Source organism: Nyctereutes procyonoides, unplaced genomic scaffold (genome assembly GCF_905146905.1).
Source record: "Nyctereutes procyonoides isolate TBG_1078 unplaced genomic scaffold, NYPRO_anot_genome, whole genome shotgun sequence".
Classification (NCBI taxonomy): Eukaryota; Metazoa; Chordata; class Mammalia; order Carnivora; family Canidae; genus Nyctereutes; species Nyctereutes procyonoides.
The window spans coordinates 57,849,682-57,921,014 of record NW_026575133.1 but is presented as its reverse complement, the minus strand read 5'-3'; the positions used below and the strand labels follow the sequence as shown (position 1 = coordinate 57,921,014).

At 46.5% G+C, this 71,333-nt stretch overlaps 2 protein-coding genes across 2 annotated transcripts in view; one reads left to right on the top strand and one right to left on the bottom strand.

Moving 5' to 3' along the window:
• The window catches only part of SOX7 (SRY-box transcription factor 7), a 6,991-nt gene extending 674 nt beyond the window's left edge, over positions 1-6,317 (top strand). The window contains exon 2 of the mRNA XM_055300665.1: positions 3,477-6,317. Within this exon, the coding sequence (XP_055156640.1) occupies positions 3,477-4,408 (932 nt within the window). The 3' untranslated portion in view covers positions 4,409-6,317. The remainder of the gene's footprint in view (positions 1-3,476) is intronic.
• A 22,710-nt stretch (positions 6,318-29,027) lies between these two features.
• Positions 29,028-53,906, bottom strand: CUNH8orf74 (chromosome unknown C8orf74 homolog). The gene is made up of 4 exons (XM_055345843.1): positions 53,859-53,906; positions 52,092-52,284; positions 31,187-31,590; positions 29,028-29,405 (listed from the first exon to the last, which is right to left on the bottom strand). The coding sequence occupies exons 1-4, from the start codon at positions 53,904-53,906 to the stop codon at positions 29,166-29,168; spliced, it is 885 nt and encodes a 294-aa protein (XP_055201818.1). The 3' UTR covers positions 29,028-29,165.
• Positions 53,907-71,333: the final 17,427 nt, after the last annotated feature.

Below are 71,333 nucleotides of genomic sequence, written 5' to 3'. Positions count from 1 at the left end.
CAGGCGGGGCCGACGGCCGCCAGGTCCCCGTCGCCCTGGCGACCCGGACCTGCGCGCACACAGGTCAGGACGGAAACGCAGAGGCCCGGTGGAACCGGTGCTTGGCAGGGATACTGAAGCGGGAAAGCCACCCTCCCCTGAACTTTACCACCGGCACAATCACAGAAGGAAGTTGTGACTATTATTAAACGAATATTCGTGAAGAGAGACCCTGCGGGAACGCATCCCTTCTTTTAATTTAATTATTAAACCTGCAGCAAAAAAAAAAAAAAAAAGTACGCAAATAGACTCCATTCGATCGTGTATTTCTCAATAGCAGGAGCATAGATTCTGTGATTGAGATGCTGAGGACGGCCAGTGAAGTCTCTCTCCTGGAGCCCGCCACTGCCCTGTTCGGTTCCAGCGGGGGCAGCGGGCCTGGGGACCGGGAGGAGCCAGACCCCAGGACGCCAGAGGAAGGATGTTAGGGCACGTTGGAAAATTCGTTGGAGTTCGGGGTTTCTTCTCTCCCACGTCTGGAGCTGAGCACTTTCAACTCCACTCTACTTCTAACCTTTTTGCCTTTCCACGGAGTTTTTATTCATTTTAAGTGGTGGGAACTTTCAAAGCATTTTGTAGTTAGGGTGGGCACCAGGCCCTGAGACAAGGGACCGTATGTGGTCACCTGAGGCTGGCCTGATCTTCCCCAACCCCACCTGCCCCGAACTGAGCTTTTTTCCTTTTCCCTCAGCGCGATACCATGGAGTGAGGGCTGTCACCCACCTTTCTGCTGGCTAAACCTATAGGCCCGCAGAAAGGGTTCCAACCCTTTCAAGGCTGCTGGTTTTAAAAGCCTCCTACCCATGGTCTAGTCCCTTGGCTAGATATGCCCAGGACACACTGGTGGATCAGTGTCTCAGGGAGCCCTTTTCTTCATAAAAAATACTAAAAATTATATTTCATACTGTATGGGCATAAAGACAAATATATTAATATATACAATATATATACTATACAGTAAGATATTTACCTAAAAGTTCATTTTTTTCCTTCAGGTTTTTAAAGAAATGAAAACACTTTTTTGTGTGTGGTGGCCCCTCAATATTTTTTTTTTTTTTTGGTGGGCCCAGGCACTGCGCCTTTTGCTCAAATACAGCTCCTGTGACCAAAACAGTGAGGTTTCCCTTGCTGTGTCAGGCCAGAGGTGGGAGAGGAGCTCAGGATGGGGAGCCTTGCAGGATTGCGGCTGTGTGCTCTCAGGGAAAGGGCAGGTGAGAGGACCTGCCCGACAAATGCCTCTAGTGAGCTGATCCCTGTTGGCAATTTGCGCTTAGGTTTCCAGAGGGTGTAGTTCATTTTGCAGGAAGATGTTGATTCCTTCCCATTTAACCACGCAGGCCCTGGCCCTGGGCAAGGAGCTTTTTAAAATATGGACTTTCTTAGGGCACCTGGGTGGCTCAGTGGTTGAGCCTCTGCTTTTGGCTCATGTCATGATCCTGGGGCCCTAGGATCAAGCTTGCTTCTCCCTCTGCCTATGTCTCTGCCTCTCTCTGTGTGTCTCTCATGAATAAATAAAATCTTCAAACAAAAAATATGGACTTTCTTAATAGGGGGCAGCAGGATGTCCCCCTTCCACCCCCATGATCTTGCCCAGCCCTTTCCTTTCTGACCTAGGCAAGAGTCCCAACTTTTTAAACTATAAGCTTTCCAATCATTAACATTAGAAACATCACCTGGAAATAAATGCATGAATAAAAAAAAATCACCTGGTATCACCACTCTTTTTAGTATACTGTGAGTGAGAAGGCACATAAGGACAGTTATACATTAATGGCATGTAAAATGACTATTTTATTCAGACTATGGCATCCACGTACACTTAGAAACTAGAGTCACATTTTATATTCAGTCCACAGACAGGGTGTGGGGTGTACCTAGATCTTGGGCCTCTTGCAACAACTTTGCAGTCTCAGCCACGGCTGGGAACTGCTGACCAACCCCAAACCCAGAGTTCCTGACACTTTTAGAGTTGCTGTTTTAAGTGATGGCTAATTATATTAATTGACAACTCTCTCACAATAGTTATAAACTTATATCCCAATGGTAGAGCGCCTCTAATAATTGCCCTCCCTCAGTGCCCTTTGAGGGCCAGGCATGCAGAGTCAGCCAGTGGGGGTACCAAGGCAGCAGTACACACAGCTCTGTACTGGGCCCTGTGCCAGCTGTTCTGGGTGGGGGTACTTAACCTCAGAGCTAGTCAGTCTCAAACTTCAGGATATGTTAGTCAGGAGGGGACTTTCAAAGTTGCAGAATCCCGAGTCCACTCAAGGAGATAACAGTGTAAGGTGTCCAGAAATGACCTTCAGAAAACCAGCAGCCAGAGGGATGTGCAATGAACGTACTGACAGATGAGACAGCGATGCTAGAGCAATTTACAAAACAGCACAAAAGGGAGTAAGGATGGATAGAAAAATGCAAGTGAACCCAGCTCTTTAGCACCAGTGGGCTACAAGTGTGGGGTGCGTCTTAAAAGAGACAGTTTTGAGTTGGATAGTATTGCAACACATTTTATAATGAAAAGAGAGACCCAGAGAAACTAAAGAATTTGCTTCTGTATGAAGAGTCAATGGCTGAGCAGTTGCCCCCTGCCACAGTCAAAGCCCACTAACTAAGGAGATAGCAGGGAGCGTTAGTTAGCATGAGTGTGTGCACCTGTGTGCATGCAAATGCAAATGTGTGCATGCACTGTGTACGCGTGTGCCTGTTCGTGTTGAAGGCAGATGCTCACATTCTCATAATGGGCTTTATATGGCAGGGTCCTAACTGAACTTGAGATGTGAGGGATAATGGTCTGTTCCCCTAAGTGAGATCCTCTAATTTACTTATATCTCTGAAAAGATTGACTGATCTTGAATTCCCTCACAAGAAGGCCTGTGGGATTTATGCCATAAAAAATACAGCTTGGCTTCCTGAGAGGCACGATAATCAGCCAAGGCAGAGGGTTTTCATTAAAAGCCACAGATGATTAGACGTGATCCACTTAGGGTTAAAAAAGAGAGAGAGAGAGAGAGAGAGAGAGAGAGAGCCTAAATCAATGTGATCGTTATATACTTTATCCTGTGTCTGACATGGGGTCTGGCGGGCCTTTTGCTGTGAATCCCGCATTGTTTATACGTTTACATCACCTGGCGGCTTTTGCAGCGGAGGTGAAGTGACCCAGTACGTGGTGGGCGTTAGTGGTCTCCCGGGGGCACGCGGGGCGAGGTTGGTTGGGCCTCGCAGAGCCGGGATCTGGGCTGGGAGCGGGGTGCGAGGAGTCCGCGGTGGGTGTCCTTGCACTGGGTTGGGGGGGGCAGGGACCCGCGGCTGGGATGGGGGACCGAGGCGGACGTGCATGTGGGATGCCGGGAGGGAGGCACGGGCTCCTGAGACAGGTGCGCCGGCCTCCCCAGGTGGCGCAGATGCTGAAATCGGCCTTCTCTGACTTGTGTGAGCAGGAAAGTCGTGGAAGGCGCTCACGCTGTCCCAGAAGAGGCCCTACGTGGACGAGGCGGAGCGGCTGCGCCTGCAGCACATGCAGGACTACCCCAACTACAAGTACCGCCCGCGCAGGAAGAAGCAGGCCAAGCGCCTCTGCAAGCGCGTGGACCCGGGCTTCCTCCTGAGCTCGCTGTCCCGGGACCAGAACGCTCTGCCCGAGAAGAGGGGCGGCGGCCGCGGGGCGCTGGGGGAGAAGGAGGACAGGGGTGAGTACTCCCCGGGCTCCGCCCTGCCCAGCCTGCGGGGCTGCTACCACGAGGGGCCGAGCGGCGGCGGCGGCGGCGGCACCCCCGGCAGCGTGGACACTTACCCATACGGGCTGCCCACGCCCCCAGAAATGTCGCCCCTGGACGTCCTGGAGCCGGAGCAGACCTTCTTCTCCTCCCCCTGCCAGGAGGAGCATGCGCACTCCCGCCGCATCCCGCACCTGCCGGGGCCCCCTTACTCACCGGAGTACGCCCCCAGCCCCCTCCACTGCGGCCACCCCCTGGGCTCCCTGGCCCTCGGGCAGTCCGCGGGCGTCTCTATGATGTCCGCCGTCCCCGCCTGCCCCCCGTCTCCTGCCTATTACTCCCCTGCCACCTACCACCCTCTCCACTCCAACCTCCACGCCCACCTTGGCCAGCTCTCCCCCCCTCCCGAACACCCCGGCTTTGATGCCCTGGATCAGCTGAGCCAGGTGGAACTGCTGGGGGACATGGATCGCAATGAGTTCGACCAGTATTTGAACACTCCTGGCCACCCGGACTCTGCCGCCGCAGGGGCTGTGGCCCTCAGTGGGCATGCCCCGGGCTCCCAGGTGACATCAACAGGCCCCACAGAGACCAGCCTCATCTCCGTGCTGGCCGATGCCACGGCCACGTACTACAACAGCTACAGCGTGTCATAGAGCCCGAGGCAACCAGCCCAGCCTTGCGTCGCCGCCGTCCTCCGCCTCCCGAGCGAGCGCGGAGCACCGAGGCCACCGCGCGGGGCTCCCCGCTCTCCTGCGACCGCCGCGGGGCGTGCAGGTCTGACCGTGCGCGGCGCAGAGCCGGGCTCTGCCGAGCTGAGCGTCTCCGCGCTCCCGGCCGCCTGCATTCTGAGTGTGAGTGCATTCCTTCAGATGGGTTCTCATTGGCTCCACACCCTGGGAATAAGGCAGGGTAGTTGCTGAAAGGTGGTTAACCGGTAGATGTTCATTCCCTTCTCCCGGTCCCCATCGCGGGAAGGAACGTGTCCAACTCTCCGCGGCATTCACACCTCTCCAGCTTCTGACCCAGACGCATGGGGTACAGCGGTCCTGATCTTGGGGTCCTCCAGGTGAGGAGAGCCCTGGGCTGGGATCCCGAGGACCCCGGATCCGGTCCTGGTTCGGCCTTGGAGGGCCGGTGCAACCCCCACCCCTCTCTCTTCCCCCTTCAGGCCCCTCCCGCAGTCTGTAAAGTGGGGGGACAGACTTGACATCTAAGGCTCCTTCTGCTCCAGGGTTTTCTGACCTAGTATTCTTTCGAGGCTAATTAAAAGGAAGACGAAGTTTGACTTAGCAAGTTCATTAACAGCCAACCCGGCGATAACTCCGAGCGCGCAGCCCAAGAACACTGGCTTTGTGCATTTGGCTGCCTTCCAGAATGATCATGGTCTTGCAAAAGGACTCTTCCAATTTGAGAAAACAAAACAAAACAAAACATTCGTCTTGATTTGGGGAATTAACCACTAAGGTTGACTGCACCATTGAAAATGGATTGAATTCAAGCCACTGGTTTTTAAACGTATTTTTTAAGATAATTTTTTTTATTACACACACATTTCAAGAGAATACACACAGCCTGAATATATACAGTCCGTGTATGTGGGATGTGCACCACACACACAACTGCATGCACATCCTTAAATGCACGTCTGTCCACCCTACATCAGATACTCTGGTTGATGTTGGCAATATTCTTAATGACCCAAAGAGCAGGGAGCCCAAAAAGGATTTCTGCACAGCAACATCACTTACCTCCAATCTGAATGTGTGGATTGCTTGAGCAAAATTTCAGCATACTCTCCCCTCTGCACGTGCAAAAGGAGCTTCTTTCTCACTGTCTCCGACTCCCCTTCTTCCTTTCCCGGGATTTCTTCTCTTCTGCACTGTTCTTCCTCCTTCCCTGAATTGGCCACAAATTCAAAGATTCCCCTGGCTTCAAAATACTAAGCATGATTCCTACTACGGCTGAGATGACAGTCCCTTCTTCTCACCAGACAGCTGGTTCTCGGTAACATCTTCAGCCAACACTTCAACTTTCCCTTCACTATACAGACTTCCCAAAGAACAGAAACGCACTGTGATTCAGAAAATGTTTCTGAGCCCTGACCCCACCCCAAAAACATTTCCATCCTTCTCTCAAACCTCCTTGGAAGGAACATACCTACCAGTGCGTGAAAAGGCAGCTGTTTTGTCTTTTAATTGCAGCATATTATTGCCTGTATGAAATATGTGTTTTATATATTCTCCTATTTTTAGCTTATATTTTATATTGTTGAGAGATCCTTTTTTTTCCTTCCAAGGTGTCCTACTATAAAATTACTTATAAGATATAATTAATCTTTATGCTATTGCTGTATATGACATTTGGTAATAAATAGTAAATCGTTGACAATATGATTGACTGGTGCAGTCCAGAATGTATATTAATAATCTTGTAAAACATCGTCACAGATATTAAGCTAAACTGTTCCACTTTTTTTTTGTAAGAACTATACATGCTTCGGAACGGTTGTAGATATTCATCTGTCTAAAATATTTAATTTAAATAAATGTTTTTGTACCATGACCATTCTATCATTTGAAATATAGTTTTGCACACAGAAAAGGTGTTCCAGGGAGGCATAGATATTATGCCCGGTTCTCCTTTATAGTACTGGTCAAAATACTTTCTACAGTAATTTTTTTTATTTTAAAAAAGTTATCTTGTAGGGTTGGCTTATTTTATGAATTGTGGTCAAGAGATTTGACACATTGGAAACAGCGTTGTTGTAAAAATCGAAAGAAAAGACCAGTTCATAATTTACCTGCAGAACAATTTTCTCCTCAGGATGACTTCACATTTATAAAGTGGAATGAGGTAATTATCAGGCACTCTCAAGATAGGACGTAAGTTCTGCCCAATTGCTTGCTTACTTAAGGCTGCCACACTTTTTCCTTTTTTGAAATAATCTAGAAAAATACCTAGCTTTCTCTCTTTACTCTGCATTTATTGATGTGGTTTAACAAGACATCGCAGGCTCTCAAAACCTGCTGGAATGCTGTGGAGAAGGTAGAGAAGCACCGGGATAGGTAATTAAAGGATGTAACATCTTGTGAGGTTTAGGATTAAAATCTCAGCCAAAAAGGGCCTGGAAAAAGCTGATGATTACTCAGTCCCCTTGCAGGTCACGGTACCTGGCTTCTCTATGTGGGGAGGCAGTTGTAACTTGTTCAAGTCAAGGGTAGCCCTGTGTCTTCCAGGCTCTCTGGGCCAAGGAGTGGGTTCTGGGAGGGCCCAAATGGGCATATGTTCATCCTTCAGTTCTGATCATAATCTATAGTCATTACTTTAATGGCACTTTATAGGTGTAGGGAGATTTATGGCCAGTTTTATGGGCTAATCCTCACTCACAATCCTAGGTGGGGCCCTGTCATCCATCCACCTCATGGTGCAGCCAGGGATACTGAGGCCCAGGTGGGAGGTGGTGCATTGTAGCTCACCCTGCTCAGTTGGTGGAGGCTGGAGTTCCAGCATTTCATCAGATACATTTGTTGGCAGCGTCAGCTGAGTTGTCTAGAGGCTTCATGACTCTTTTAGTGCTTCACCATGGCATGGAATGACACGCAGTCCAATTCAGACCTATCACAGCTTCGGGGAAAGAAAGAAAGAGAAAAGAGAAAATTAGAGGGTCAGAGTTAGATAAAACGTGAATTCATGGCCTTCCAGGCCCACTGTTGTGGCCGCCTGCAGGGTCATCAGCTGTCTGGAGGACTCATTGGGCAGCGTCTGCACAGGACATCGCCCTCGGGACTGCCAAATGGGCATATTTCTTTGCAGGACATACTGTGGGGGCAGGGACGTTGTCTGTGCCTCTGGGAGGGCAGGAAACAGGCAGGCGACAGGGCTGCTCTTTCACTTTGCTCAGCTGTGAGTGAAATTATTGTGCTCAGAAGCCAGGAGTCTCTTAGAGTTTTAGTTGCCCATTCTGAGAACCTATCTGTCCCCAGGGACAAGAGCATCTTCCGCTTTGGTGATGAGAATTGATGGGTGTGCACAGTTGTCCTTCGTTTCTCAAATGTAGATGTTACTATTTCACTCTTCCTAAAGATCCTTCAGTACCTGCTCATCACCCACAGCACCCAGGGTGAACACAGAAGTGGGGGCATGTGAATGCAATGAAGTTCCTGCTTCTGGGTTTCTCACTTATTAGCTCCGGTAATGTATTCGTATGCCCCCAGCCCCTGCCTTCCCAACTGTATGAGCTTCAAGGCCCATGGCACCTGGCTTGGCTCCATGTCAGTGCCCCGGTAGCTAATCTTTTTCCTCTTTCCAGAAGCCTTTCAGAGCATCCCGCTACCCACCATTGGGTACCTATTGCACAAAAAGCTTATTGTTCTCTGAGATAGTTTCCTTTCCCATAATTGTGTGTTTATCCCAGTGAGGGGGGAGCTCTTACTCCCAACACCTGTCTGACGACATCCCATACACTGTCCAAACCCAGCTTACATGTCCTTAACTTTGCCTGGTGGAGGGGCCAGTCACTGTCCTCCCTGAGCTCTTATGCGACTTGAGCAGACCTTGGTGACAGTGCTTACTGCTTGGCGGTGGAATCCCCCATCCATATGCATCTTCCCCAGCAGGATAGACACATAGTAGTCGCTCAAAAGTAACATGAATGAATGAATAAACATCTGAAGTATTCCAGTTAATCTTCTTGGTAAAGGCCTAAGACTTCCTGGGTCCCCATTTCCTTGCCCATCTCTCTGGACACCAACACCTGGAGCCTTTGTGTGTGTCTAATTCTCAGGGCTCTGAGGCTGGATGTGATACAACTATGGCTAGTCACTCTCACCTGCTAGATTGTAGTCTGTAGTAAACAGGTCAGGAAGGGGCACAAGCGTACTGCAGGATGATCTCTTCTACCATCCCATCCCAGAGCACCTGGATAGAGCTGGCTTTGTAATGTTTGTAACTGCTTGCTTTCCTTTTGAAAATTAGGCTCTTGATTTTCTCCCAGAGAAGGGGATTTGGAAGGAAGGGAGAGGGGAGGGGGGGAGAGAAGGAAAAAGGGAGAAAAGACACACACACTTATCTATTATCTATTATCTATCTATCTATCTATCTATCTATCCATCTATCATCTATCATCTACCTTAGTCCGTCCATCTATCTTTTTAATCTATCCATCCATCCATCCTATGCATCCATCCATATCTATCATCTATCTATCTTCTATTGATATTTAAATTCTTAAAAGAGACAGTCTTTGTGGAAAGTTTAGAGAAAAAAGATCATCTATTATTCATAACTTCAAGACATTGCTGGTAATTTTTTTTACATATGTCCATCCAGTCTTTAAAAAATCTTTTTTGTCTAACTCTATGTATGCATATGTCTTTTATAATAGACATTTTTATTCACTAATATTAAGTAAACATTTTCCTGTGCTGTAGACTTAGTTTTTCTGTAAGAGGTATTTTCTTTCCAGTTGAAATGGCAATTTGGAAAAAAGAAAAATTAGCCACTCCATGACTTTGATATAGCTATATTCAACATAGTCATTTTGGTATGCCAAACTTCTTAGTCTTGTATTTGTGTCTTCAAAATTGTACCTGGTGTGATCACAGTGTAGATATAGGTACCACTGGTATTTGGCTTTATTCTCTCAAAAGTCATAGGAAACATAGAAGTTTCACCATATTCGATTTTCCACTTTTCTTTTTTTCCACTATAAATAACACTGCAGTTAACATTTACTTGTTTATATCTCTGGTTAGTCTTCCAGCAAGGTATCACCAGATCTAGACCTAAGAACAGGTTTACAGCTTTTGCTTCAACTGCTGGTGTGTTGGGTTTCCCAAAGAGTCTCAATTGGTAGTGAAGGCACAAAATGCTTCCATTCAATTCCCAGAATGAACTAACTCTTTCTTAACAGGAAGAATTAAAACACCTGAAGACTACTTATGAGTGACTTAAATCATGCTCAATTGGCTTCACTTGTCATGGTGGCTTTGTCTTTCTGAGGACCTATTATGTGCTTGCTGCTGGTTTCCATTGGCAAGTTGTGAGTGTTCCTTTGCCTAAACACCATGGATGGCATGTCCTTCTCTGAGCATCAAGTTACTACACAGGGGAAAGGATTATTCTATCAGCAAGGCAGTTGGGTTGGTTTCTGAGTCCCTCAATACACCTCAATACACTGCTGGCTGTATTCACAGGGCACTCAGAGTTCTAAACACTCTAGGAGGGGGTCTGGAAAATGCCTGGACCTAGAGGTCTGACCTTACCGCATCACTGGATTTTAATTAGGATTTGAGTAAATCCCCGAACCTGTTGTCTCATCTAAGGAAATGGCGGATTTGTAGATACTTGAGAAATCATAAAGTTTCTATGCATGTACAGGATACCTATTGTCTATTTCAGGTTTCTTTAAACAATTGAGGTGTTTTATTTTTATTTTTATTTTTTATTTTTTTTTAGGCTTGGAAGCTGGTACTAGTTTGAAAAATCTGGAACTATGCAATTGTCGTACTGGGATTGCTTGTGTGGGAGATATAAGGGGAAAGACCTACAATATGGCTAGGGGGATTACAGATGACTCACTTGGTTTCCTTGTCTGGACACTTAGCAGGATTGGAAGAGACCACGGGGTCATTTATACCATTCTCCTGCCTCTACTGAGGGCGGCCTCATAGCCACTCTTGGCACATGGCTTTCTATCTGATCTGAGAGTCCTCCAGAAAAACGGATCTTTCTCTGTAAGCTAGTCCAACAACTTCCATCACCAGAAAGTTCTGTCTTGTACCTCACCTAAGTCCCTCCTGCTTCAGTCCAAGTCCATGTGGGCTTGACGTCATCTGTGGACAGGGACACATTTGTCCCCATCTTGCTCAGGTAGTCCTCATCCCTGCAGGCTGGTGATCATATCCTTTTGCTCTTCGCCACTGTGGGGCCATGTCTGAGGCCCCGGTTAGGGTGTGGTTTCCTCCAGGTCCTCCTGAAGTCTGCATTCCCCTTAATCAGAGGCTGAACTTTGTAGGGACATGGGAGGGGTGGGAGGAGGAAGGTCTTATTGTACGCTGCATGACAGAGGGAGGTAGGGGATTTCACCAGGGAGTGGGAGCACGGACTCTGTGGGCACTTCTGGAATATTCTGTGTGTAGGCATAGGGTGTAGTCATTTCTCAGAGGGTCACACAGCTGTGTCTAATGGTGGGTCTCCTGGCTCTGCTCACCACAATTCCACTGGTCACTCATCTTCCATCACTCTGAGGGACTATAAGGTTGCACAGGTCTGGGACAAGTGAGGGGGGAGACCTTAAAACAACAAAAATGTTCCACTGGATTCTGGAAAACTCACTGGATTCTGATGAATGAAGTGTTTGCAGCCTCCAGAGGCCTCAGGGTGCTGGCTGTTGCATCTTAGAAGTCCTGATGACAAACCTAAAGGTGGGGCTGTGACTTCCGTGGGTAACAGGTCATGTGAAGAGGGCAGGTGGCCACAGGCATGTGCGTGCTCTGGCCTGTGTCTCTCCACACGGACTAGTCCTTATCATGTCAGAGAAGGCAGAGAGCTGCATAGCTCTTCCATTCCAACCCGACAAGTCCTAGAACCTGCTTTTCCTTCATTCCCTTCCCTGAAAAGCAGAAGCACCAGCTCCATATCTCAGGGCACCATGAAGGTCAGGGAAAGTGTGGAACCTTAAAATCTGTGATAAAGTGATTTCTTCTGCCCATGGCCAGCACTCCATTGGAGGCGTCCTAGTGTAAACAGAATGGTGATATTTTCACTGGAATGAACAAGGGGTTTGGGATTAGGAAATTCTTGGCCCAGTTCTGTGACCTTGAAAAAAAAAGTCACTGGAGGTCAGAGCTGGAAGGTATTGTTATTATGCTGTCAACCCCCAGGTGTGGTAAGAAAGGAAATGGAGGCCCAGAGAGGTCAGGTTAGGGGACTTGCCTGAAAGCCAGCCATTGAGAGTAGTACAAGCGGGTGCAGCGCTCTGGGGGATGGGGGAGATGCCGTGGGGAGGAAAGGGGTGAGACCCTCCAGGACCGAGGTGGTCCATCTTCCTTAGCCAAGCAGGGTGGCTAGGACAGGGCTATGGGAGAAGATGCCCCCATGGCTCTCTCTGCTGGATGGGGCGGGAGTGTGTGGAGGGAGTGTCTTAGCTGTGGGCAAGGGCTAGTGGCATAGGTGCAGGGGCAAGGAGTAATGAGAAGAAGGAGCCCTGGGAATGAGATGGGAGGGGAGGCAGGAGCCGTGTGGCAGGCCTTCAGAAGACCTCCCAAGTTTCTCCCTGTGCTTCTTGAAATCCAACTGGTCTGGTGGGTGCTGGCCCAGGGGGGCGAGTCTAGGAACAAGCCTCCCAGAGGATAGAATCCCAGTGCACTATGCTCAGAGGCAGGCACACCGCCCTAGGGTTCCCAGCCACTTCAGGGAACAAGTGGTGGCTTCCGAGGACCAGAGGGGCCTGATGAGCTGCCCAGACATCTCCAGGAGCCAAGGGAGCCCCGTGTCCTGTTTCTGCCATCCCTGCCTCCCCCCACCCTGTGCCCAGGCTGTAGCGGCTGGGGGGCCAGGGTAAAAGGCAGCAGGGGGTCAGGGGCAGCAGGGAGGCCAGGAGGCCAGGGAGCCAGGGCAGGGCTCCAAGGGCAGCAGCAGTGGTGGAAGATGAAGAGGTGGGGAGGAGGGGCCTTGAGAGGGCGGAGGAACAGCCGGGCTGCTGAGTATTTTCCTGCCCATGGGAGCTGCTGTGACCAGGAGGAGGTGGAGGATGTGGCCGGAGCCCAGTGTTTCCTGCCTGATAAGCCAGCCCCTCCCTGGGAGCCCTGGCTGGGCCTACCTTCTCGCCCAGGGCCCTGCCAGGGAGGGACTGGCTGAGGAGGAAAATCACTTCTCCAGATTAGCTTGCCCAGGCCAAGCCTTCCTCCCCCACCCCTGTCCCCATGGCAGCCACAGGAAATGAGGCTGGGGCCCAGCGGCCCAGAGGTCCCCACCTTCAGGGCACTCCGGCTCCAGGCCCAGGGACTCCGGTTTGTCTCAGGGCCCTGCCGTCCAAGTCCCCCCAAGAGCGGAAGCCTTCTTGCTCCAAAGTCAACCATTTCCAAGGGGGGCAGTGACTGCAAAGCTTTCATGTGTTTGTCAGATCTCATGCCTGGAGTTTGGGCCTAGAAAACCGGTCCCCTTACTCACGGTTGGTCCACACAGCAGCCCCCTCCCACCCGGCTAACTGTCCAAGGGCCCCGAGGGCGGAGGTCATGAGAGGCCAGATGCCAGGCTGGGCCCTGACACCCAACCCCTGGCCCGCTCTGCCCTCATGGGGCCGTGTGGCTGCAGAGAATCTCTGACCTTTTCCAAGCACTGCTCCTGGCCCCAGGTCACTAACTAGGAGGGAGAGCCACATGGGAGCTCAAGGCCTGCCTCCCTCCTAGCAGTCCCTATCTGGGACTGACTCAGAACTCAGGACAGTTCTGGCACTGCAGGAACAGTGGCCAGCATTTAAGAGGGTTGGGCCCCCTCAGAGCGGTCCACCCCACCAGGGAGGGAGGAGCCTGGAGGGACAGCTCCTCCTCCTCAGTGGCTGGGCTGACCTGGCTTCCTGCTCCCCTCTCTTCTGCCCATAGAGAACATCCTCTTCTGTTTTCCCACCCACCACCCTGTCCCCCCGGGGCCAGTCTCCTCCCTGGAAGCCAGGCTGCCTTGGCTCCAGGTTGGGAACATAGGCTCCCAAGGCAAGGGAGAGATGCTTCTTCGAAAACAGTTTCGAAATAAGGACAGAGTCCCAGAGTGTAGGATCACGGCTCAGAGACACAGTCACACAAGCCCCACCAGGAGTTTGGGCCACCCATAGCAGGTGAGCCCCCTACAACAACTGCGTGGCGCTCCCTCAGGCGGGCCACCCCCTCCCCCCCCGCTGGTGAAGGCACCCCCTCTCCCCACTCCCACCCTCACCTGGAGGCTGATTCTTGGTTAACCGAAGGGCAGAAAGGGAGTATTTGATGCCCGGTGCGGACGAACACATACTTGCCGAGGTGAAAATGCTTACGTAGGTGTGGACAGCTACCTGAGTGTGCACACTCACGTGGGCAGCCAGGCAGCCCCTCTACCTTCACACTTGGTGCACTGCCATTTATAAAGCGCCCTCCCATTTGGTATTTCATGTGATTGTCATGGCAATCCCGGCGTAGGTATGGTTATGCCCCCTTCACGGGTCCTGGAGCTGATGCTCAGGTGGGGCAAAGGAGTGGAGTCAGGTGTCATCGCCGGTAAGCAGACGGGGACCGTGCCGAGGCAGGGCTGTTTCTCGGCCTGCTCCCTGGGGTGAGCATCCACACAACCACAGCTGAGCCTCAAGAGCCCAGGTGCAGCCCAGGAAGGTACCAATTCCACCGGCAGCAAGCCCACCTGCCTCCCGGCTGAGGGCACAGGGCCACCTGGGCCGCCAGGCCTTCCTTTGCTGTCCTCCCAGATGGGCGGTCTCCTGGTCGTGGGATACCTGGAGATGAGAGAGGCGGGTGAAGGGAGAAACTCAGGGTCCACACCTTTTCATTTTATGCTCTGCAGGGCTGGCTCAGCCACGTGCCTGCTGTGTTGCTGTGTGACCTTGGGTAAATCACTTTCCCACTCTGGACTTCCGTAAATTAGGAGGTTATACTCAACAGTTTCTGAGGGGAAGAATGCTCTGCCTCTCGAAGCCTGTGAAAGAGAAGCAAAGAAAAGAAGGGAGTTCCCCTCCTTTCTGCTCCTGGCCTCAGCATGGAGTGGTCTCTAGGGAAGTGGTAGTGGTGGGGTGTGCCCTGCGCAGCATCACCCTGAGCAGAGCTGGAGCGGTGCCTCTGACACCCAGGCCCTGAGCATCTCCTACCACATCAGCCCATCCTGGCTCCGCCGCTCTGGGCCTCTGTCATCAGGCTCAGCTTCTGTCACCAGGCTACACATGGAGGCCCTTGGACACCTGGTCTGACCTCGCTCCCACGTATCACCCCGCCCCACCTCCTTGGGACTCAGCCCCACCTTACCCACATCACCTGATCTTTCTACCTCCCTGCACAGGCTGTTGGGCTGGACAGGATGAGGTAAGAGGCCGCTGTCATCTGAGCCTAGCCTGGCAGGTCCTCATGTAACCCTGACGCAGAGGAGCAACCCTCCCCGTCAGGCATGACCCGGTGCAAAGGCTGCAGCTGGTCTCCAGAGGGATGCTGGGGTTCCTCCACGGTCCTTGGAGAACCCTGGGCAGTGTCCACTCCAGGCCCTCACCACTATCACTCACTGGCTATCACTCTGAGCCTGTCCCCCTCCAGTCCAGCTAGAAGTTCCATAAGGCCTGGAAATACCACCTTTTTGCTTAAACTTTCGCCTACGAGGTAAAGCTTAGACTTTTCAGAGGACATTCAGGCCCCACTCTCCTGGCCAGCCTCTTGTGCCCTGACTCACTCCCTATAGCACACCCTGAGTTCTGGGCACAGCAAATTTCCAAATCGGACTCATTTCCTCACACGGCAGTGCCTTTGCATAGGCTGTTCCCTCAGGCCGGAAAGTCCTTCTCCACATCTTTGCTCTGTGGATTCTTCCTTCATGTCTCAGGACCCAATTCAAATGTCCTCCTCCCCCTCAGAGAGCCTCTTCCATGCACCCTCCACCATCCAACCTACCCTGTCCCAGTCCTTACCCCAACCAAGTTCGCAGCCCCAACTTCTGCGTATTCCCATCACACAGCATCTCTGGTGCAATGAGGCAATCTCTGTTTTTGAGCCTCTATCCTCCCACTAGTCTGGGAATGTGTTTATCTCGCAAGGCACCTTATTTATCTTTGATTCCACGGGGCCTACTTTGCGTCGGGCACATAGTAGGTGTCCCATCAACATCTGTTGGGTGATTGAACAGCTACGCAGGGGTTGGATACTTACAGGTCAGTTCTCTGCCTGATGTTTGATCTTAGACAAGTCGCTTTGTTTTTCCGTGACTCAGTTTTTCTTTGGTACTGGTTCATGTCAAGAATTTTCAGATTATGGTAATAAATAGAAGCAATAGGAATAGCTCAGGAGATGATCAATGGTGAGATATAAATTTCTAAGACAATCACCTCTTGGTGATCCCTGGAAAAATTTAATTCTACATTGGCTCTCTGCCACCTCCTAGCCTGCGTTCATACCCCACCCTTGGCCATCAGTCAGGAATGAAAACTATTTGTAATATTGTCCCCACCAGAGCAGATTAGGAAGAAAATTGGTACTGCATCTGGGAAGACGATATATATATATATATATATATATATATATATATATATATATATATGAATGCATAGCATTTATTAGTAGTATTACATAGCATTATTATTAGTAAGGAGCAAGCTGTTAATTTTTTTAAAGATTTTATTTATTTGTTCATGAGAGACACACAGAGAGAGCCAGAGACACAGGCAGAGGGAGAAGCAGGCTCCCTGCGGGGAGCCCGATGTGGGACTCGATCCCAGAACCCTGGGATCATGACCCGAGCCTCAACCACTGAGCCACCCAGGTGCCCCACGGGCTGTTAATTCTACAGTAATAAGGATGCTAAGTTTGCCTTGGAAGTAAATTTAGCCCTTTGGTAAGTTACCTTTCCTGAGCCTAATTTAAAAAACCTTTTATTTCCTCCATTAAACATGTTATGAGATATATACAGAAAGCTTGGAAATACATAGACACAACAACAGAGAGAGAGAGAGAGAGAGAGAGAGAGAGAGGGAGAGAGAGATCCTCCGTATAATCTCCGTACAAAGGACACCTGCTGTTAACATTGTGTTGTATTCCTTTCAGACTTTTTTTCCTAGGTGTACGTGCATGCTCACATAAGTATTTTTAAACTCTATTTTAGACTCTTGGGATTACATGGCTTTGTAAACTCACATTTCTGAAAAGCAAAAATGTAGCTTGACTATGTTTCAGCATCCATGCATACCTCTTCCTGGATGATGAACATTCTGTTGTGGGCTCTTCTAGAAGTTACTTTTCTCTTCCCTATCTTCTCAGACCCCATGAACACCCTGTGGTTTGCTGAAGAAGTCCGAGTTGCCCTAAACGAGGACCTACCTCTCGTGCCAGAATGAGCAAAGTACACAATCGCCACCTGAAGACACCTGAAGGGTTTCTCAGCCTTCAACTGGATCCCTCTTTCCAGAAGCACAGCCACCCTAGGACTCCCTCCTGTGCATGTTCCCCAGGAAGTGTGCGGAGCTTTCTTTCTGGTGGTGTGTATTAGGAAAATAAGTAGGCACGGTTTCCACTTTCTAAGTATGGGTTATATTTTCCCACTGAATGTCAGTTTTCAAACAACACGGTCCTGTATCATGCAGCCCCTTCCCCAAGCAACCAGCTGCGAGTCAGCTCTGGTGGGAGCGGCTGCTCTGGCATGGGGAGTGCAGGCTCAGATCTGGGCAGCAAGGGACGCAGGGATGCCCACTTTCATTGCCATGCTGGGTGCCTGGGAGGGAAGTGACTTGTCTGAAGTTTGCTTAGTGAGTCAGCAGCTTGGCCCAGCTGCCCTGAGAGTGCTGGGAATCGGCCCGGGGCCCTGGGCTGCCAGGCCTTAGCCTCTGACGTGCATAGTCTTGCTCAGGGCGGAAACCTCTCTTCCTGGGAAGGCGGGGCAAAGGCCCTGGGGTATGCCTGAGCCTGGAGATGTCTCCCTCTGCTAGAAACTGCCCAGGGTGCTTCTGGGTGGTATTTTCCCATGTGCGTCTTCTCTGTCCAGCCAGACCGTGACTGTGCAAGACATGGTCTTCCTGTCTCCTGTACCTTTCCAGATTGAACCCCTGCCAGCGCATTGCTGCAGGGGAGAGAAAGTGTGCACATGGGGTAGAGACTTGGACCTGGCTCTCAGCTCCCCCACTAGCTAGCTGTGAGAACCAGGGCGAGTCACCTCATTTCCTCGAGCCTCAGCCTCAGTTTCCTCAGCTGGAAGAATGGGGATATCGAGACCACCCCTTGGCCCTGCCTAGGGCGGGTAGGTGGATTGAAATCTCATGCTGTCATCTAGTGACTCAAACAGGCACTTAAAAAATGAGCACTGCACCTTATGCTTCATCTTGCCATGGCCCACTTGAGAATCACAGTGGCTCCCTACCCTGGAACAAGGCCTCAATATTTAGGGTTCTCTTTCATATTTCTGTCCCCAATGCCCCTCTGCACCAAGACAGGCTTCGTGGAGGGGGCGTGGTGCCCCAGTGAACACACAGTTTACAAAAGGACAGAGCTTGCTATGCAAATGCAGCTTCAGACCAGGCTTCCCAGTTCCTCTTCTAGAACTAGGAGGGCAGGAGCACCCCCAGCACTCCTACACAGATATTCTGAGCCCCTAGGAGTCCAGCAGCCAGCCTTACCTCCTCTGACCCTGCTGCCAACTCTTTTTTTTAAATAATAAATTTATTTTTTATTGGTGTTCAATTTGTCAACATACAGAATAACACCCAGTGCTCATCCCGTCAAGTGTCCCCCTCAGTGCCCATCACCCATCCCCCCCCCCCGCCCTCCTCCCCTTCCACCACCCCTAGTTCGTTTCCCAGAGTTAGGAGTCTTTATGTTCTGTCTCCCTTTCTGATATTTCCTACCCATTTCTTCTCCCTTCCCTTCTATTCCCTTTCACTCTTATTTATATTCCTCAAATGAATGAGACCATATAATGTTTGTCCTTCTCCGATTGAGTTATTCCAACTCTTACCATCCACCCTTCTTCCCAGCTTCCCAGGTTGGGGCTCCGCCCACTCAGAAGCCCTGCCCTACCCTCCCTGTCGCTGGGGCCTAACCTTCTGTGCCCTCCTGCGCCTGCCTGAGTCCTGCCTCTCCTGTGACGGGTCCGCCCCTGCATGCCTAAGCACCTGCCACCCTCATCACATACTGCCCTATGGTGTTTTGGCTTCTCCTCCAGATGGAACCTCTTAGAAGAGAAAGATCAAATCAGTGTGATGGCTGATTTAGGGGAAAGGGTGGAGAGTTAGGGTTAGGTCAGGGTTTGGATCTCAGGATCCAGCTCAGGCAGGAAGCACAGGTAAGTTCCCCCACACCTCAGAACCTGTTTTCCCATTGTGAAATGAGGGTAATGAGATAAGAGTGCCTGGCACTCGGGAGGTCCTCAGTGTTCAGTTAGAGATGGCTTTTATTGTGCTGTGTCTGCATACTACTCTGTGCCTCACGCATCCCAGGGGTTCCTCAAACGCTCCCCAAATGAGGGAGCAGCCCACTGTGGATGGGGCAGTAGCTGGTGTGAGTGGGGGCTGTGGGGGTGATGGGCACAAACTACACAGAGATGCTTTAAGGAGAGTCCAGTCTGAGCTCCTCCCCAACACTGACACCCTCAGCCATCTCATGGGCTTCCTTCCATGAGAGTCGTCTGTAGCTACTTGCACATATCGGAGCACGGCACGTCCAGGGATAGAGACTAGAAAGGGGCTCACAGGCAGAGCTACCGATGGGGAAGGCAGCCTTCCTGCACCCCCCACACGCCCACCCCCACCCAGCACCACAGCCTGGCGGGAAGAGCAGAGGGGCTGGACATGTGAGCCCTGGGTGGGTGTTTTCCTTAACAGTGGCCATGACAGTGACCTTGGGCAAATCCCTTCTGATCCCTGGGACTCACTTTCCTTGGCTGTACTGTGAGCTGTCTGCGGTGGATCTCTTCAGCTCTAATATTCTACGGCTCCCAGGCCAAGAAAACTTCCAGTCTCAAATAAATTAGTGTCAAGGTAGTATTTTACTCTAAAATTTCAGCTGGAGTGACAGTGGCTATATGGGTGCAGGGGAGATTACCCTTGAGTAATGGCTGGCAGCATTAATCAATTAATTTGCTTATGTAATTAACTATTTATTTAACCCTTCATTTACCTGGTGTTCTGTGCCAATCTGGCAGATCAAATATGGCTAAAATATGTCACTCCCTGTGCCTATTTTCCTACTCCCTTGATTCTGGGCTGGGCCTAATACAGCTTTGGCCAATAGAATACAGTGGAAGTGATGCTCTATGTGCTCCTTTTATTTTACTGTCAGCTTCCACTTGCACCTGCTTGGAGCACGGCTGCCATGTTGCGAGAAAAACCAGGCAGCCACACACAGAGGCCCGTGTGGAGGAGAATCGGGACTCTGAGTCAACAGCCTCAGATAAGTTCCCAGTCAGCAACCAGCATCAACTTGCCAACCATGGAGCTCATGCATTGTGGAAGTGGATCCTGCAACCCGGGCTGAGTTGTCCTAGCTGATGCCTTGTGGAGCAGAGAAAAGCCATCGCATGAATCCTACCCAAGTGGCAAAATCATGACTTGTTTTGAGCCACTAAATTTGGGGATTGTTTGCTATGCAGCCATAGATAATGGACACAGACAGAGCTAGTGCTAGTATATGGGGATCCAAAGATGAAAATGTGTGTCTTAGCTTACACTCCTCCCAAAAACAGAACCTAAGACAAAGGTTTGCTTGCAGCATATAGTGTTTTGGGGAGGTGATCTTAGCTGGAATGAAGACAAAACAGAAGAAGACAGAGAAGGAGGAAAACCAATATAAGGTGTGCCTCTGAGTCATCCACCACTGTGGGTGACTGGTGCTTGATCCCACTGGGGCCTTCTGAGGAGCCCTACAGATTTTGTCTCCATATTGTCTACCTGAGGGATGGGAAGGAGAAGCATTTAGCCATGGGCTCCTATTTCTAACTAGCTGGGTTGTTCCATGGGATGTTGAGCCTCCTGTACTTCTAGAATGTGTATGCATGAGTACCATGTGGGTTCCTGATAGTGTCCTGTGCTATGACCTCGGAGAGGTCCCCAGGCAGAAAGCAGAAGACATTTGGCATATGCCGAAGATGAGGTGTTGTTGGCATAAAGTGGACAAAATCTGCATGGAAGGGTTTTTTGTAGCTTTGTCTCAAATCAGAGATGAAGCCATGAGAAGAGGAGCTAGCTCAAAAGAGGTATCCAGGATGACATGGACCTTTGAGGAGCTGGCTGTCTAGTGCCATATCTCAGCATGTGGTAGTAGATATTCCATGAAGCTGTCAGCCTGTCTCAGCTGCCCCAAAGGCTGGAGCTTATTCCTGGCTTTGAGTCTCAACCACCAGCTATCTCCTGGTTCAGATTTTGAACACGAGTGTCCTTCATACACTAAAGATGTCCAGTTCCCTGGGCTCTAAATGGTTTTCCAGCATCGAAGAATAGATGCTGTGGCCTCATTCCATGTCTGAGCCCTGAACAAGAAGAGTGGCTTATTACTTGAGTTCTGCACCTTCTTGAGTTCTGTACCAGGAGCCATTATACAGGGGCACTGGATGGTATACACTTATACAGGGACTGTGTCCTTTGAGGAGGTGGATGAGCCAAGAGCTCTCATCTAGAGGACAGAAGTTCTGGTTGCTTCCGCTAAGGCTTCACCACCTATTAGTCATGTGAACTTGGGCAATCATTTTACCTGTCCAGGCCTCCATGTTCTCATCTGTTATGGGGGAAGCATTCCCTGCCCTGTCTTACTGACCTCAGTCAGATAATGGGTGTATGCACATTGGCTCAAACCACTGACAGGGGAGAGATACCTCAATGGTGACAAGATAAAGATGCAACTTCTCAATCTCTCCTCTTTCTCTTCTACAACATGCAAAGACAACATGAAAGGTAGTAAAACATGGAGGTGAAGAGTATGAGCTCTATGCTGCCTGATGTTATTTAACCGCTGCTCATCAGTTTTTCCATTTATGTAATGATGTAATACTAGTACGTACATCATAGGATTGTCATGAGAATAAAATATGTGACTACATAACAAGTGCTTACAAGACTGCCTGGTACACACGGTATGTGTTCAACACACACAGCTTGTCACCATGTGTTACATCCAATTTTACTTGTTTATTCATTTTCTCTCTCTCTCTTTTGGTCTCCCCACTAGATTAGCACTTTCCTGAGCAGTGACTTTTTTTTTTTATTGTTTGGTGTAGTATTCTCAGGGCTCAGAATAGTCGCTAGCACACAATAGGCACTTACTAAATATTTGTGTATTGCGCACCTGATAGTTAATATTATACTTGGCTTGAATTATTTTAATAACCTCCTTCCTGGTCTCCTTCTAGCTTCTATGTCCCTCCAATAATTTTACTCCTCTGCCTAAGCCTTTAAAAAAAATGAGGTATTTTCTTTTTTAAAAAAGATTTACTTCACGTATCTATTTTAGAGAGAGAGAATGTGTGTGTGCAAGAAGGAGAGCAAGAGAGAGAGAGAGAAAGCAAGCACACAAGAGTGTACCAGGAAGGGAGGAGGGGCAGAGGGAGGAGGAGCAGAGGGAGAGGATCAGACTTCCGTGCTGAGCGCAGAGCCTGATGTGGGGCTTGACTCACAATCCTGAGATCATGATTTGAACAAAAATCAAGTCAGATGCTTAATGCCTGAGCCACCCTGGCGCCCCTGTCCTGGCCATACCTTTTAAAGGCTCCTTTCCCCACAGGTCAGGAGTCCACGCTCTCTCCCTTTTTTGTATAACCCTCCCCTGCTTCATGTGTGGGTTTGTCACTTGCCACTGTGCCATCCCTACCACCAGCTGGCACAGTCTGCTTGCTGTCCTGGCTCCTTCCTTTTCTCCTCCAGCCACAGCCTGTAATATGCTTTTATTTTCTTTCTGTACAACATGCCTTCTTCTATTCCCCCTCAGTTAGAATCCTAGTTATCTTTCAAAGCTCATTTCACATTGTCCTTCATTTGAGAACCTCTCCTTGATCCCTCCTATAATACTAAACGTCCCCCTCTTCGTATGTGTATTTTAGCATTTATCTCCTTCTTCCTTGTGTTACCATTAGATGTGTATACATCTGCCTCCTGTTCAGACCGCAAACTCATTTAGGGCACTGAGGCTTTTTTCATTTCTTTATATTTGCGACCTATCCCAGTGTCTGGCATAAAATGGGCATTTATATGTACCGCAGTAACAAAGTTCCCGTCACTCCAACATTACTTGAGTTCTGCACCTATTTATGGTCTTCATATCTCGCATCCCGGTTGGTTTCTTGCTCATTTAGTTGCTTCTTCATGTTCTGCATTTGAACGTGAGCTCAAAGATGGGAACCTTGTCTATCTTGTTTACCCTTGAATCCCTAATGCCTAACAGTGTCCGGTATGTACAGCTGGTCAAGTGATATTTGAGGGGTGAACGAATGAATCCCAACTGGCTCTGAAGTGCAATGTGTTTGTGGGAGGAATCTGAGTCTGTTGTGTGGAGTCCCTCATCACTTTCTCCCATCCCTCTTCCACCCTCATTTCTTTTTTCTTTCTTTTTTTTTTTTTGGACTTTTTTTTATTGGAGTTCGATTTGCCAACATATAGTATAACACCCAGTACTCATCCTGTCAAGTGCCCCCCTCAGTGCCCATCACCCAGTCACCCCACCCTCCCACCCACCTCCCCTTCCACTACCCTTTGTTCGTTTCCCAGAGTTAGGAGTCTCTCATGGTTTGTCACCCTCTCTGATATTTCCCACTCATTTTCTCTCCTTTCCCCTTTAATCCCTTTCACTATTCCTCATATTCCCTGTATGAATGAAATCATATGATGATTGTCTTTCTCGGATTGACTTACTTCACTCAGCATAATACCCTCCAGTTCCATCCACGTTGAAGCAAATGGTATTTGTCGTTTCTAATGGCTGAGGAATATTCCATTGTCTACATAGACCACATCTTCTTTATCCATTCATCTTTCGATGGACACCGAGGCTCCTTCCACAGTTTGGCTATTGTGGCCATTGCTGCTATAAACATCGGGGTGCAGGTGCCCCGGCATTTCACTGCATCTGTATCTTTGGGGTAAATCCCCAGCAGTGCTATTGCTGGGTCGTAGGGCAGATATATTTGTAACTCTTTGAGGAACCTCCACACAGTTTTCCAGAGTGGCTGCACCAGTTCACATTCCCACCAACAGTGTAAGAGGGTTCCCCTTTCTCCACATCCTCTCCAACATTTGTTATTTCCTGTCTTGTTAATTTTCACCATTCTCACTTCCACCCTCATTTCTAGCACTTTCTGACCCTGTTGATGCAGGTCAGACCTCTTGAGGCCCAGCTTCTGCTCCAGAGGTGTTGTTTTTTTTTTTTTTAATTTAGTGAGAATATCCCTTCTAACAACATTTGTATATTTGAAGTGATACTAGTACCTCAGAAACAATTACTTGGGTCCATCCTGCTGAACTTCTAAAAAGCTGAATTTCCAGCAGTATTCACAATATTGAGAGATGGTTCACCTTGAACAGAATGAATTTCTAGAAGCTTTACTTTGATTGTCTGAATTAGATGAAAAAAAAGTGAATTGTTATTGAAAATCCCATATTTTTTTTTCTATTTATGCATTTGATTCCACAAATATAAAACTGGCATTATTTCATCATATGCGATGATCTTCTCTGGGTGATGCTATCAAATAAACAGCTACCACTTCACTCTTAGCATGTATGCAAGAGAATTTGGAATTAACAAACACACTAAGCAGAGTTCTCCAGAAAAACCCAACCAATCAATAGAAGATCATATGTACTCGTAGAAGAGATGCATTATAAGGAGTTGGCTCACATGATTCTGGAAGCTGGCAAGTCCCGAATCTTCACAGCTGATGTCTCAGGCTGGCAGGCTGCCGTGGAAACAGGAAGAGCTCATGTTCCCTTTCAAATGCTGTCAGGCAGGGGGCATGCTCTCTTACTTGACGGGAGTTTCGTGTTTCTATTCAGGCCTTCAACTGACTGGACGAGGCTCACCCACATTAGGGAGAACAATCTGCTTTATTTAGCTGGCGGATCCAAATATTAGTCTCATTCAAAAACACCCTGACAGACACGCCCAGAATAATGTTTGATCAGGATTTTAGACAATGTTTTTAAAGTCACTAATGACTTTTGAGTTAGATGCTGATGCTTCCTGAGCAGCTCTGTGTCTGCTTTTTATGTAGTCAGTGACATCACCATGGTTCTCAGGGCAGATGGTAAGTGCTGATAACCATTTTGTGCATGTTACGGTTTTGCCATTAACTTTATTGAAAAAAGGAAATGTATTTACATTTTCATGACTCATGCACTTTTTTTTGGAGACCTCGTTGCTACTGAAGGTTTACTGAAAAATGAAAGGCAGTAGTAAACACTAAGATAAATAGCTGTAGATTGATACCACACAGTAAGTGGAAAAGTCACTGAAGCAAGGCTGCTCCCATGAATGTCTATGAAGCCTGGAGGAAGACGGCTGCCTTCGTGCCTGTCATTCACTCCTACTGTCCCCCACTGACCTGGAGCCTGGTGGCCTGTGGCTTCCTGTACCTTGCAGGCCATGGCACACCTGGCAGTCGCAGAAACACTGAGTCTGTATCTTCCACCACCACAGCGGGGGAATGACTCTTGTCTGTGTGCATTTCAGCATCTAGGGGGAGCTGTGTGCAGTGTCCCTGAGAGGGCTGCTGTGGGGTGGGAAAGGATTGGGAAGGCGAGGCGGGTCAGCCTTCCTCCTCTTCCAGATTTAACCCAGAGTTTAAGTGAAAACTCGTTCACTGCACACGTAACTCACACACCAAGAGATGCAACTGGGGCTGAAATGGAAGTACAAGCAAAGGGATACCGATCCGATCTTGGTTTCTTTTAAAGCAATTTTTAATAGAACTCCATTAAACAATGACAAACTTGGGACAACCGGTACCGTCCATGACAAACAGAATGTCTGGTCACCTTATCTCCAGGTGCTTTATTCTTGGGCTCTAAGTGATGCTCCCATCTCAGCCTGGTTTTAGGGTAGTTACTCTGTTTGAGGTTTCCACATCTGTGTGGTGTCAGTGTCCTGGGGGCACAGGTGGGGATGCTGCCCTCGCACAGTAGACTTGGAGTCTTCCAGGACTTGGAGCCCTCCAGGACTTGGAGCAGAAGGCTGTTCAGTGGTCCTCCCTGGAGTGGGCTTGAGGGAGGGGTTGCCCAAGGGGACCACCCATTTTCTGGTCTTACCTTGATGTAGAAAGCCCAATGTTATCTCCCAGTGTGTATGGGCCTGAGGACTCTACTCCCATACCCTTAAATCCATTTGTTCCTGTAGCTTCTTTCATTTTTGGTCCCTTGTGACACCCTATCTCCTTCCCAAATGCAACTCAGCTACCCATGAAATACATATTGAACAAGTTCTGAAACCAGGACATCTTTGTGTTTGAGCAGGAACTGGAGGAGGCAGAGTACTTGGGGTGTCCCTCTCCTTCTTGGACACCAAGGCCCCAGGCCTCCTCTGCTTGTCCTTGAGTAATGTACACCAAATGATTTTGGAAGTCAGATGCGTATAGGGTGTTTATATCCTTTGCTAATTGTGGAGAATTTTTTTTTTTTAAAGAGAGTGCACACAGGAGCAGGAGAGAGGGACAGAGAGGGAGAGAGAATCTTAAGCAGGTTCCATGCCCAGTGGGGAGCCCAATGCAGGGCTCCATCTCACATCCCTGAGATTATGACCTGAGCCTAAATCAAGAGTCAGATGCTTAACCGACTGAGCCACCCAGGTGCCCCTAGGGAGAACTTCTTGAGGTTGAAACTTCTAGCACAGGGCTGAGCCTACTGGAGGATTTCATAGGCAAGGCAGGGCAGGAGAGAGTCCTATTTCCATCACATGGTCAGACCTACAACTCTGCTTTTGGCCTTGGCAAGAGGAAGGAGTGTTTCATATCTGAGAAGTTTGGTAAGATTCTCAATACCTCTTTGCGCAGAGAAAGGAAGTTTCAGGATTTTCCTAACTTTCTTTCTTCTTTCTTTCTTCTTTCTTTCTTTTTTCTTTCTTTCTTTCTTTCTTTCTTTCTTTCTTTCTTTCTTTCTTTCTTTTTCTTTTCTTCTTTCTTTTCTTTCTTCTTTCTTTCTTTCTTTCTTTCTTCTTTCTTTCTTTCTTTCTTTCTTTCTTCTTTCTTTCTCTTTCTTTCTTTCTTTCTTTCTCTTTCTTTCTTTTCTTTCTTTCTTTCTTTCTTTTCTTTCTTTCTTTCTTTCTTTCTTTCTTTTCTTTCTTTCTTTCTTTCCTTTCTTTCTTCCTTTCTTCCTGTCTTTCTCTCCCCAAACATTTTTTAACATCTACACCTAGAGTGTGGCTGAAACTCCAGCTCTGACTCCACCCCTTCCACGTTAGGGAGAAGAGCTGCCCCTGCAGGGAAGGAAGGGCCCTGCAGGCTGACTGTGTGGTCACAGGGCTGCAAGAACCACTTTATTCCCCTCACAGCCTCTACAGGGAGCAGCCATCTCCTTGTTGGAGGCCTGGCTTGTGCTAGAGGAAGACGTTGGCCAGGCTGTGGCAGGAGTCCTCCTGGAGAAGTTCCAGGTCCAGTGAGGATGACAACACCTGTCTATAGCTCAGGGTCTGAGTGGCCTGAGATTGAAAGTGTTCAAAGCCTCAGGGGTCCTGCAGGTCTATCTGGGCACTGGCAGGACAAGGATGGGACCTTGGGTATGGATGAGATGGTTGAGCCCCCATCCACGTGGGAGAAAGGCAAGGCAAGAGGGAGCTATTAATTCTTTTATACTTGATTGACCAAGTCCAGTGTCAACCACTGCTTCCAGCGTCTTGTGGACATGAGAACAGTGCTCTCAGTTTAGCTTCTTCCCAGGCTGGCCAGGGCGCCTGATACTCTCCTGCTCTAGCACCAGGGGTCTCCAGCATACAGCCTAGGCAGGAGCAGTTGCTCCTTCCACCTCCCCCCAAACACATGCACATAATTCACTATCCCCACACGCACACATTCATGTGCACATACTTATAAGCATACACCCAGGCTTGCACATGTGTGCACACACACGTCTCATCCACACAGGCTGGAGGAGTGTTTTATGATCCTGGTCAGGCCTGGGCAGGATAGGGTGGCAGCTCTCATACTTCCCTCTGGGTCGCTGTGGATTCAGCCACACAGGAGATGTGGTTGTTAAAAGAAACAAAAGTGATGTATGAATACGTTTGTAGGTAAGTGGATGAAGGGACGAATACTTTAAGAAAAATCTGAAACTTCTTTCCTTTCTCCAAAGATGTATGGGGAAGCTTATGGAACTTCTCAGATATAAATAAAGCACACTCCTAGCGGCATCCAGGTAAGATGGGAGAGTGGGGTAGTTCTCGTGATGAGGCCCCTTCCCAGCTATGGGCTTCTTGTCTCCTGGACTTCTCTCAGAGGGCTGCGGGCAGGTGACATGCCTCCTTGGGGGTCCCTCTCTCTACTTGAATCCAGCTTGGTTTCCAAAAGTAGGCTGACTTTGCCTGGAAACATATGGAGCCAGACACACTTTGGTTACAAGACCAGAAGGCAAATGTGGCGAAGGTGAGGTGATGGGTATGAGATAGGTACACTGCACGGTGGCCCATCCCCTCACCAACAAGAACACGGGGAAGATGGCAGAGATGGACAGAGCAGATCTCTGGCCTGGGAAGAGGCAGTAAGTGATAATGTCCTTTCCTCCCTGATCCTAGGGGCTACAGTCTCCTGTCAGGTATATGGCTGTGATAAGCCAACTACAACAGGATTTGTGTCCTTGTCACCATGAGGTATGATGCTATAGGGAAAAGGGCACAGATAGAAGAGTCCAGACACCTGAGTTCTAGTTCCAATTCTCTCCCTGCCTCTTGTGTGACTTTCAGGTGGGTACTTGACCCCCTTGAAAACTGGGAATAGCCAACCATGCTTCATCTCTCTCCCAGGGTGGAGGGGACCCTCCCAGGTTAGCGTGGGAGAGAGACCCGACACTAGCCAGCAATGCCCCCACTGACAGAGAGAGAGCTGGGAGCAAGAGACAGAAGAGATGTGAGCAGGATCACACAGCAGAATAGAGGTAGATCTAGGTTTAAAGCCAGGTCTCTAGCTTCTAGGGCAGCACTGGGTCCCCTGCCTCAGTCTAAGTGATCTAGGTTCTCACAAAAAGAAGGGTTTTCCAGAGAGGCTCTAGGTGGCTCTGGGTCTTCTAGAGGGGAAAACAGCACGTGCATAGCAGGCTACCGGCCACCAGTCCTGCTGTACAAATTGCAGATTGGAAACAGAATTTCAGGACCTGTTCCCACACTAGCCAGAGAACCACTGTGTTAGCTGGAAGTCCTTCCTGGTGCCTGGTGTCACCATTACTCTTATCCACTTAAACCCACTGGTGGTAGTTCTGTCTTTGGCACTTAAACTCAGGCTTAGTCAACAAGAGATGTTTGCCTACCCATGGAGCACAGATTCTGTGCTGAGCAGAAAAAGGCAACTTTCTTCCACCATGCAGGGAAAATCCATTTGGGTTGGATTTTTATGGGGTGGAAGACGGTTTCCAGAAAGAGAAGAGAAGAAATCTGAAGACTGATTTGTTTCTTTTAATCACTAGACATCTCTGATCTACTAGGTGTTGACTGCATCACACAATACTTTCATGATTGCCAACGGCTTTTCCTCAATCAGAGTTTTCCGTCGTCAGTGGGCACCAGGGGTTCTCTACTTCTTCTTTGCTTTTGCTTTCTTTCCTTTATTTGCTTTGTGGAGCTTAAGGGATTCATCTTGGCCTGGCTGGCCAGTGATCGATAGTGGGGAAGGGATAGGAGCCTTGAGGTTCAGAGTCTTCTTCTGTAGTTTCAGATCCAAAATATCAAAAGTTATCTGTATCTCATACTGCAGCAGCTCCTTCAGGCATTCTATCTGAACGTGAATGGCCTCACTGATGAGATTTTCCAACTCCTGGAAGAAACAGAGCATGGCTGGTGATTAGGGCTCTGGGGAAAGCTGAGGCCATCTGCAGATAGGGTCCCTCCCTGGGATCCAGTTCTGAACATATCAGCATCTTTTTCAGTGTTCTAGAATCTTCCATTTCTCCCACCAGCTCTCTTGGCTACCTTTCTCCACCCTATTCTGTGCTTTGAGGGGATGACTGATAAGGGCTGCCCCAACTGGCTACCTTGACTTCTGGCTTTAGGTTGAGTTCAGCCAATGGGAAGCAATAGCTGGGAAGAGAGTGAAGTCTCTCATCTCACTCCGGATCTGCTCTGGGTTGGCCATGGCTCTGATCCTTTACCTACAGTCACACCCCCATACCCCATAGTCCTCTCCCACAGTTCTTATTTTGGGTTCCATTGACTTTCTTTCCTTCCCCCTTCAGGCCTTCCCTGCTAAGTCCTTGGGGAGGATTGTACTCCAAGAGGATGCATCATATTGATCATATGGTTTTCAGTGTCTCTAGTTCAGGCACATGACCAGGGGCACACAGTGGAGGAGACTCTAGTCCATGAGCTTCACCAGGCATGGACCAGCAGCAAAGTAATGGGGGGCTGGCAGGCAAACTGGGAGGGGCAGGGAAGGACAGCTGTGCAGAGAAGAGGAAGGGGAAGGAAGGCAGCCCCTCACATCTGTGGCCCATTCACACATTCTAGAGTAAGGCTTCTCAGGGTGGAGAGAGGCTGTTGCTTGAGTTCTTTTGGGTCCTTCCTTGCTGGACATCTTAATGCACTAAGATTTCAGGGCAGCCAATGTGCTATTTCTCTGGGAGACTTGACTTAACCTTAGGAGAATATAATTTGTTCTGTGGTTTTTCTCTTTAGATTTATTATCCATATTTTTTATATATTTAAAGGAATAGGGCCACTCACTCCTTGGCTGACAATTTAGAAACCTTTTGGAACATATAGGCCCTGTGTCTCTACCTCCACTCCAGCCCCAAACCCCCCAACAGATGCACACAGTTGTGTATACACATATGCACACACTTGTCTCTTGTGTTCACAGATGATGTGGCAGTGGTGATACAAGTGCCTGAGTCTAGTTTAAAAAATGAATTTGGACTCTATCAGGCCCTTTAGAGTTTGGCTGTCCTGGGGACATGCTAATTACCATTTAGCAAAGAGCTGGTCATTGAGACTCTGGATCCTGGAGCCTCAGTGGTCTTAAGACTAGTCAAGGGGGCAGCCCGATTTCTTAGATCCATGCTAGACTTTCCTAGGTTCTCTCTGACTCACCACTCCTTTGCCTACCTCATGATATCATCCATCTTGGGTTATCCCCATTGTCTGCACCTTCCCTCATCATCTTCCCCCACCCCCAGACCTTGATGGATGAAGGGCCCTGAGAGAATCTGTGGTGGTTCAGAGCCTGGAGTCTTCTTTTTGTGGAATCTGTCACTGATGAATGTTGCAGTGGAAAGAACTTGGACTTTGGGGCCAGCTAGGCTTCAGTTAAAATGTAAACTCTACCACTTGATAGCTTGGTGACCTTGGGTGAGTTAATGAAATTCTCTGAGCCTCACTCGTCTCATTACTGAAATGGGGACATGAATTATACCTCTCAGAAATGTTTTGTGAAACATGCACGCAAACCCTGTGGCCCCTGCTCAGTTGACTGTCCCCTTCTCCTCCATCCCACGTATGCAGAAAATGGGGTCCTTCCCAGCCTTGATGTTTTCTTGGTAGGGATGGGCATTTATATGTGGCAGGTGAGCATCCTCTCACCTCTCACAGGCACAGCCTTACCTCTCTCTTCAGAACCCGGCTGGGCTGCTCAGGCACCTCTGAGAACTTTCTCTGGAGCTTGTGATCCTGTTCCATGTGCAGTGCCTCCTTCAGGAGCAGCATATCGGTGCGTTTCTGCACCTCTGCCATACTGAGCTCTGCCACCTGCTGCTCTAGCTGCCAGATGTCCCTGTCCATGCCCTCGGCCAGAGGGAGGGGCTGGGGTGGCGCACACACTTCCAGGTGTGTGACGGTCAGGTTGACTTCCTGGTCCTGGCCCAGGACATACTGGTAGAGTTTGTAGTGGCGGATGAAGGTATTGTGGAAGTAGTCACAGAGGGCCAGCAGGTGGGTGGTGTTGAACTGCCCCTGGTAATCTCTGAGTTTATTCCCCAGAATTGTCACAGCCTCAGTGATAGAGCAGCCTGTGGGCACAGAGGGGCCAGACATTGAGTGTGAACTGAGGTAAAGCTGCATCAATAGCTGATCAATACAGGTGCTGAGCCCAGGCCCTGTGACACCAGAGCCCACATCCTACAAGCTATTCTATATTACCATTTAGTAGTTCTTAAAAAGCTATGGAGTGTATCATGTTCTGCTTTTGCCTTGGCTTCTAGGAAGCTCAGCACCAATTTTATGTAGTAACTTACATTTATCTCATTTTTATAGGATTATCCCACTCCTTACCTATATTTTGACTTAACTCTCATCTTAAAGGTTTACCTCAGCTGTGATTTATATTGTTTTCATTTCAAACCCTTTGGAAAGGAGATGAAGATGTAAAAAAAGGGATTCTAGTAAGTATGGAGCATGAGATAACTTATAGAAACAGATGTTCAGGAAACCATTATCCTGGAAATGTGTGTCATAGAGCTAGGCATATATTATTTCTACCATGCAAACTGTCTTCTCCCATCCCCTCCCATTCACTCCTTTTACCCTCAACTCCAACAAAAGCTTGGGGTTGTGCTGTGGTCAAGGAGGCAGGACTCTTCACAGCATATGATTGAGTTTTACCACAGGGGGTGGTTCAGTAAAGGGTGATGGCTAAATGATGTGTGTGCCTTAGTGGATAGACATCAGGCAAAGAGAGAGGTTAGACGAAGGACAAAGAAAGAACATGCCCTGGTGTAAGGAGACCTGGGTCCTCACACAGATACCATCCCTGAAGTGCACTGTAAACTCAATCAAGTGTTTCTTGCTCCCTGACTTAGTATCTACATCTGTGGAATGAGAACTTGGGCCAGATGACCACCAAGTCACATGTTTTGGGGATTACACAGTTTTATCTATTTAAGATAGAGACCAAGCACTGGATGCAGGAAGCCTGGCTTTCCTCCTGGAGTAGAGGCCCGAGCTGTATCTAGGTCCCCTTCCTTGTCTCTCTTGTATGATCCCCCCATGGGACCCTGGTAGAGTCTCCCACCTTCCCAGCCAGAGGGCTCCATGCTCCATAAGGAGGGATAGTATCAGTCTTGCTCACGTAGTTGTTTGTAAACTCTTCCACCCTCCCATTCCCATTGTATGTTCATTTTGGCTCCTCACTCTTGGCTCTGTGTGAGAATATTTACCTGAAATCTCCCCAGAGTACTGAGATGACAGGGCATCACTATCTTAGAAAAGTAGTAGTAGATGGAGCACTACTTCACTTTGAGCCTCGTTATAATATGTTGGAAAATGTCACTTGGATTTAGACTTCAGCCCCTCCCTGAAGAGGCGCTTCTCCACTGTGCAGAATTGAAGGTTAGTGGGCTATGTTTTCCTTTTTTTTCAAGGCCAATCAGATGGCTCAGAGCCCCAAGAGAATGCTTCTGTTTCAGAGTGGTGTAGAGGGAGGGTTTGGAGGCTTGGGACAGCTCCGACCCTTTCTAGTTATGACACTTCGACCTTCATTCCCACAGATGTAAAATGGAGAATAATTATATTTAGTTGCTAGGATTGTTATAAGATCGAATGGGATGATATGTCCAAGTGCCTTGCACAAAGCCTGCTACAAGGTAGTAATAAATAAATACTATAGGATGAATTTAAAAAAAATAAATGCTGTAGGGAAAGAAGAGTTTGTTCCTGCCCTGTGAGAAAAGTCTCTCCTGGCCACATCTATATTTCCTTCCATCCATCTCTCTATCTATTCATCCACCCACCCATCCACCCATCCACCCATCCACCCACCTGTCCACCTATCTATCCAAACACTCATCCACCCATTCATCCAAGATTAATTTGTCAACTGTTACTGAGTGCCTATTAATTAATTACTAGGCACTATGCTAGATCTGGCAATACTACGATAAATAGATCCCTTGCCTTCAAGGTGTTCACAGGAGAAACACACAAGTAAATGTTACAGTACATGTGTAAAAAGAAACAGAATCAGGTGAAGAGGAATGTACAGTTGAGGATAGGGAATCCCCCTGAGAAGATAATGCATGAGCTACATCTGAGAGGCCTAATGGGACTGAGCCAGTAAAGAGGGAGGCACTTCTTGGGTATAGCCTGAGTGAGAGCATTGGGGCAAGAAGCTGCATGGCATGGGTGGAGAACAAGACTGGGTTTGTTGTTGTTGGCACTCAAAGATGGAGGCAGAATATGGCAAGTGTTGAGTGGAGAAGTAGGTGAAAGACAGACGGGAGGGCCTTGAATGCTGTATTCAGAAGCCAGGAGTCTGCACTGTAGGCAGTGCAGGGTCTGCACTGTGTTGTAGGCAGGTTGTACACATGGCTATGCTTGCCTTGAACTTGATCCCACTGATGGTCACGTGGTGCTGGTGCATGGCGTGGCCCTGTGCAGATGGGAGTTGCTGTGGCCTGAGAATGCTAGGTCAACAGGTGTGGGCAGGAGCAGGTTTGAGTGGCAGGACTGATTGTCAGATGTGGAGTGTGGTAGCAACCTACATGACTCCCAGGTGCTTACTGTAGGACACTCGAAGAGTGGTGGGGCCACTAATAGAACATGATACAGGTAGGACACTCATCTCTGACATGACCACTGCCCTCAGAGAGCATCCAGTTTGTAGAAGAGGTGACAATTACACAAATGCTCAGTCCTCAGCACAAGGCTTTGTGCTCAGTAGGGCCAATGGGTAGCTAGTGAGTAAATGGACACATTCTGATGTTAAGTGCATGATGGAACTATTCATTTAACCATCCAACAGGTGTTAGGGGCCTTCCAGGTGTCAAGAGCTCTTTCAGGTTCCAGGGAGGCCATGAAGGGCTAAGGAGAAAACACACAGAGCATAACTCTGCTCAGAGCTATACAGGCTGGGTGGGTACAGAATAGGAACAAGTGATTTTGTCACGGAAGCCAGGGAGCAACTGTCTGAGGACATGATGAAAGAGATGAGATGTCAGAGGAGTCACTGGGCAAAGAGAAGAAGGAATGAGTAAAGCAGGCAAGGGCAACATCATGTGCAAAGGCCCTGTGGATGGAGAAAGCATGGCCTATTTGAGGAACCAAAAGGCTGGAGGTGAGGGGTTGGGAAGCTAGAAATCAGCTGGTGAAAGATGAGATTGAGTTCTAGATGAGGTTGGGAGGTGGGCAGTGGCCTGGTGGTGCTGGGCCTCCTAAGCCCCTATGGGAGGAATTTGGTCTTCGGCCTGAGTGGTGTTAAAACAATGACCCTTTCACAACATGAGTCAGATCATGGTCTTCCTCTGTGTAAAACTTGCCTTCCCCCTCCCCGCCCCCGCTCCTGCCTGGCATGCTGGCATTCCCCTATTTTTCCACCATATCCTGCATACCCTTGTGCCAGGACTTGGTCTAGGATGCCCCCTTGCTGGCCATGGACATACTCTTACTCCCAGGGGGTGCCACCTTCTCACAGACACCTCCCGAACCACCCCCTCCCACCCCCTCCTGCCCATAATTTAGTTATTTACTGTAAGAAGTGAAAGTCGAAAGTTAAGTTTACTGAAAATAATTTTAAAAAATTAATTTTGTAAATTTTTTTCGTTAAAGAAATGGCAATTTTGAATGACATTTTAAGATTTAATTGCATTCCCCCTCTGGGAAAAATCAGTGAGGGAGACAAAACATGAGAGACTCCTAACTCTGGGAAACGAATAAGGGGTAGTGGAAGGGGAGGTGGGCGGGGGGATGGGGTGACTGGGTGATGGGCACTGAGGGGGACACTTGATGGGATGAGCATTGGGTGTTATGCTATATGTTGGCAAATCGAACTCCAATAAAAAATATACAATAAATAAATAAATAAATATTTAATTGCATTGCTATTATCATTATGTACCTATCTAAATTGCTTCTTTGATTATGTAATTTGACAATTACAATTTACATAATAAATAAAATACATTAAAATTATTTAGAATTACAGGTGTAACATTAAGTTGGATGTTGATAGCTTTTTATTTAAAAAATTTTAAAGGGCAGCCCGGGTGGCTCAGCGGTTTAGCACCTGCCTTCGGCCCAGGGCGTGATCCTGGAGACCCGGGATCGAGACCCACATCAGGCTTCCTGGATGGAGCCTGCTTCTCTCTCTGCCTGTGTCTCTGCCTCTTTCTCTGTGTCTCTCCTAAATAAATAAATAAAATATCAAAAAAAATTTTAAAGATTATTACTGAGAGAGAGCGTGTGTGTGCGTGTGTGTGTGCATGGTGGGGGTGGGGCGGGCAGAGGGATGGAAGGTAGGGGCTTGCGTGGGGATCAGGACTGGATCAGGATGCTGGGGAGCCGGGACCCATGGAGGGCTTCCTACAAAGAGAACATTGGAGCCCAGAGTGGAAGAACAGAGATTGGCAGGAGATGGTGGAAAAGGGCACTCCCAGAGAAGGGACTGCAGGGATATAGGCTGGAAGTGGGGTACAGTGTGGCCATGTACATAATCCACATGGCTCAGAGTTTCTGGGAGGAAAAGCTGGAGTCTGGGGGACTCACCTGAGGGAACAGAAGGGCTTGGTGTCTTCAGTTTGCAAAGGGGAAGCTTGTGTATGTCATGTGAAAGAGCTAGACTTCAAAACACAAGTTGGGCTCTTTAACCAGAATTCACGGACCCCAAGGAAGTCCAAGGATGGGCCTTGGGACTGATTGACACCTTCTGAAATTACATCCAGAATTTCACATGACTTCCCCCCCCCCCCATGGGGAGTGTGTGCATAGAAAGAATCATCACATTTCTGGAAGGAAATACAGAACTCTGACCGAGAGCTGCAGAGTCACTCAGAGTTCTTAAGCCGAGAAGGGAGGGGTCAGATGGGCATTTCAGAGAAATGGTGGTGGTGTGTGGAGGATGGCAGGGATGATCAGTAAGGGAATCTCAGAGTCTGGGGGACCAGGGTGAGGTCATTGATTTCTGGTAATCAAAGCTAGACCATAGGTTGGTGTAGGGGCGATTGTGTGTGAAACTCGTGAGGCGAATAATTTCATCTTCTCTGGGCTCCGTGGAGCTGAATGAACATAGTGGCAAGTGCCCTGTCCTTCCTCCAGCCTGGCCTGGCATAGCACGGGGCTGGGATCACCTGCATCCTCCAGATGTGGGCAGCTACAACTGCCTGGTTTGTCAAGGCCGGCCCTTGGTCTTCTAGATTCGGCTCCTGGTGGCATGCACAGAGCCCAGGTTTGAATCGAGAAGTCTGAGGGCCCAGTCATGCTGAGTGACCTCAGCAAATGTTGGCAAGTGCTCCCAGCTGCCTGTCACCCTGGCAGGTGCTCTGTTATGGGCATGAGCTGTGGCCTTAGCCTCAGGGTCATAAAGCCCAAGGATGGACTTCATCCAGGGTCACAGGAGAAGGAGTGCCTGGGTTGGATTCTAACTTCCAGGCCCAAGACTCTTTTGACCAGCTCTGGTTTTCAGCAAAGATCATCCCAAGCTGGCTCGTGAGACACACTTTCTTGGCCCTCAGACCATTGTGTATTTGCTGCAGGTTGAGAAGGTTCCAATGACTCAGAAAGCCAAGGATTAAGTCTCAGAGAGAAGCCTCTGGCTGCCGGGGGGACAGATCTGTACGTGCAGGTTGCTCTTCAATAACAGGGAGTGGCCTTCATTTGCATTGGCTGCTGGGAACTTCCTGAAGACGGTCCCCAAACCCCTGGAGCCCAGCACCTGCATGGAACGCAGGAATAGAGGAGGGCCATGAGGAGGGAGAGAGCGGGGGTGGGGCGACAACACCAGATGCTCCAGAGTCAGGGCAAAAAGGCACTGGGCTTGGACCAGGCACTCTGGCTTCCTGCCCCTCCTATGCGGGGTCGGGGGCTGGGTGAGAGCAGGGGAGATGTGCCATGTCCCGGAAGGGCTGGGAACAGTGAAGAGGTGCTGCTCCTCCTGGGTGGGAGTGAGGGGGAGGATCCAGGTGCCACCAGGGCCCCCTGACAAACCAGTTTGGTTGCCCCTGCCTTGGCGTGAAGGGGAGGAACCAAGTCAGGCTGCAGCCTGGCTGGCTTAACTTCCTAGCACCTGCCAGGGCTGGCCTGGGCTGGTGGGAAGCAGACAGAAGCATAGGACCCATGTCTTCACCACCATCCTGCATCCCGAACGCTGTCCCCTGCCCATCTTTCTGCTCAGGGTAAGGTTCTGCCAAACTCATATACACCAAGGTGCTGACGATAGGGACAGCTCAGAACACAGGGTGTGCTTGCCTTCAGGCAGCAGAGGATTCTTGTTTGGGGTGCTCCCACTGAGCCCCACGTGCCCTGGGTCATCTCAGGCTCCACCCAACCCCTCCTAGCTCTGTGAGGCAGGTGTAGGCATTTTACCCATGACAGAAACTGAGGCTCAAGGAGTCCAGGGATTTGCTTAAGGACACACAGGTGGTGGTATGGGGGAAGCCAGAACTCAAACCCCAACCTGACCCAACCATCCACTTCCAGGTAGCTGTGGGTTCTCTCTGTAGACTCTTGGAGGTGGACATTGGAAGGGGCCACCAATCCAGTTGGTCATGGCTTTCCAAAGGATGTTCTGCAATTGGTATCACATAGAAATGAATGTTCTGTAGCCAGAAACTTTGAAGATATATTGAATCAAAAGAAATTAAGCAGAGCCCTTAGTATGCCAGTGGGCTCGGCGAATGGCCAAAAAGGGTTGAGCGTATGCAATATTTCTCAAATTTATTTGAGGCAAATAGTTTCTCAGACCAAGAAGCATATTTCGGCAACTATCGAACTAGTCTAATCCTCTCACACTAGAGATGGGAAACTGAGGCCCCTTTCTGCCTCTGTGAATCTGACTGCTCTAGATACCTCATGCAAGTGGAATCCTAAGGTACGTGGCCTTTTGTGGCTGGCTTATGTCACTTAGTGTAATGTCCTCAAAAGTCATCCAGAATTTCCCCTCTTTGTCAGGCTGAGTAATATTTCATTTTGTGCATACATCTCATTTTGTTTATCTGTTCATCTGCTGACAGACGTGTTAACCCATATGAATGGGCTGCTTCTGCCTTTTGGCTATTGTGAACAATGCCGCCACGAACATGGATGTACACTTATCTGTTCAAATCCCTGTTTTCAGTTCTTGGGGGGTTTATACCCAGAAGTGGCATTGCTAAGTCACATGGCAATGCTATGTTTAATTTTTGGAGGAAACTCCCTACTAGTCTCCTGCCCACTAGGTGTTTTGTTTTTGATTTTAAGATAAACCAGTAACCACATTAAAGAAAAAAATCTACCCCAATAGCAGAATTATAAAGATTTTGTTGATCTTTTAAAGATTTCCTGTGTTCACTATCCTGGGACTCAAAGGACAAAGACAGGGCCACATATTTTAGATTGTCATTGGATTTCGCCGAAGCTCTTCTCTTTGCCCAAAATGTTCCCCTCATCCGCTTAGCACATGCACCCCCTCATTGTTTCTCACCCCTATTCCTTGAGAAGTTTTTTTTCATTAAAAAGGAAGTGTTTTTATTTTGCTTAAGTTTTTATTTTAATTCCAGCTAGTTAATACACAGTGTTCTATTATTTCAGGTGTACAATATAGTGATTCAACACTTCAATACGACACCTAGTGCTCATCACAAGGGCCCTCCTTAATCCCTATCATCTATTTCACCCAACTCCCGACCTACCACATCATGGTAACCACCAGTTTGTTCTTTATAGTTAAACTATATGCAAACTTAAGAAGTTTGCATGCCTGATGCTAAAGAGTTTTGGCAGGAAGAACAGATGATCTTTTGGGGCCAGAAGATCTCAAGGTTAATGACATTTACTGTGTGATAATTTGCAAGTTACCAAACCTCTCTGAACCTCAGCTGCATCATTGTGAAATAGGTACAGAGTACCCAACCACCTGCAATTGCTGTGAACATTAGAGAGGTGTTCTGTGAGTATAGCTCAGTGCATAGGGACAGCTGAGTGGATGTCCCATCTTCTCCATCCTAGCATGCCTTGGCCATGTTTGCAGAATAGCTGAGTAAGTGGGGTCTATTAGCTGATTCATGGAGGAGGCTTTGGAGAACAGAACAGAAGTCTTCAGGCAGAAGGCTCAAAGGGACCCGTTTCAGTTCAGCAGCAGGAAGAACTTTCTAGAAACGAGATTTATTAGCGGAGCAGTCTAGTCTTGAGGAGTGAGCAGGCATTTGGCTGGTGAGAGGATTATCGAATAATATGTGTGTGGTGGTTTAGTGGGGTTTGAATCAGGTCATCTCTTGGGTCCCTCTTTGATTCTAAGAAGTTATGATGATTTCCGACAGGCTGACAATCTTCCATAGCCACATCTAAGGACACTGTGGGTGCCTCATGGCCAGCTTTGCAGCCATCTCAAGTTTAGCAAAGAGGGTCCTGACTTTGGATCTTCATCATCATCCTGTCCTCATTCCTGAGTTACAAATGACTAAGTAATCCCACGGTCTTAGGGACACGGGACTGTACCTAGACTAAAAATAAGCTATTTCATACTCATGTATTATCCCCTTTGATGTTGGGGGACTCCAAGACTGAGCAGCATGTCCAGCTGACCCAGGGAAGGACAGGGGAAGTTAGAGGCAGAGCATGAGGTCACTCTAAAGGGCCAGAGGTCGGGTTTGAGGGCAGTGGTACCACCTGCCCACACACAGGTGGCACATCTAGGCCAGAACACATTAGCCAAAGGACACAGCTCCTCTTCTCAGTCAGGTCTGTGCCACCCACCACATTGGAGCCATCCTGCTGGGGGTCAGGATCCCAGGCACAGGCTGTAACTCCAGGTGACCTAGTTAGGAGCCCTGCCTCCAGGTGTTCCACACCTGGCTCTTCCAGGGACTCAGCTCTTCCTGCATGCCAGCAGTCTCATTCCACTCACTGTGGGGTGCTTTCCCAGGCTTCATGCCTCTCAGACTCTCAGGTGCTCTGTGTACAGATCCCTTTGGTCAAGATGGAAGGTCACATGGCAGGGCATGTGCCCTGCTGTCAGACAGACCTGGGTTCAAATCCCAACTCCATCTACTGGAGGTGTGACCTGGGCCAAGTTCCTTCAACTCTGGACCTCAATTCCTTCATCATTAAAATAATGACAATGATGCAAGATCACAGTGAGGATTATAGATGCTACGTGCGAAAATACCAGAATCACAGAGTCCTCACTGAACCTCCCTCTGCAGGATGTGTGTTCTTTGGGAAAGGTTGGGGAGGGTTTCTATGGCACAGTCTTGGTTTCTAGCCTACTAACTGGCACAATCTCATCTGGAGAGCTGTGACTCAGTGTTACAAGGTGAATTAACATAGTGTCCCCCATAATTCATATGTTGAAGATCTAACCTCCTGTTCTTCTGGATGGGACTGTACTTGGAAATGGAGTCTTTAAAGAGATAATTTAGGTTAAATGAGGCCATGTGGGGGCCTAATCCAATATGACTGGTGTCCTTACAAAAAGAGGAAATTAGGACAAAGACACACCAGAAAGGCTGTGTGAGGTGCACAGGGAGAAGGTGGCTGTCTGCAAGCCAAGGAGGGAGGCCTTAGAAGAAACCAACCCTGCTGATACCTCCATCTTGGGACTTCTTGTCTCTGGAACTGGGAGAAAATAAATGTCTGCTGTTGAAACTGCCCAGTCTGTGGTACTTTATGATGGCCTCAGCAGACTGATACACTCACAGAGGTATCTCTGAGATTGCAATTGCCCATTTGCCCCAAGAAGTGCTCTCTCAAGATTTCAATCAATGGCCTTTGTGGAAGCTTCCACTCTCCAGCAACAAAGAAGTTGTAGTCAAACTTTCTTCCTCAGGGTTTAGCAGGAGAGGCATTGGACTCAGGCCTCCCTGGAGAGGGCTGCTGGAGAAGCTACTTTCCAAGAATAGTGATGGTACATTTTCTCTTGGCTTGGGCTGGTCCTGAATTGCTGGTGGCTCCCTGATGTGGGGTGGGGTACTCAGGGGCTGGTGGAGTAAACCCTGGGCATGGCCATTAGTGTTCTGGCAGGAAAAACTGGCACAGGGTAGCTTGGGGGGAAGTAATGCCTCCTGGCAGCCACAGGCTGCTGGGGGACAGATAGTGTGGTTGCATTTTATCCCATGGCTGCCTAGATGACATTTTCTGGCAAATCAGGAGTGGCCATGGATGGAACTACAAATACAGTGCCATGACCTCCTGGGCACTCACCTGATTAGTACATCATGCCTTCACCAACTGATCATCAAGGCCCACTTCCTCACAGCCCCAGGATATGTGGCCAAGCCAGAAGGAAAGATATTCTAGCCCACATGTCTAGGGAAAGCATCAGACACAAAGCCTGGGGCAAGAGAGGCTGTTCCCCTCCCACCCCTCACCTTCTGCAATAAGCCAGTCAGAGACAGGATGCACAGGGCCTTCTGGGTACCCTAAATCTCTGCCACTCCCAGATGTGAAGTTGGAGACCTCAGGGTTCCCATATGCCCTAACACCTCCCTCCTCTCCTCTCCTCTCCTCTCCTCTCCTCTCCTCTCCTCTCCTCTCCTCTCCCAGACCTTCAACAGGGTGTGCAAAATCTGCCCACTTCCTGCAATTTCCACCAGGACAGAGCTGGCAGCTTATTGTTTCTCTGTGCTGTGTCTGGTGACTCCACTCCAGGCTCTATGAAGATAGCAGGATGGGATCTGCCCCGGGCTTCCTGCAGGCTGGCAGAAGGGGTGAGGTCGACAGGACTCTCATCTGGCCTGGGGTTGAGACCAGAATATCCTGGTGAACCATTTGCCAGGACAGAATCAGCTTATGTTTTTGAATAAAGGGCAACTCTTTCCCTCCTGGTATAAAGGCCTGATTGGGCCAGGAGATAAGCTGGGCTGGCAGCTGTCCTGTCAAAGCTCTGAATCACTGTTATATAAACATGAGCCTCCTTAAATACCATCTGCCAGCTTTGTTATCTAGTATGCAAACAGAACTCAACCATCCCTAGCCCCAGATTAACAGCAACAACAACAACAACAACAACAACAACAACAGCAACAAGAAATCCCTGGAGAAGCTCCCTTCTAAGAAGACCAACAGTCCACCTATGGACACTATCCCTGAAACAGAAGCTTGCACGTGAGCTGGCCAACCAATGGGATCCCATTGTCTGCATCCTGCACCCCATCACCTGTGATAGGTAGGATGTGTACCCCGGAGCAGGGGCAGGGTGGTCTGTGAGATGGGAAGGGCTACAACTCTTTTGGGACCTGACCTGCTGTCTTGCCAGCTCTTCCTGCCCAGATCCTCTAACAAGGGTAGGAATACCTGCCTTCTCCCTTGTGCTGTTGGGCAATGGCACTTCCTCACATGTATGCCCAGAGCAGGTCATGGGCGTGGGGTGGCTCCATGAGGGGCCAGGCTCAAAGTTGTCTGGACCTCCATTCTGCTGTCCTGTGATTTGAATACATCTGCAGTCTTGCCTACAAAGTGAGGGAAAGACAAGAAATTGTGCAGATGGTGAGCCCTCTGAAGGGCAGCACACAGCAGCTTATAGTCCTGGACTGCCAGCACCTTCCGTTCATACCACCTTACTTCCATGTGTGCAGGGGAGCAAACATTTGTTAAACATTTACTATGTGCCTGTCACCACACTGTACATTTTGCAGGCCCTGTCTCATTTAATCCTCCCAGCTGCACTAGGAATTGGTACTATTATGCCCACTATTTTAGAGCTGAGGAAATGAAGGTGCAGAGAGGTACAGTAACATTTCTGAGGTCACGCAGTAATTAGAGGAGGTAGGATTTGAACCCAAATCTTCTGACTGCAGAATTTGGTGCTAATCGCTCTGCTATGCTGCCTCTAACATCACATGGATGTGTAACACTCAACGAAGTCACCCTAATCTTCTCTCTGTATATAGGACCTATCATTTCCAGGAGCACCAAGAATCAATTCATCCATCCATCCATTCCTTCATTCACTTTCTTCATGCAGCCCTACTGTATGCTACATGCTGTGCTTGGCAGGGGGGTACAAACAGTGGGAGAAAAATTGAAATTAAGGACCTAGATTTTCTTGTTGTCTAACCATGGCACTTTGGGGGAAGAGTTTAGATCTAAATAGAGCAGGAAAGAGGGCACTCACATGGACACAGGGTTTGAGAAACATGAACAAGACAGCCACTGCTAGTGGTGGGTGGGTGGGGGAGTGCTTGCATGCATGTGGGTGCCCAGAGAGGATGCAGGTCCAGAAATCCAGTTGTGAAGTACAGAGGGTCTTGGGAAGGTGCACCATGGTGGGGAGAGAGTGGGCCAAATCTGGGCCTGATGTGGGAAGCTCTGAGATTGGCTCTGGGTGGCAAAGTCTGGGGACCTAGAGGATGAGCGGATGGCATAGGGTATGGGAGTGTGAGAAGACCCTGGGCTCTGAGATCAGTGCAGGGGGGCATTTCAGGGGTGGTAGGCAGCATAAGTGGACAGGGCCTTGGCAGGGGCAGGATGAACAGAAAGAACATTTGGAAACACCCTCCAGCAGATGGAGCTGATGTCAGGTGCCCTTTTGTCACTGGACACTGGATCAGTTAGCCCCCACTAGGATTGGGCCCCAGGTAAGGAGAGGAGCTTAACCCAGAGCTGGTAGGTACAGGAAGGAGCAAAGGGTACATGAGCCTGTGGTCTAGACCTGGGTAGTGTGTCTCAGGCAATACCAGGTGGGAGAGAAAGAGATCAAGGTTGGGTCAGGAACTGGGTAGAATGGAAACAGAACTAAGTAAGCAAAGGCAGGGGTTTGGGAACAAAGCCAAGAGGAGCAAACCAGGCACCCTCAATGAACAGTGCTGAAGCGCTGCCTCCTACTGTAGAGGTAAGACCTACATTTGTGGATGGACAGTGGAGCCCAGGGGAGTGCCTGGAACCCCTGAAGAACTGGGCCAGACAACTGCACCTTCACAGGGCTTCCCATGTACCAGTCACTGTGCCACGTGCTTTACATAAATGAACTCATCTATCTTGAACGATCTCAGGAAGTTGGTGCCATTCCTGTTCTCGTCTTGTACTAAGAGTGATCTGAAGCACAGAGAGGCTAAGGGACTCTCACAAGGTCATACAGCAGGAAATGGCAGAACCAGGACTTGAACCAGAGCTCCAGGAATGCTGAGGACCAGTCTAGCCAGAGACTGGGGTTGACTGTAGAGCGAGGAGGAAAGGCCTAGGGAAGAAGGAGGCTTCAGCTGAAATTCTATCCCCTATCTCAGGGTACTCATGAACTTGGTCATGCTCTTGCAAGTGCCCCTGTACTAGATTTCTGGAAAGCAGCGTGGGTATGGCTGCCATGGAGGTGCCATCTGGGCCAGCCTGACCATCTTCAGGAGCAACAGGCATCGTCCCGAATAGCACCCTGGGGGGCCCAAGGTCAGCAGGACCTTGCTCAGGTTCTAGTGTGGCTCTATATGCATGGGCGCTCTCACTGTACCCCCATTGTATACTCTGCAAACCACAGCCAGCTTGGTATTGCTCTCGAGTCGGCTCTCACAAGTCAGTTACCTGGGCGTGGAGCGAGGAACAATCTTGTCTGCCTCTTTCTTCCATCCCCACTTCCCAGACAAGTCTGCCAATTTCCTTTAGTTCCTGGGCCTGCCTCTGGCTGTAGTGCCAGCCCCGTTGCTCTCAGCTCATTGTCCTGCCCCGCACCCTGTGTTGCAGAGTCAGCTGGGTTAGTGCTGGCATCTGAAGAGAAAGACCTCGGATGGTCTCTGCTGCCCTTGGAGGGAAATGAAGCTGCTTGTGTACATTTGGAGGCTGATCCCTACTGGGCACTGCCTCAAAGTGCATGCAGCCACATCTGATCATGCCATCTCTGAATCACATCACTCTCTCAAGTCTCAAGTGCGTGAGGTTCCCTCCTAAGAATAATAGCTAGCTCTCACTGAGTACTTACTAGGCACCAAATACCATGCTATGTACTTTACATATGTTACCTCATTTAATCCTTAAAGCAATCCCATGGAGTGAGTGCTCTTGCTTTTTCCATTTTCTAGATGTGTAACCAGAGGCTCAGAGGTGATGTGACTTGCCCAGAACCATACATCCAGTAAGGGACCGAACTAGGATTGGAACGTTCCCTTTGAATGTTGAGCCTCCTGTTGAATTCTGTCTTCAGTGAGTCAAATTTCAGACATGAGGGGCCCACCCAAGAGCTTGTTCCTACTCAGTGTTTGTACCGACTATGTTTCTCAAATTTTGAGATGATTTAAAGGTAAGAGGAAGAATTTGTAAGCTGGAGAAGCCAGGATCAAGATTTAAAAGATGTCAGGAGGAAAGAAAGATTGGGCCAACACTGACAAGGTGGAATCAGTGGGGATGATTGTAAAGTCTTATGTGTATGTTCAAAATTGCCATTGCACAAGGGTAGGATGGGAAAAATGATTCCCATGTGAGATTGCCTGCTCAATATAAATCAATGTGACTTTGATGTTGATAAAGTATATGATGTTGATAAAGTATATACCCATAGGCTATATAAATAGGAGCATCATCAACAGGACAGAGAAAGTGATAAAATCCCTGATCACTTCACTGATCAAATTGCAGCCTGTTTCATGTTTTGATTTGGATGACATACTTTAAGAATGCTATTGACAAACACAGTATGCCCAGAGAAGGGCAAAAAGAAAGAGGGCAGTGGTGGGGAGGTAGGGGAAGAGGGTCTATGGAAATGATGCCATACTGAGAATGACAAAAGTAACTGGGGATGTCTAGTCTAAATGCAAAGTCATGATAGTCAAATTATATAAATCTCATGAAATATCTGTGGGGCCCACATTCTGGTTCTAGAGGATAGACTTTAAGCATTTTAGTAAAAAGTACAGAAGGCAGTTACAGCTAGGTATAAATAGGAGCTTCCAAATAACAGGCATGGTTGTACAAAGGAAGAATTGCCTTGGAAGGAGGGAGCACCCTGTTGCTTAGAGGGTGTCGGTGGAGGCTGGGAGAACCTTGTTGGCTGGTTGAAGGAGCTCCTTGCAGTAGAGGAAATTAAGTTTCTAGATCACTCAGATCTGGGTCATCTTCCAACTGCAAAGTTTTAGAAGTCCACAAAGTATAGGCTGGCTGTGCTGGCAAGTTATGTGATAACCAGAAATGCTGAAAACTCCAGTATGATCTAATCTCTGGGGTTTGAAGTTGGGTTTGCATCATCATTGATTGTTTTTTCACGGGCTTAGCCTGTGGAAGGCTCTGATGGAAACTTGAAAGAGCCCGAGTTCCCACCTGCTTGGGGCTGACATTCTTTTTCCCGCTCGTCAGTGTTTGTTCTGGCCATGAGCCACTGCAGAGCTCAGCCCATAGGGCTGAACTCTGGTACCTGTGCATTGCTGTGAGCAGCAGGGAGCGGGACCCAGAGGGATGCCAGGAAAGCCCCAGGGGTGAGGGCTGGCTTGGGGAGGGGGACTGAGGCTAGGCTAGGATGAAGTTTCCCAAGTATCTCTGAAGCCAGCTCAGGAGCAGTGCCATATCTGGCTCAAGACTTCAGAGTTGGATCACTGGTTTGGAGGAGAGAAGTGGAAGGGCACATGAGCAGCGTAAGAAATAAAAAGAGGCTGATCCATGAGTACATAAAATGTGAAATTCGGTGCCAGCCACTAAATGGCTTGAAGCAGAGTGATGGGGATTTTATTTGTGTCTGAAGAAAATCACTGTGCAGTTCAGTGAAAGGATGTAAAAGTACAAGATTTGAAAGCAGAAAGAGGTGGGTTAGAAATGGTGGTAGACAAGTTGCTAGTGAAAAGTTGTGAGATTAGGGAGGGACATTGGGGTACTACTGATAGGATTGGTCGTTTAGCTCTGGGTGCATAAGGAATGAGGACATTATATATGAGGGACAAGGTACTGTGTATTCTATTTGCTTGGCAGCTGTTGGAGACCTTGGTCAGAATTCCAGAGGAGGACCCCAAATGTGTCACATGTTTAAAAAAATGTACTTAAACACTTCAAAATGAAGAAATACAGAAAAGTTTCAAAAAGAGTACATAATCAAGGCAGTGTGGCATTGGCAAAAGAATGGACAAATAAATGGGGCAGACAGAAAGAGAACCCAGAAATAGACCTACACTAATATGGGTGACTGGCCTTTGACAGAGAAGCAAAGGCAATACAATGGAGCCAAGATATTCTTTTCAACAAATGGTTTTGGAACAGCTGGACATCCACATGCAAAAAAATGGGATCTAGATACACACCTCACACCCTTCATAATAATTAAATGAAATGGATCACAGATTTAAATCTAAAATACAATATAATTAAACTTCTAGAAGACAGCATATAAAACCACCTGGATCACCTTGGGTTTGGTGATGAGTTTTTAGACGCAATAGAAAGACATGGCCCATGAAAGAAGAACTGATAATTTGGACTTCTTTAAAATTTAAAATTTCTGTTCTGCAAAAGACATTGTTGGGAAAATGAGAAGACAAGCCACAGACTGGGAGAAAATATTTGCAAAAGACACACTTGATAAGGGACTGTTATCCAACAGAGTCCAAGAACTCTTAACATTTGACAAAAATAAAACACCCTTCTTGAAAAATGGGTAAAAATCCTAACAGACACCTCACCAAAGACCTCTCTCTCTCATATATATATATATATATATATATATATATATATATATAATAAGCATATGAAAAGATGATCCACATCATATATCTTCAGGAAAATGCAAGATACCACTACATATCTATTAGAATGGCCAAAATCCAGAACACTGACAACACCAAATGTTGGTGAGGATGGGGAGCAATAGGAACTTTCATTCGTTGCTGGTGAGAATGGAAAATGGCACAGCTACTTTGGAGGACAGTTTGGCAGTCTCCAACAACACTAAACATATTCTTACCTTATGATCAAGCAATTTCATTACTTGTTTTTTATGCAAAGGAGTTGAAAATTTATGTTCACATAAAAACCTACACACAGATATTTATTGCAGCTTTTAATTGCCAAAATGTGCAAGCAACCAAGATACCCTTCAGTAGGAGAATGGATACATAAACTGATTTATCCAGACAATGCAATATTATTCAGTGCTAAAAAGAAATGGATCGTCAAACCATGTAAAGACATGAAGGAAATTTAAATGTGTGTTACTAAGTGAAAGAAGCCAGTATGAAAAGACTATATGGCTTCAACTATATGACATTCTGGAAAAGGTAAAAGTATGGAGATGGTAAAAAGTCGTGGTTGAGGGGTTGGTGGAGGAGGAGGAATGAATAGATGGATCTCAGAGTATTTCTAAGGCAGTGAAACTACTCTTTGTGATACTTTAATGGTGGATACATGTCATTATACATTTATTGACATCTGTAGAATGCACAATGAACCCTGATATATGAACTTTGAGTGATAATGATGTATCAATTTAAATTCATCAATTGTGACAAATGTCCTCCTCTGGTGGGGTATGTTGGTAGTGGAGGAGGTTGTGCATGTGTGGGGCAGGGTTTCTGTGGGAAATCTGTATCTTCTGCTCCATTTTGTGTGAGCCCAAATCTATGCAAAGAAATACTCTACTAAAAAAATAGCTAACGAAACCATTAAACTCCTACAAGAGAACAATAGGAAACCTCCTTGATATTGGTCATGACCATGATTTTTTGGATATAGCACCTAAAGTACAAGCAACAAAAGCAAAAAGTCCAAGTGGGAATACATCAGAATAAAAAGCTTCTGCACAGCAAAAGAAATTATCAAGAAAATGAAAAGACATCTTACAAAATAGGAGAAAATATTTGCAGAGCCCATATCCTGATAAGGTGTTAATATAAAGAACTCCTACAACTCAATAGCAAAACCCCAAATAATCTAATCAAGATGGGCAATGGACCTAAATAGACAATTTCCTAGAGAAGATATTCAGGTGCCCAACAAGTCCATGAAAACAGCCTCCATATAACTCATCACCAGGGAAATGTAAATCAAAACCACAATGAGATACCACCTCACACCTGTTAGAATGGCTGGTATCAAAAAGACAAGAAATAAACTTGGCGAGGATGTGGAGAAAAGGGAACCTTCATGTGATGTCGGTGGGAATGCAAACTGGTGCAGCCACTGTGGAGAACAGTCTGGAGGCTCCTCAAAAAATTAAAAATAAAACTATCATACGATCCAGAAATTCCACTTCTAGGCATATATGCAAAGGAAATGAAATCCCTGTCTTGAAGAGGTATCTGTACCCACTTGTTCGCTCCAGCATTATTCACAGCAGTCCAGCCAAGACAGGTAAACAACCTATGGTCCATAGAAGGACGAATGGATAAAAGAACTCTATTTTTTAGCCATAAAAATATTACTCAGCCATAAAAAAGGAAACTCTACTTTTTGCAACAGCATGGATAAACCATAAGGGCATCAAGACATATACTGTATGATCTCACATGTGGAATTAAAAAAAACCTGAACTCATGGAAATGCAACAGACTGGTAGTTGCCAGAGGTGGGTAGGCAAAATGGATGAAGGTGTTCAAATAGTACACACTTCCAGTTACGAGATAAACAAGTCCTGGTGTTAATGTATAGCACGGTGACAACCATGTTGTATATTTGAAAGTTGGTAAAAGAGTAGATCTTAAAAGTTCTCACCACAAGAAAAAATTGTAACTATGTGAGGTGATGGATGTTAACGAAACTTACTTTGGTAATCATTTTGCAGTATGTACATATATCACATTATTATGTTGCATACCTTAAACTTACACAATGTTATATGTCAATTATATCTCAATAAAACTGGAAAAACAGTGCAAAGAAATTTTTCCCAAACTACTTAAAGAATAAACAGCCCACAAGATGCCCCATCATCTCAGCTTGCCTTCAGATATGTTACCTAACAGAGGGCATTCATAACCACAGTCATCAGAACTGGGAGCTCACCCCTGACACACCACTACTGCTTAATCTCTAGACTCATTCAAGTCTTCCCAGTTGTCCCTTATATACATCCTTCATAGCAAAAAAGACCCAAACTGAGGCCATGTGTCATGTTTGTGGCCACATCTTCTCAGTGTCTTTCCGTTTAAAACAACTCCTCTGTCTTACCTTGGTTCTCAGGTCCTTAATGATTTTGAGGGACTTTGTTCAGTGCCATTAATTTAGTACTTTCTTGTGATTAGGCCAGGTTCTGAGTTTTTGCTAGAACCATCACTGAAGGATGCTGTGTTCTCCTTTTGCACTCTACCAGGTGGAACGTGATTCTCCATATGTACTTTTACTGATGACGTTGACTTAGGTCATTGGATGGAGGAGATGTCTGCCAGGCTCCCTCACACAGAAGTATTCTTTTCTCCTTCATGATCAGTAAGAATGTTGTGGGAAGGGAGTATGCAAATATCCAGTTTCTCATCAAGCGTTCACCTACTGGTTTTAGCACTTATTGATGATCCTTGGCTGAATATTACTATAATGGTAGCCAAAGAGGGGCTGTTCCATATTTTTGTTTAACGAATGACTCTGCAGCTCACAGCCCAAGGGTGGATGGGTGTGGTTACATTCTCTTGTGCCATGGAATCACAGGGAGAGATGCTCTTCCTCTTATGAAGCCAGGGTAGGGGTGGGAGAAATGCTCCCTCTATAAACTCATTTGACTGCCTTTGCCCCATCCCTGACAGCAACCTGATGCCTGTAAAGGATTCCTCCAAGATATTCAGCAAATCAAAACCTGATATGTGGTGGTTTATGTATACAATGGAATATTACTCAGCCATTAGAAATGACAAATACCCACCATTTGCTTCAACGTGGAAGGAACTGGAGGGTATTATGCTGAGTGAAAGAAGTCAATTGGAGAAGGACAAACATTATATGGTCTCATTCATTTGGGGAATATAAATAAGAGTGAAAGGGAATAGAGGGGAAGGGAGAAGAAATGGGTAGGAAATATCAGAAAGGGAGACAGAACATGGAAGACTCCTAACTCTGGGAAACGAACTAGGGGTGGTAGAAGGGGAGGAGGGCGGGGGGTGGGGGTGACTGGGTGACGGGCACTGAGGGGGGCACTTGACAGGATGAGCACTGGGTGTTATTCTCTATGTTGGCAAATTGAACACCAATAAAAAATAAATTTATAAAAAAAACCCTGATATGTGGAACAATTTTCAGTCTTTCAGGAATGCAATGGGGAGTCAACGAAGGGATTTAAACAAAGGAGTGACATGTTTATATCGAGTAAAAACAAAACTAAACAAAAATTATTTTCACTAAAATAAAATCTGACGCCACTCTGACCCTACTTTCAGGCAGCTGCTCCAGAGTTATTGATCTGATAGTGAAAGTCATACTAAAGTGTAAATGACTGACCAAGAGACAAACACCCAGGCTGCTGTGTGAACAGCTTGGAATAGTGGAAAATTTTCAGCCAGTGAGATGAATATAAAGCCTCAGCAAGGACATTCAGTTTGCTTCACTCCTCAGAAACCTAGACAGAAACCTGTTTATGAGCATGTGAGGATGCTAAATGTCAGAGAAAGAAAGAAAGGGGCTCCTAGCTCCTCAGAGGACTCCTGAGGCTGCAGACTGCAGGGGGGATCCTATGCCCCCCATTCCCCAGCAAGCCTCACTGGTCCCTGCCGCAGATGCCCCATACCTTTGGTTTCCTTGAGCAGCTCTTCTGTGAACTTGACCACCTCGGCCACTTCCACCCACGGGAAGCCTTTGCCCACGGCAAAAATGATGCTTTCATAGAGGGTATCCAGCAGAATGCTTCGGCGGGAGTCTCTCACTTCATCAAACTCCTCCCAGTTCAACAGTCTCCGTAGGTGCTCCCTACCTTTTGGTTTCTGCAGGGCATGATATGAGGGATGGAGAATGAGATTGAGGAATCAAGATGCCATCCTCACTGGGCAAACCACTGGGGTCTTCACAGAGCTTCCCATCGTCCTGAAGAGTGACCAGGACCATGGGTATGCTTGGGCAGAATTACGCCTTCCCTTTCTGGGAATGTACTCTTCTTTCTAGCACCACTTCTTCTGAGAGTTCTCATGCTAGCCACTGGAGCTTCAGGTTTATATGACTCCAGCAGGCTTCAAGTCCTGACTATGGTCCCTCTTTCCTCTTCCCTAAAAAAAAATTTGACTTCCCTCTGAATCTATTCTTAACTAGTTGCCCGAGTTATTAAGCTGATAATGAAATTCATACTAAAGTGTAAATGACTACAAAGAGGCTTGGTGAGGCTATGCTCTTGGAGAAGAAATATGTCTTACTTGTTGAAAATTCAGGCACCTTAGCAGACCAGGGGGGCACACTTGATCAGAGTCCTATATATAAGAACCCAATTCACTTGAGAGTTTGGTCCTTCCAGAAAGGTTCTTAAAGATCATTAACAGATGTAGAAGAAGCAAGTGCCTTTTAAGGAGGGGCTAATATAAGGTGGGCAGAAATGGATACCCACCAAAAATGGGAGTGTTGCTTCTCTGGGGTAAGAGGAGACTTTGGCTGGGGGAACTCCTGTAGGGGAATTGATGGCAGAACTGCTTCCTGGGGGAGGTCCAGGGCCCTGTCCTCATCCTGCAGAGACTCCTCTCTCATCATCTGACCCAAGCAGCCCTTCCCTGCAGTGCTCACAGATCTCCAGGTTGGTGTCTGATGGGACAACTGGTTGAGAGATCTGGAGCAACTGGTGAAAACAAGGTCCCAGTGTGGGGAGGGAGACCCCACCAGGAAAGCCTTGCCTGGTGCCCACCCTCCCATCAACTTGTGGCTGCAGGCCAGAAGCGGACCCGTGCACATAGTTACATGGGGTCCTCTTGCCTGAGCTCTATGGCAGTGCCCTGACACCCCTCTGAGGACAGCCCTGTTCTGGAAGGAGCTTGCCCAAGCTCTAGGCCCTGCTGTTGGGTCTTGATTACTCCACAGACACCTCCTTTGTTCATGCCTTTCAGCTCAGAACTGGCTCTTAGAAAACAACAAAATCTGCCCCCTCCCTGCCTTAAAGCAACAACCTCCCTCTCCACTCCCCACAACCTCACACTTACAACCATATACATTGGCAAACAACCCCAAATGGCTCACAGGGCCTTGAGGCTCTTTGGTGAGGGGTGGCACCCCATGGTGACCAGCCCCAGGGACCTCCCTGGCCCTCCTCAGAATGGAGGCAGGAACAAAGCCTCTGTGCCAGGCTCTGTTTCTGTAGGCTGGGAAAACAACCTCCGAGCTCCAAATGCTGATAAACCTTTGGCCTGGCATTCCAGCTGGCACACACCCATTGTGGGCCTCACAGGAGGTGTGCTGGGGAAGGAGTCATGTCCAAGGTGTCTTTCTGGAGGAAGCACTATCGAGGGGCCACTTCTCACACACACCTCACTATTACACCAATCAGAAGAAATTCCTTTTAAAAACCATGTTTTCTCTTCACCTGAAATTGGAAGACTTTTTTTACTCCCTGGGGTGTTAAGAGTGCCATGGCCACTGCATCCAGTTGCTAGGAGACCCAGCCAGGACTGACTCAGAGTTTCTGGGACTCTGGGGGTGAGTGTGCCAGCTTTGTGAGGTCATGAAGGCCTGCTTCAAGGTGGCTTTTTCCAGGCTTTTTCCCCCTGGCCCCTCCTCTTCAGCTGGCCTCTGGGTCTCATCTCCTACATCTGCCCCCGGGGCCTTCATCCCTTTCCAATGTCCAACCTTTCTTTCACAGGAAGTGAGCCTTCTCATACTTTCCTGAGAACATTCACAAATGTCCCCCATCCTACATCCTTTAACCTGAGCTTCACTTCTCTCCTTCCTTTCACAGTCAAGGATTTGTCTCTATGAAAAGTTGGCCTCCATTTGCTGTCTTCATGTCCTTATGGACCTTTCCTCCCACCAAGATCTGGTTTCATCCCATTTCTTCACTGGCCAGTAGCATCCATGACTCCTGCATCCTGACTTCACTTTGGGGTACAGAAAACAGTTCTGTGAGGGTGTCCTCTAGCTCACTGCCCAAGCACCCACATGCTGAGATGAGTAGGGAGTGAGTCTCTTCTCTTGGCTAGCTTTGCCTTCTGTGTCCTGGAGGCCCTGCTGCCCACTAATACAGGTAAGTTCTTTGGCCATAAGCCATGACTCCGTACCCAGGGGCCTCCATGAGGAAAACCCTGGACACTGTCTGGAGTTGGTAGCTGAGCTATCTGGTTGTGGGGTTCCCTCTCTGGTACCTTTCCAGGCTTCCTTGTCTCTTTCGGTTTGGACCTGGCAAAGGAGTTCCTGGGCAGGAGTGAGAGCTCCCATATTATAGTTTCTTCCCTGAGCAGGGGAAGAAGTAAGGGCTTCCAAGCTTCCAGCATCTGCCACTTCAACCATTCAAAGGCATTTTTTCCAACAGACCTGTGATGCCATCAGGGTCCTGTGGCCCACCTTTGTTACCCTCATGGGCATATTACCTCAGGGCCGTTTCTACCTTTCCCACCATGAGGAAAAACTTGGTTAGAGCCATTTAGTTCCACCTCCTGCAAATTACTAGGGACAAAGGAATGGGAAGGGGGTGCCCTTCCTTCCCATCAGGCCTTTTGGCTCCTTGTGCCAAGTTACTCATTCTCTTTTCAGCAACCCTCACACTCTTGTTAATCTTATGGAGGGTGTCCCTTTGCAATCTGTGGTTATTTCAACATGGATCCCTTTCCATCCTCATCATCCTTAGCTGATGCAGCTTGGCTTCTTTTTATTTAATTAGTTAATTAATTAATTAATTGGTTTTATTTAAATTCAAGTTAGTTAACATGTAATGTATTTTTAATTTCAGGGTAGAATTTAATGATTTCTCAGTTGCATACAATACCCAGTGCTCATTATATCAAGTGCCCTCCTTAATGCCCATCACCCAGTTACCCTGTCCCCCTAACCTCCATAAGCTGCTTTCTCCTGAATGATTTCTCTCTCCACCTTTCCCTCTCTGCCTTCTCTGAAGACTTCTCTCCCTCTACTTATTCCTTACATGTTGGTGTTGTCCTTTGCTCCATCCTCATGCTCTTCTTCTTCTAGGCCATATATTCTTTTTAAAAATTCTATTATGATAGCACATAACACAAGATCTACTCTCAATATATTTTTAAGTGTACAACATAGTCTTGTTAACTATAAGCAGTCTGTTGTACAGTTGGTCTCTAGAACTTACCCATCTTGTATAACTGAAATATTATGCCCATTGATGAGCAACTCTCCATACTCCTCTCTTTCAAGCCCCCACAACCACCATGCTACACTGACTCTATGAGGGTGACTACTTTAGATGTCTCAGATAAGTAGAATCATATGGTATTTGCCATTTTGTGAGTGGCTTATTTCACTTAGCATAATGTCCTTAACGTTCACAGGTCACATATTCTTGAGGGATTTTTTTTCCAGTCACATGACTTCAATATCCATCTATAGCAAATAACTTCCAAATTTATGCAATGGGTGTGTCCATTCTCCTCTATCTCCAGCTTGAGGTGTGCTGAAGTGCTATCTCTACCAAGAGAAAGCATGACTGGAAAGGTGTGCTACTTGTTAGGTTTGTGGGGGTGGACAGGTCTCAGGGCTTCTGTGGGACATGTTGCTGGTGGGAATCCTTATGCAGTGGTTTGAGGGGTAAGTCTCTGAGGCTAGGCCTACTTGGTAGAAGCTGTCCATGCCTGTAGTCCTGAAGGCAAGCCACTGTGCCTGGATACTCTGATGCTCTTCCTTTTGACTTATCTCCCAAGTAGCATTGGACTGGGGCTCCACATCCCAAACCCAAAGCCCCTTCACATCTCCTTTCCCACCCCTCTCAATCTTCTTCTTACAGTTGCAGCTCTCTTTGTGGCACCAGAAACTCAAATGGGCTTAGACCAAATGAGATTTTATTGTTACACATAACTAAAATGCCTTGGGGTATGTTTAAGATAAAGCTAAAGTTACTCCAATATGTATTCATTCTCAGGATCTTCCCTGAGATTTCCTTTACCACCCCCCTTCATTAAAATACACTTTTCACTCCCCTCACCTGTCTAACTCTCAGATTTTTGCAAAACCCAGCCTGCATGTTAGGTTTTCTGGAAAGTCTCTCAGATCCTTCTTCTCCAGGCTGGTTAAATGTCCCTTCAACTGCTCAAGTCAGCAACATGTGGGCAATGTCTGATTGCTTCTTCCGCTGTTTCTTCCCAGACACTCCAAGCCTTACCAACTTTATCTTCTAAATATTTATTGAGTTCCTTTTCTTCTCTTCATCCCCATTGCTACTACCCAAGAATAGCCCCCATCAATTCTTGCCCCCACTTCCTTCACCCATTCTCCCTACTGTTGCCAGAATAAGCAAACAAACAAACAAACAAATCTGATTATGGGCTGGAAATTGGCAAGGAGGAACTTGTTAAGGCAGTCATAATGTTCTGCATCTTGTTTTTGGGGTGGGTTACTTTGTCATATATCTTCACTTAAGATTTTTATTCTATTTTATGTAAATTTATATCTTCTCCTTTCTCTACACATGCAAATACACACATAAAATTAGACTATGTCAGTTTCTTGTTTCAAAACTTTTAGTGGTTGCTTTTAGAGTAAGCCGCAAAGCCTTCAAAGCCCTATAATGATCTGTATCCTTCTTCCTTGTCCAGCCCATCCTGGCAGCTCTGCACACTTGTCTCTGGGCTTCATCCATCGGTACTTTTCCAGTGTAGGGCCTAGATGGTGGATGGCACTCTGTAACTGTTCACTAGTTGAATAACTGGAGACATCACAAGGTGATATTGACAGGAGGAAAACAGGTTATGGACCTACCTATGCACTTGACTCATTGTGGCCATACTCAGTGTTCTTTAGTTAAACATGGCTTTCTTAGATCTCCCCTGAGATCCAAACAAAAGCCACAGAGTCTGGCACTCTTAAACTTAATGGCATTTATCGTTTGTGGAATGAATATGTGTATGTTAGCTCATTTATCTTAAAGGTCTGTTTAGTTATAAGAATGATTTCATATACTTATCAAGCGATGCTAAAGAGTGTTTCAGTTAGTAAATAATGAAAGGTACATTTCAGGAGCTTTAACTATCTCTTTTAACCTTTGCAATTATTCCATCGGATAGACATAATAATGATCATTCCCGTTTGGCATATAAGGAAACTGAAGCTTAGAGAGATTAAATATCTTGAAAAACTAGTATTGAAACCCTAATCTGAGTGCCTGGGTGGCTCAGTGGTTGAGAGTCTGCCTTCGACTCAAGGTGTGATCCTGGGGTCCAGGACCAAGTCCCCCATCGGGATCCCTGCAAGGAGCCTGCTTCTCCCTCTGCCTATGTCTCAGCCTCTCTTTCCCTGTGTCTCTCATGAATAAATAATCTTTTTTTTTTAAAGAAAGAAACCCTAACCTTAACACTTGGTCATGCTAATAACTATCGCAGGATTCAAGAGTTTTCTAGATAATATCTAGACATTTGGGTTCACAGACTCCAGTTAGTGCTCAAGTAGAGTTTATATAACTTCTCACTTCAGGCTACAATATACACTATAACCTGGAGATTTCAAATACCTTTGAATGATTCAGGGAAGATCTGACCATTATTTTTATCCTTTATCATCATCAACTTTTTTTGTAGCAGTCACCATGTTACATCCTCAGACCTTATTCATATTATAACTGGAAGTTTGTATTCTTTTACCAACCTCTCCTTATTTCTATTTCCTCAACCCTAGCCCCTGGCAACCAACAATTTTTAAACTCTTTGTTTCTATGAGTTTGACTTTTTTCTCTCTTTTTAAGATTCCAGGTATAAGTGAGATCATACAGTATCTGTCTTTCTGTGTCTGGCTTTTTTCACTTAGCATAATGCCCTCCAATTTCTCCATGTTGTCATAAATAGCAGAATTTCCTTCTTTCTTAGTGTTGAATAATATTTCATTATACATATACACACACACACACACACCATGTTTTCTTTATCAATTCATCCATCAATAGACACTTAGGTTGCTTCTATGCCTTGGCTATTGTGAATAATGCTGCAATGAATATGGAGGTGCATATATCTCTTTCATATCCTGTTTTATTTCCTTTGAGTACATACCCAGAAGTGAAATCGCTGGATCATATGGTAGTTGTATTCTTTTTCAAGATTTTGTTTATTTATTCATGAGAGACACAGAGAGGCAGAGGCAAAGGAAGAGGGAGAAGCAGGCTCCCCATGGGACTCTATCTCAGGACCCCAGGGTCATGACCTGAGCTAAAGGCAGACGTTCAACTGCTGAGCCACCTAGGTGCCCTAGTAGTTCTATTTTTAATTATTTGGGGAAACTCCATATTCCATAATATTGATCAACATTGTTTTTATCACCTTTATCATCATACTAAGACGTGATGGCAGATATTCAAAATACAAAAAGGTATACAGTAAGGTAATATTTAAAAATATTTAATATTACATATTTAAATTAAAAATTTAAATGTTTTAAATATTTAATATTTAAAAATATTTCATCTGGAAGGGAACACAAAGATATTCTTGTCTATGGCCTTAAAATTCCAGATAATGGATAGAGGCCCAGAGCAAAGGGAACATCATTGGTTAGGTATAGGACTCCAGACTGGAACTCAAGCCTCTGACCACATAGTGCCATTTAATCTACATCATATTACCTATCTGTGATGGTTAGTTTTATGTATCAATTTGACTGGACCTTAGTACCCAGTTATTTAATCAAACACTAAGCTAGGTGTTGCTGTGAAGGTATTTTGTAGGTATGATTGACAGCTATAATCAGATGACTTTAAGTAAAGGAGATTTCTCTTTATATTGTTGGTGGAGCTCTTCCAGTCAACTGAAGTTCTAGAGAGAAAAATGGAAGTTTCTTGAAAAAGAAGAAATTCTGCTTCAAGACTGCAGCATCAACTCTTATCTGAGTTTCTAGGCTGTCAACTTGTCCTATAGATTTTGGACTAATACACTGTAATCACATAAGCCAATTCCTTAAAAAAACTCATAATATCTATCATCTATCTATCTATCTATCATCTTCTTCTTCTTCTTCATCATCATCTGTCAATCATCTATCAATTTATCTACTATCATCATTATCAACTATCTATAATCATCATCTATCTATCTCTTCTCTTGGTTCTGTTTCTTTGGAGAACCTTGACTGATAATGTACCCTAAGGGAACTTACATGGCACACATAACTTTTGTTCACATATATACAGCATAGGCACTTTAAAGAAAATACATAAAGTTAAAAATTTTTCTAAAAAATGCAATCTACCTACTAAGAATATATAGGGTAAGGTGAAAGCAGTCTAATAGGATAGTTGATAGATTAGTTATGAGCTGCTGTTCGTGGTGTCAAGAGAACTCGAATTTCTTCAGTAGAGATACAGATAATGCTGGTTGTTCCCTAATACTTATTCTCCCTATTTGCATTACTAACAGAATTCTCATGTTTGGGGGAAGGGACAGCACTATGTTCAGCTAAAAGCTGCATATCTTAGATTCTTTCAGCTAGAGCTGACCATATGATAAAGTTTTTCCCCAATAAGATATAAGCAGAAGTTTCTAGCTGGCATATCATAGAAGGGTTTTAAGAGAAGCATATGCACCCAGAACACACATTTTTTTTTGTCTTTTTCTCCTTTATTCTTCTTGCCTAGAGCATAGATGCCATGGCTGAAACCTCAGAAGCATCTTGGACCATAAAAAAAAGGCTAATCAAACCAACACCATCAGTTACCTACTTCTAGACTGTTCTTTGGATGACTAAACCAAACCTGTTGGTGTTTAACCCACTGTAATTAAGTGGCTGGTACTCACAGTTCTAGTAATTCCTCCTGAGGCCGACCACTGTACCAGGAGTGGGATGTTGCAATTAACAATCTAATATTTGAAAGTGACTGAATGAAGAAAGTATGTCGAGAGATGGTAATATATCAGATATCACAGAATAAAAGCTACATGATATATTTGAATGCATTTAAAACTGTCACCTACTGTATCTTGAAATGTATACCACATGCCAACCACAGGTATGGCATCAGAGAATATGGTAAGAAAAATCCAGACTTATGGCAGCAAAATCAGATATATAAATTCAGGCTGAAGTAGGACAATCTAAAAGCAGAAATGAATGAAAATACTGATTTTCTTAGGGATATACCCTTTGCCTACAGTCTACCATCTATGTTTGCTGAGAGCATTGCAATATTTTTACTTATGTATTTATTAAATATGTTTTAAAATAATGGCAAAATATGTGTAAGAAAGTTTAGCACTTAAATAATTTTCAAGCATACAGTTCAGTGACATTAAGTGCATTCACATTGTCATGCAACCATCAGCACCATCCATCTCCAGAACTTTTTCATTTTTCCATACTAGAATACTATATTCAGCAAACAATAACTCCCCATTCTCTTCTCCCCCAAAGGCCCTGACAGCCACCATTCTACTTTCTGTCTGCATGAATTCAACTACTCTCGCTACTCATATTGAAGTTATAAAGTATCTGTCCTTTTGTGACAGGTTAATTTCATGTAATGTCCTCAAAGTTCATCCATGTTGCAACCTGTGTCAGAATTCCATTTTTAAGGTAGAATAATATTCCATTGTATGGATAGATGACATTTTGTATACTGATGGACACTTGGGTTGTTTCCACCTTTTGGCTTTTCAGAATAATGCTGTGAACATGAGTGTCTAAAGAGATCACTGTAATTTGAAGTCTTACAGGATTAAAAAAACCAACTACTTCTATACTTCAAACTGAATAATTTATGAATAGTGGCTTGAAAATGACAGCCACAGTAAGAAAAGACTCCTGTGCCATGAGGCAAAGGCAATGATCACTTAGTAAAGAGAGGATTAAACCTTCCAAATGGAAATTATTGTTAGAGATTACCTCAAGTCAGTAGTACTATTTTATGGGCTAAGGTATTACGCTGTGGCCCACAGAAAAAGGTAAGCAGCCCTAAAAATTAAGTCTAGATAGGCTCTTTGGTTCTGTGTGGTTGTTTGCACATGGAATCAACAGAAACAGTTAGAACCAAAGTTAGCTAAGTTTTTAATATTACCATTGAAAGCCTAATCTTACCTGAAACATTTCATGACTAAAACTAACTATACCTCCAAACCCGAACAAGTAAGAGGTAAGCTTTAATGGCTGAGAATTTCCAAGAAAAGTCATCCTTCCAAACACCATTCTGAGATGGAGCTTGGAGAATAATGGATAAGAATAGGTTCCCAGAAGGGAGAACAATGAGGAAAATACTTCAGGGAGATTCTTTCAGAGGTTGAAGCAACTGGCCAGAAATATAGTCCATGGCCAAGACCAAGAGTCCACACTGGTTCTGTTCCAGAGTACTCCAGAATTGCTATGGATCAATGAATGCTGTGGGTTTCCCATTATTGTCTTTTGTTTGTGGGAGTTTTAAAGACAGTTATCTTCCTTTTCTGTCATTGCATATGGAGGATGCTGGGGCAGACTCTTTGACTTTTAGTTTTTAGAACTTTGGACTATAGTGACCACATTTAGACATGATAGAAAAGAGAGCATCACCCTTCGTGGGCATGAATATGAATATGAAGAATGGTATTTATGGATGATGGGTAGCTCAGGGGGTGGATCCTGACAGATACACTTTGTGGTCCGTCCAGTATTTATTCTCTCCTAGTCCTATGAATAGGACTCCAATTCTTCCAAGGGAGGAATGTACACAACTGAAAAATATTTCCCTGTCTCCTTTGCAGATTGGACTGATTATGTGACATAGTCCCTGGATAGGTTTTCTGGGCTTTGGAAAGCCCATTCACCCTTTATCTCCTTCTTTCTTCCAAATGGGAATGTAGAGATGATCACTGGAGCACTAGCAGTCATGTTGCAAGCACGTGAGTGAGAAATCCATCCTGGGGTCCCTGATGATAGCCAAGGCTACTGCACCAGTGACTGATTACTGAACTCTGGATGTTTTATGATATGAGAGAAAAAAACCCACCCACTTTTTAAGTCACTATTATTTGGGTTTAGAGTTGTGTGTATCTATACTCAATCTCTCAGTGCTGCAGAAACTAATTTCTGAGGTCCAACCTGGGTCAAACCAGGTCATGAGATGGATCAGGCAATGGTGGTTTCTTGTTCACAGAAATAAAGTGATTTGCCAGAACCAGGAAGTGGGGGCGTTTAGGTTGCAGGATATCTCCTCTGGTCACCAATGTGCGTTGCACGTCCTACTTCCTGTCAGGGCCCTGAGAAAGGGACAGTCATCAGTCATCTTGGGAGACTTTTCCAGGGCTGGGGGGGTGGGGGTAGGCAGGAAGTCTGTTCATTAACATAAAAGGAGCTCCATTACAGACAAATTTTTATGACAAGTCAAGGGTCTACCCTGTTGTAGACAGTACTCAGAAGGTAAATTTAGGCTTTGTGAGCATGCAACCTGTTAGGCCTTAGCTTCCCTGGGAAAGGACCCCTGCAAGTGGGATGGGGGAAGTACACAGCAAAGAAAGGCCATTTTTAGGACATAATAAACCTCAGCATATTTCTAAGCAATCATTCATTCATTCACTCAAAAAAATGTTTATGAAGAGTGTATCCATTCTGCTACAAGTGTGAGATACAGAGATAACCTGTAAAATCTTCTATGATGTGGCCCTTGTTCCTAGCACTGACTTGGAGCATGCTCTTTCTTGGAGATTTTGAACCTTTTCTTGCTTCTGTCCAGAAGGCTCTTCTCCCAGGTACCTGTTTGGCCAGCTCTTTCCACTCAGGATGTGACAACATGTCACATCCTCAGAGATGCTTTCTTCTCACTCTCTGTACCCTCATCCTGCTTTATTTTCCTTCACAGCACTTATTACCACCTGCCATATATTTATTTGCTATTTGTTTGTATTTTGTTGTATTTGTTGTCCCACTAGAATGTAATGTCCATGAAAGGAGTCTTTGCTTTGCTCACTGCAGGGACCATGTGCCTACAACAGTGTCTGAGAAGACATTTCATACATATTAATTGAATGAATAAACACAGGCCTTGTCCCCAAGATGCTTGCAGTCTAGGAGAGAAGCAGATCAAATCACAAAGAGTGCTAAGTGTAAGGACAGAGCACTCAGGAGGCTTGAGGGAAGAGAGGAAGGACATCCAGTCCAGACAGGAATGGATGCCTGGAGAAAAGGACTCTGTGGAGACAGAGAAGACTAATGGGGGACTGAGGGTCAGGGCAGAGAAAGAGTATGGTGTCTAGTAGATTAGCTATGTGAAGCAGGCTGGTGAGCCCTTCTTCCCCTAAGTCAGGAGAAGTGGGTGGATGATAAAACAAACACAAATACCATATGAATTCACTCAAATGTGGGATTTAAGAAGTAAAACAGATGAACATAAGAGAAGGAAAGGAAAAATAAAATAAGACAAAAATAGGGAGGCAATTCATAAGAGACTTAATTCTAGGAAACAAACAGAGGATTGCTGCAGGAGAGGTGGGTGGGGGATGGGGTAACTGGGTGATGGGCATTAAGGAAGGCACTTGATATAATGAGCACTCAGTTTTATATGCAACTGATGAATCACAAAATTCTACCCCTGAAACTAATAATACATTGTGTTAACTGAATTGAATTTAAATAAAAAATTTTAAAAACTCCAAAGAATGGTAAGGTGAGAGTATAGGGTCATGATGGAAATTGACAAAGGTCTAACTTCAATGTAGGAAAGAGAAATGTGGAAGTTAGCCTTAGGGCCAGGGGAGAGATCATTTTGGGGAGAGATTTTTTTAGAATAACTTAATGGGCTTCTTTGGTTGTGCCAAGATGGTTCTCAGGGAATACTGGGGCAGAGGGCAGAAGGCTACATAAATGGCTCTGCAAAAGAAGTGGATAGGACCTTTAGTATTCAACCTCAAAAAGTGGGGTCCTATTGGCAATGAAGAAAGTAGTCATGGCAGTTAAGTAGACAATCAACCTCACCTGCCCCAACAACAAAGCCTTTCTGCCTGAGGATAATAAAATATTTGCTGGGGAAAAAGAAGGGGCAGGGCCTTGGATGTAGAAGAGGTGAGGAATCTGGGGACTCTAAAGAGGACCTTGAAGAAGAGGGTACAACGAAGCAAGCTGGGGCCCAAGGAGAGGGTATAAGGACCAAGGCCTTTGGCACACAGGGATGTGTCAGAGTCGCTTTAAAGTGTCCTCCCTCCTGACATTACCCTACCTGCCCTTCTTTGCCCCCCAAATCACAGACATCTATTATGCACAATGGTCTGGTTATGAAGAAACTAAGATAAATGAAGGGCAGAGAAAGGTAACAATTCAAAAGCTATCTGGTGAGAGAGTGGGAATTTGGCAGCAGTAAATGAGACTCAAATGCAATGAGATGAAAGTTCTAGCCCCACCAAATCCCTCCAGAGATAAGGGGAAGAGTGCTGAGTTTCCCATGTATGTGGGATGGGGTTGGAGCCCGTTTAACTGCTTCTTTGAGAAGAGAGTGACCCAATTCTGACTTTTATCTTACAGTAGTAGGGCACAGATGATGTTGTTGCTAAGGGCGAGGGGGCAGGAATGGGGTTTGGGCAGTTGGGGAAAGCAGAGGTTTGGAAGAGCAGCTATAGAGAGTGGCACAGTGACAGCCCTATATCTTCCAAACTGTGGAAAACATAATTCAATAAAAAACTTTACCACATTTGGTGAATGCATGTTGGTCCAGGCCTAAAGTTTCCCTGAGGGTCTCTCTTGGAGAGGAAGGGGTGGTAATGAGGTCAAAACCAAGGAAGGTCAAGCAGCAGAGGAATAATTTTAATCCTATGGGCAAAGAACCCAGCTCCTATTATCCTGATCAGAGGTCTGTTGAGATAGTGATATGGAGAAATTGGTAATGGTTTGGAGTAGCTAGAGCAAGGAATAGACCTGATCAGAGAATGGCAGAAGCATTGAGGAGTAGCATCAGATGCTCAGATAATGTTGAGACCATGAGTTGGCAGAAACTTCAATCCACAGGAATAAGCGAATTCCTCCAGAAGCTTCCAACCCCTGAGTGTGGAAAAGAAAAAGGATGTGACTGGATTGATCACCAAGACAGTGGCTGAAGTAATGTCCCATGGGCAGTAGGCTGGATGCAAAGTGATCAAGAGCCATGAAGGGGGAAGGAATCTGAGGAGGGTGACTCAGGTCTGCTGAGCATGAAGAACAGATATTACAGGGAAGGGAGAGAGAGCCAGAGATAGAAGGCTATGGCTTGAGGCTGATCTCATAGAGCTGAGGTTTTCAGAACTGAGCACATCTGTCTTGAGGACAAGGCCTGGGAATAGACATGGTTATTAATAAGATTACAGTGTTGCACACTTCTGTTTGTTTTTTGTTTTTTGTTTTTTGTTTTTTTACTTCTCTCCTCATTCCTTTTTTGACACTTCATGCTCTTTCTTATCGCTTTAATAAAATCATTCCTTCTCTGGGCCTATGCTATTGTCCCCAAAAAGTACAGTGTAATGGTTAGACACACGGAGGCTGATACCAAGCAGACTGGATCTAAATTCTGGTTCCATCACATACCAGCCAAATGACTTTTGGAAAGTTAACCTCTCCAAGTTTCAGGTTCTCCATTCAAAAAGTGGTATCATAATAATACCTACCTCATAGAGTAGATGAATTGTCACTTTTTGAATACCAATGAATGTTGTACACTTTACAAGTACTCAATGAGCCAACACATACCGTCTGAAATTTGTGTTGTGTTCCTTATATTCTACGTTGGCATGAAGAATCTGGATCAGCCAATGACTATTGTGTTGGACAATGTCTGTTCAGACTTATTAAGATTACCTAGGCAAGCCAAGTATGACAGTTAATTTTACGTGTCAGCTTGACTAGGCTAAGGAATGCCCAGATGGCTGGTAAAACATTATTTCTGGACGTGTCTGTGAAGGTGTTTCTGAAAGAGATTCACATTCAAAGTGATAGACTTAGTAAAGCAGATCACCCTCCCTGATGTGGGTAAGTGCCATCCAATCTGTCGAGGGCTCCAAAGAACAAGAAAGTAGAGGACAGGAGAATTTGTTCTTTTTGTTTAAGCTGGGACCTCCATCTTCTCCCGCCACATCAGGGCTCCTGGTTCTCCGGCCTTCTGGCTGAGATTGGAACTACACCACCAGCTATCCTGGCTCTTCAGCTTGCAGATGTGGGACTCCTCAGCCTCCATAGCCGCATGGGCCAATCCTTTATAATCTCTGCACAGCTAGATCTTTCTATATTCTTATTGATTCTGTTTCATTTGAGAAATTTGACTAATACACCTAGCTTTCAAATACAGAGTGATCTCCGTTCTGGAGCCCACATGTATGCCCATCTGATTGGATTGAATCCCACATCTGTCAGCCAGAGGCAAGCCTTGAGTGATTTTGTTTGCAGAACTGATCAGTCATATTGATACTGAATGTACATTGCCTAAGTCGTTGCCCCTTTATGGCGATGGGCTCTCAGTCCCAATCATTTCTGCAGGTGGCTCTTTCACCTCATTAAATTCCAGTAAGGAAGCCACCAAGTTTTAGGTCATGTAGTTCATTCTGCCTCCAGGCAACCCTGCACCTAAACGTGAATATTCTTTTTTTTTAATTAGAGATTTTATTTATTTATTTGAGAGAGAGAGAGAGAGAGAGAGAGAGAGAGACAGACTCCCTGTTGAGCAGGGAGCCTGATGTGGGACCTAATCCTGAGACCCTGGGATCATGACCTGAGCCAAAGGCAGACGCTTACCTGACTAAGCCATCCAGGCACTCCCTAAATGTGAATGTTCTAAGAAAAAATAGTTTTCTTCCCTCAGAAAGGGTGGATTTGATAATCCAAGGCTTCAATAGTTGCCTAGAAGTGTTGTTAACATAAAGCCAAAATGATAAATTCAGTCTCAAATGAGTAAGTGGGATCCTTCAAGATTGGTAGAGAAAACAACTGATGGATGGGTTTACTCACCAGTCAGTTCTTTAAAGTCTTCACATATCTAATTCCTACCTCGTGCAATAACACCCTATTTCCTTTTCTGATTTATTCAGGTAGATGGGAACCAGCCTGACACAGGGCTTGAGCTTCCATGGAGCACCCCTCTGCCATCACAGGCTGCTGGAGGCCCACGCAGGTGGCTGGAATCAGGCAGGAGCCCGTGGTGCTGGGAGGACTCCCCTGAAAGCCCATGGGGACTGTGTTTAACAGTCTTGAAGAGTGTACCCTTGGGCAGAGAGCCAGGAACAATCTGTGTAACTCACTAAGCTAATTATTCTCTCTGCAGATGGTGTCCCCCACTAATCCTCTCCCGGTTTGTCATAATCCAGTTCTGTTCTGAGGAGAGCTGCTGGGTGTCTGGCTTTCATGCAAAAGGGCTGTCTGCTTAAGCAGAGGAGATAGGGTAGCTGCTCTGTGGGACAGGGTTCTGGCCTCTCAAGTCAAGGAGAGTGGCTGCAAGGACTGTCCAGAAGGCCACCAGCCCTGTGGCCCCAGGAGGTTGAACCAGCTTCAGAGAGTGGGGCAAGCATCTAAACTGGCCTGACTTTCCTCTGCTGGTCATTTTCCTGGGGCTCAGAGGGCTCAGAAGAGCTGGCCATGCCCTTTTGCTTTGCAGAGAACGGTGAGTTTGTAGGTCTGTATCCTTTGGGGTCAGCCATCCCTGGGGTAGAGTATCTGGTTTCTGGGAAGTCATAGCCAACAAGGAGGCATTTCAGCCTGAGACTCTGGGAGGGACTTCTTGAGCAGGATACCTGTGGTGATGCAAGATTGGGTCTCTTTCCCCAGCCTGCTGGGTTGTCTGGTGGTAGGTCATGTTTAAACACGGTGCTGCTGAGATTCAGGTTCCTGCTCGTTGATTTACAGGATGTTAATATTATAGCCTGTCTGGTTCTCCCACCTGTCCCGGGAGAGGGAACAATGCAGTCGCTGAAGCCAGAGAGGGAGAAATCCCTCCTGAGGACCCTCCCTCAGGCTCTTAGAGTGGAGGGGGGCTGCCCCTCCACTCCTGCACGGTGAGGATGGCCCATGGTGGGATGGTTCAGGGATCACACTTGCTTCTCAGAGAATCAAGGCTTTAAGAGAAAGCTATAAAGAGCCCGGATGAATATAAAGATTGGCAGGGAAAGGGGTTGGGAGTCCCTAAGAATTACCTCATTGCATTTTCTCTGCTGGTTTCAGGATTAGCATCACCGTGTCCATTCCTACAGAAGAAAGTGGGGCATAGAGAGATTAAATTATGGACAGCCCCAAAGTCAAGCCCAGTTTCTACCTCCTTGTTGCTCTTTTTACTGTGATCGCTGGGTGAGACAGATGCTATCTTCTGGTCCCTGTTTACTGACAAAGAGACTGAGACTTGAGGTAGCTGGATATTTTGCAGAGGTCAGACTGTGAGGGCAGACTCTTGACCAAGTACAGTGTGACTGCTACTAATTGCCTCTGTGCCTCAGTTCTGCATCTTCCCACAGGGCTCCACCCTAGTGCTGACTCATCCCCTACTTGGAGGAGGAAGTCCACTCGATAGTATGGGGAAGGGGGTGTAAATCACTGCCTCCCAGTTGTGTAACCATGGAGGAGGCATGGGAAGGCATGTGGGCCCTTCCCATAGCCCAGAAGTGCACCTCAGACAGTGAGAATATTGAATATCCTCTGTGAGGGCAGACAGTGAGAATATGAATATCCTCTGTGAGGGTGATTTCTAGAGAAGTATAACCCCCATCAGTCAGTATTTACTCTCTTAGATTTATAAACATCATCCAGAAATCCTCTTATTATGGTGACCTCAGATGGGTCTGCTTTCCTTATCTAAGCTTGGGGTAAAGAGGAGAGCTGGTTGCCATTTCCAGTACCTATGTGCTTAAATGTATGTTTGTGTATTTTTGTGTGGGTATACATGCCTATATGTGTGTGTCTATGTGTGTAAAAGTGTGTATATGTAAATGTGCATGCCTGTAAGGTGTGCATATGTGAATGGGTATTTCTTTGTGCATGTGTATGCATCTGGGTACGTGTGTGTGTGTGTGTGTGTGTGTGTATACGCTGATGCAGGAGACCTGGAGATGCGGAGAGACCACTGGACTAACAGTTACAATGCCTAGACCTGCTCTGGATGGCTGCCTGGTACTTCTGCTCTTTGGGTCTTGGTTTTCCAGGTGGAAAGCAAGCAGGATGGGGTAGAGGAGCCATCTCTTCTTTACAGGGTGATAGCCTACACACGCAGTGTTCAGCAGCTTTCTCAGCTCCAAGTTAAATAACCCCAGTCCCTATAACCTTTCCCTGTAAAGCACATTTTCCAATCCTTTAATCATCTTGGTTATTTTTCTCTGAACTCCCTCCAAGATACCTATGTCATTGGATAAGTATGTCGTATAAATTAGTCAGTAAATCAATCTGTCAACAATATCTCTTAAGCAACCACCCTGTGGCTTGCAGGAGGTGCTGGGCTGATACAATCCAACCACACAGGAACAAAAAGAGTTTTCACTGTGGCTCAGACCAAGGGTTCATTTGTCCAGCAGTGGCCTGAGGCACTGTGGACATGCTGGGAGGATATCATTTCTTCTAATATCATCATCTTTGAAGATCAGGGCCGTGCCTCAACATCAATATCTGAAAATGTTTTAAGTAAACATTAAGGGCACCTGCTCTGTTTAGAGCTCTGTGCTAGGCACCTTGAGGGTTATGAAAATGAGTGTGATGCTGTCCAGGACCACTGGGAGGAAGTCAGGTGCACAAGGTAGAGAGCAGGGTGGGTATGAAAGCAAAGAGGGATAGGTATGTCCTAAGTGAGGACCTAGCCAACCTCAAGATTGCAGATAGGACATCGGTGTTCTATGTGGGATGATTTGAAAGCTTTTTTCCCAGATGCAGCATGATCAATAATAAAGTGAAGTAGCCAAAAGAATTCTGAATTTGGAGTAAACCAGACCTTTATTTGAGTAATGATTATAACCCTCATTAGCTGAGTGAACCTCAGGCAAGTTAGTTAAGGTTTCTGAGTCTCAGATTCTTTACATGGCAGGATAATACCAACAAAGAAGGATTGTTTGAGCTTAGACAACATCACATTTGTAAAGTGTTTGGTGCATGGTAGGTGATTGGTATTATAATCTCTCTTCCCCTCACAACTCATTAAGGATCAGTTTCTTGAAAGTCTTCAGCTCTTCCGAATGGATATATATTGCTGGTCATACCACTAGTTAAGTTTCTAAGTTCTGTAAGTTGATTATATGATGTGTACAATAGTATCATCTCTGCTTATTGATCCTAAAATAATTTTATTCAAGGTTGGAGGGCAATATTTTATTTATAGTATAGCATATGCTTCATGACTTTATAGCTTGAGATCAACAGCTATGGTCTTATCTTCTATTGTTGTGGTTGGGGGTACATATTCTTTTTTTCAGTTAGCATCAACTTTTTGTATGAGGAAGAGCACTTGGCCCTTGACTGAGACCCCTGGATAACCTGGCAGGGTAACTTTGTGCAAGTCACTGAAGAGACAGCTGTGGTACAGAGCAAATGCTTCTCAAATGTGAGTGTGCATCAGAATCACCTGGAGGTCTTAATAAACACCAATTGCTGGGCTCCATCCCAGAGTTTCTGATTCAATGAGTCTGGGTGGAACCTGATAATTTGCATTTCTAAGATATTCCCTGGGGACACTGGGTCCGTGGGTCCAGGGTCTTCACCATGAGAACCCCTGATATAGGAAGTACAGCTTTGGAACTTGATGGAGTTTGGCCAAGTGAGTTGATCCTTCTGAGCCTGCTTCTTTATTTATAAACTTCTACCTTGCAGATTAGATTTAAAGATAATAATTAGAAAAATTATGATGAGCAAAGCACTTTGTAAACTATAAAACACAATATAACTATTAGTGGCTTAATATTGCCCATCAGCTTTAGCTTACTCACCTGTAAAATGAGGATAATAATAGTAATTTTTATGA

What these genes read in the sequence shown, in the direction of transcription:
- CUNH8orf74 (XM_055345843.1), bottom strand. Translation starts at nt 53,906, where the DNA reads ATGGCACTCTTAACACCCCAGGGAGTAAAAAAAGTCTTCCAATTTCAG. An exon ending in AAAAAGTCTTCCAATTTCAG is followed by an intron (nt 52,285 to 53,858) that starts GTGAAGAGAAAA and finishes CATGCCCTGCAG; the next exon opens with AAACCAAAAGGTAGGGAGCA. An exon ending in GCCGGGTTCTGAAGAGAGAG is followed by an intron (nt 29,406 to 31,186) that starts GTAAGGCTGTGC and finishes TGTTTCTTCCAG; the next exon opens with GAGTTGGAAAATCTCATCAG.